This window comes from Glycine soja, chromosome 15 (genome assembly GCF_004193775.1).
Source record: "Glycine soja cultivar W05 chromosome 15, ASM419377v2, whole genome shotgun sequence".
NCBI lineage: Eukaryota > Viridiplantae > Streptophyta > Magnoliopsida > Fabales > Fabaceae > Glycine > Glycine soja.
Window position 1 is genome coordinate 32808399 of NC_041016.1, and position 72089 is coordinate 32880487.

A 72089-nucleotide genomic window follows, 5' to 3' on the forward strand; every position below is an offset into this window, starting at 1 on the left:
AATGATAGAATGAAAACAACACTTTATTAAGATGTATGATTGCCCTTTTATACAAGCAAAACAAAGTAACAACCCTTCACTCTTAGGCTAGCACTTATAACAGAATTTTAAAATTCTGTTACTCTCTCTTATACACAAAGCCAAAACAGAATTAAACTCTCACAGTATTAAGATCTATTTAAAGGATTGATATTTTCCAACATAATTATTTTTCATATTAGTCAGAGATCAAGACTCTAACTAGATACTTAATTGATAATTACCAATCATGTCATACAACATTAGTAGAAACTCTTACTTTAGATTTAGATTGATTAAAATATTAGTTCATAATAATTATTTAATTACTACCTTCCCTAATAGATAATTAATTTTTATTTGTCTCATTTAGTATATTTTAGAAATATTCATAGTCTTATAGACATATAATCAACTATATAGCTATAGTGTGTACCAAAATAAATCATATATCTATAATGGACATCAATAATTAAAAATTAAAATTTTTATAATACTTTAATGAAACAAATTCTAATAAAAAGTATTTATATATTTAAAATATTTTATTACAATATTTATAAACAATGTTAAACGCGTGCCTGACATGAGTCATACACTCTAGTTATACACAAATGAAGAGAACATCCTGTTACAAAGGCAAAAAAGAATTTTGATCCAAAAATGTTTGACCTTTAAAATTATGAAATTATTACGTGGTTGATGATTATAATCTTAACCAATTTTGATGTGATACATGATCATACATTGAAAATGTTAAGTAAGTGGAGATTAGTTAAAATCACATTATCTTACAATATGTAATAATTATTATCGAGAACCATCATGTCCCATCTCTCTTAAAATTCCGGATTATTCTTGCGAGAAGCCCATTTTGCTAGATGCCCAAGATTAACCTAATCATTCCATTGACAAAAATAAAGTGAATCACATTCTTTTAACCTAGAGAATTCATACCAATCTTTATCCTAAGAATCTAATATGGCTACTTGTCAAAATCTTTATGCTCCTCAGTGCATCCTCACCTCGGGAATCCTTAAGGCTGGCCCAAAGATAAAGCTCAAAACTTCTACTTTAGGCCTAGCAGAAAAAAATATTTATTCTTAATATTTCTAAAGTAAAAAAAAATCTCATATTGCTAAAAAAAATCACATAAGTTAATAAAAGGTCGAATATATTTAAAGTAAAAAAATATTTTAAAATTTATTTTAGCTCTCTTTTATGGTTGGGTCACTCCTAAAATAAATCTCTTATTGCTAAAAAAAATCATATAGGTTAATAAAAGGTTCAATATATTTAAAGTAAAATAAAATTTAAAATTTATTTTGTGTCTCATTTGTTAGGTCATTCCTAAAATTTTCTTAAATTCCATCAAAAGGAAAAGTGAATATTTAGGTTAAATTAGTTTATTGTTCTTCTAATTTATTATTTTAGTTCAATTTTGTTCTTTATTTTTTTGGGATTCAATTTGATCCATTAATTTTTAAAATCAATTCAATTTGATCCTATCGTTTAAATTAGGTCAATGGTGTTAAAAAATCACAATGACAACTTAAAATCTACTTAATGACAATTTTAAATTATTACAAAATACATATTTACACTATAGAATCAAATTTAGATTGTAATACCACTCAAATCAATTTAAACGGAACTAAATAGATCTGGTTTTAAAAATTAGAGGATAAAATTAAATAAAAAATAAAAAATTAAATCTAATCAATTTTTAAAATTAAAAAACTAAATTAAATAAAAAAATAAAAAGATCAAATCGAACTACAGTGCTAAATAGGAGCAGGACAGGATAATAGAGCATTTGAAATAGGATCCTCTTAGTTTCTTATAACGACGTTGCCATATTTGTAATTACAATTTCTTTATGATTATCTTCTATAAAAGGAGAGTGCATAATCGGAAAGGGAAGTATTCATTTCACGTCAATTATTTTCATACCATCTTACACACCTTTTCTCGTATGAGAAAAATATATTAAATCAAAATATATTTTTTTATTATAAAATTACGTGACATGCGAAGAGAAAAAGCAACTACATGCATGATTGGCAAGTGCTTCTAGTTTTTTTTTTACTCAGAAATTGATAGAAGTTGGTTTTGGTCCTGAATTTTCTTTTTCATTGGTTTTATTACTCAAAATTTTGAAAATAAGTGAAATTGATCCTTTACCTTAACTCCGTTAATATTTTTTTGACGTGGTTGATGACCATCACCTCACACTCATATAGATGTCACATGTCTATTATGTGTAGAGACCAAAATCAATTTTGATAAAATTTCTAGTATCAAAATTATGATTTTAAAAATGTAAGGACTATGATCTGTTATCAACAAATTTTCAAGGACCAAACCCATTTTTTTATTGCAATAATAATGATTTCTTGTCACATTTGTTGAATCAAAAGAGATTGAAGACTTGAAGATTAGTCTTAGGATCTTTTGGTTTTAATAATTTTATAATGTTAAATAAGTTTCTAAAGATGTGGCATGTGTATTGGATTACTTTAGATTAGGTATGTTGAGTGTTTTAGACTTAGTTTATCTATCCATGCTTAGTGGTAATCAAACATGAGAAGACAAATGTATTGATATCAAAGTTTTTTAAAAGCAATGAGTTCAATATTGTGTAATAGATTATCAAATTTAGCAATCAATTACAAAGTGTTAAAACAAATAATAGAACTTACATCTCTTGAAATATTGACAAGTTTTATCAAATTTATCGATTACCAAGTTTTGCAATCGATTACCCAAGCCAGTTTCAGAAGAAGGGAGTGTTTGTGGCTCGAGATAATTGATTACCATATATTGTAATTGATTAGATTGCGTCTGGAAACATAGGAGCTCTCTATGTTTCGAAACAATCAATTATCGCATTTGATAATTGATTATTCCAGAACCATAAAGGCTTAAGAAACTCTCTTTAAAACAAGATAATTGATTACCATGTTTCTAGAAATGCAAAACAAAATAACTTTGAACAAAATAATCGATTACCACATTTGATAATCGATTATATCTATTTTATCTGTTAAAACTATAATACCTTCACTTGTTCATTCTCATTGGTAAGTCTTGATTCGATCTTATCTTTTGAAAAACACTATCTGAGAGTCATCTAAGGAACCAATCTGCATTTCAACAAGAGATTCATGATGATCAAGATTCATTCATTCATTCTTCATCATGGTTTCAGAAAGAAAGAAGGTGCTTGAAGATACTTTGATCTATACATTCAGGTGAATTCAATCTAATTTCAAATCCTTTCTAGTTTCTGACCTTGATTAGGGTTATCAAGGGTTTGTGTGAGTCGATAGGGTTTCAACTCTTGGTCCTTCTCTTGTAGGGTTCAAGGGAATAGTAGAATTTTAGAGAATTGTTTGTGTATAGTATTTGTACTTGGTTCTCTATTAGTGGAAGTTCTAAGGTGTCTTAGAACAACTTGGTGTAGGTCCTCTTGAGGATTGAACCATTACAAATTTTGTGTGATTCTCTCTTTTTCTAAGCCTTTGTTTTGATAATCAATCTTGGTAAATGGAATTAATGTAAAAGGACCATAATACTTTGTTTTTCATTGATTTGTGTATTCTTTGTTTTCATTGATTAAAAATCTTTATTATCAAGTTTTTGAGAAAACCTTGATTACAATGACGAATTAACTTCAACTGAATCTTAAGAACGAATTGGTAAACATTTCAAAAAGAATCTATTCAACCCCCTTTCTAGATCCCTAATTATTCCAACACTTGTCAATTTTTTTTGAAATATTGAGCTCAAGAAAAAAAACCAATTTTTGAATATGATTTTATCTAGTATTTCCTTTAATTTTTATGAAAAATAAAGAAAAACACTTACAGATGAATGCAACGTCTAAATTGCTAGAATGATGTCCCGCACTCTATTAAAGGAAGTGTAAATTTTTCATTGAAGACTAGTATGGCACATTGATTATGAGTTCCTATGCAACATCTAATGCCAAAATTTGTTGATTTCCACTAGAACGTATGCTTTAGAGATGATATAGAAAGGAATCCATGTTGGTTGCAAGGCTAGGAAAATTTTCTAGACGTGCCATTCGCAGGGTCTCTAGTGAAATTTTTTTACTTCATTCAATAAAGTGTGGGACATATAATTGTTTTTCACACCTTAGTTTGTAAGAATTATCTTAGCTTTTCTTTAGAATTTTTTTTGGTAATAAATTGTATAAATTCATTTTAGAAACTTAAAAAAAAAGTTAGTTTTTGATGTTTTTGTATAAATTTGGATGTTACAAGAGCAAATTTGGAGCATTAAAGATGAAGAGATGATCTTGCCACATCAAGAATTTATAAACTACTTGAGTTTTTGATACTTCAACTTAATTATTTTTTTGGATGTTTCCAAACTACCTGCCTGATACTCAATCCCTTGAACATATTGACACAAGCAATTAACATTAATGGTCGAGAATTAGCGAGACTTAACCAAGATTATTCTATTCCTGGAGATAATCCTAATTAAGTACTCAATTCATGTTTGGGTTTCAAAAAGGCTTGTCAAAACGCAAGTCAATTCCTGAATTCATCTATAAGATGACCAATCAAATAAAAATCACTAAGTACATAAACAAATAAAGAACTCAAGATGAAGTATTGAATTGATAGAATTAAAGCGAAACAAGGTTCATCCTTGCCTCTCTTAGGTGGAAGGAAGTGCACTCATAAAAATAATACAATGAAACCTAAAATATAATGGAGGCGTCTAGTAGGTGGAAGTCTAAAGTATAATTCTAAGAATTACTCGAGACTTCTAAACCGTTACAATGAATGCCTAGTCTTCTATTTATAGATTTATAGCTAGGTTTAATTAAGGAGATAATCGGAAAAAATTGCAAACAAATAATATCTCTAATAATTTCAAGTAACTATCTTCTTTAGTTGATTTATCCTTGAAAAATATCTTACTCTTGATTTTCCTAGCTTTTATCTTCAATTTTTACAATTTCACCTTCCAGAACTTTCAGTTGATTTTGAACCACTAGAGCTTTGGCCAAAATGACTTGTTTTTGTTGAGAAACTATCAAAAGTAAAAATGCCATAAAATTCTAACTAAGATAAAGTAAAAACTAAATTTAAAGCTAATTTGATTCCAAACAAGGCCAAAAGTTAACTAAAATGCCAATAAACGTCACAAAATGCATATGAAAATTCAGTAAATTTGATGTTTATCATAGCTCCTTATAAAGAAGACAACAACTATCTATCTAAATGAAAATGGTTACAACAAGAAAACATTAAACATTTATGTTAATGAACCACCAGGCTGGACGTTCCACCAGATTACAGAAGATTGGACAACCAATACCGAAGACAAGAGTACTAGACTAAACGACCAACGCCATCATCCACCCTATCTTTATCATCCACTGTCCAACAATCAAAACGTTCTACGGTAATGGTAGCAACTAGTTCTGGCTCAACCCATTTGCTGAAGTAATCTATAGGGACAATGGGAAGCTTCATTTGTTTGACACTGAGCGGAAACAATCCTAGTATATTAAGGCCCCACTAGTTGAATGACCATGCTGAAGAGAACAAGTGTGACTTCTTGGTTGTTAACCCATACAAGTTTGCATGTTCTTGACAAGGGTCACACTTATTGACAAAATTCATACAGTCGCCCTACATGGTTGACTGATAATAGCTTACTCATATGATTTTCTTTCCTAATAATCGACTGCCAATATGGCTTTTGCAAACACCCTCGTGAGCCTCTTTTATTACAACATTATCTTGTTGAGGACTAAGGCATCTGAGAAGAGGATTGATGAAACCTTTCCTGTAAATTTTGTCAACGACGATGGTATACCGAGCTGTAATCTTGATACACTTAGTTGCCCCTATCTTGTCTAACGACAAGTGGCCGTCATGTAGATAGCAAACATAATCTGGTGGTCAGCTATGACAATGCTTGGTTGTTCTAGTGTTTCGTGTATAAGTGTTCAGTTTCCTCCTAACTTAGTTGAACTTCCCAGTCTTGACAGCATGTCTACCCTTTCATTTTCTCCTCTTGGAATAGGATTAGGTTCAAACCTTGTGAAATGTTGTGCAATATCTTTTACCTTCTCCAAATATTTAGCTAGCTAAGGATCTTTTGCTTGGTAGGTTCCCTTGGTTTGGTACATTACTACCTTTGAGTCTATGCAGACTATGAGTTTGGTGACACCCATTTCTCTAGCGAGTCCCATCAGAGCTAAAAGTGCCATGTACTTTGCCTGATTGTGGCTTGGGTTGAAGTTGAATTCGACAGATTGCTCCATTATGATGCCATCAGGTCCTTTTAAACATATGAATGTACCATTTCTTGCTCGATTCACGGCACCATCCACTAATAAAATCCATGACAAGGAGGCGACCACTCCGATCAGTGGTGGCATAAGTTCTATAATGAAATCAGCTAAGACATGGGCCTTGATGGATCCTCTTTTCTCAAATGTTATGCCAAATTCTTAGAATTCAATCGACCATTTCATCATCCGACCAATTGTTAGAGATAGGGGGAGCAACACAAAGAGCTTGAAGAATTTTTTTCTTTTACATGCCCAACTTTCTTGAGTGGTACTTGTATTGATTGTTATATTGTGTGTAGTATCTTAGTCTCTATCATTTTATATGTGTATCATGCATCATCATGTAGGAGTAAGAAGAAAAGTTCTAAAGTTAGAAAATTTCTTCAGTTTTTAAAATTCTCTGTTTTAATCAATTACTCAAGTGTTTGTAGCTTAAAGAGAAGTTTCTCGTATCGTTTTAATCGATTACAAGCTTATTGTAATGGATTACACAATTTAGATAAGACAATGATTGATATTTAAAGAGTCTCTGCTTTAATCGATTATCAAGAGATATATCGATTACTTCTCTCTTAAATAATGTTTCAGAAGTGATCAAGAACACTTTAATCGATTACATTGTTCTTGAAAGTTTTCCAGTTTTTGGGAGAAACACTTTAATCTATTGAAATGATAATTAATCGATTACTTCTTTGAAATAATCGATTACATTTTATATTTAATAAATTACAGGTGTTTATAACCATTTTCTATATAAATTGTCCCCTTGCGTTCTTACTTCTAACAACTTTTGAATGAGCTAGAATTATGAGCTCATATTAGTAAAACAAAGAACGAAAGAAAAAGTGCTTTGATACAGTGTGCCTCACAACTTCTAATCTTTGATTATGAAGATCATATTGTGAAAAGTGAGTTGTGAATTTCTTTTGAGTTCAAGAAGGCACTCATTCATTCAAGCAAGGGTTTTGCATATGTTTGCTCAGGTTGCATTTTTCTTTGACTCTACTTTTCATGTGTGTCATACCCTAATTTTGTTTGGGGACTATCATTCACTGATATTTTGATTCTCGTTAGCCGAACTGCGTTGTTTGACACCAGTTACTGCACAAAACACAAGATCGTTCAATATTTTGATCAAGAATGCAACAAATACCAAAAAGGGGGGGCAAAAAGGTCTTTTCCTTGAGTTTCCTAGACCCTGGCTCGCCTGGGCCACCAAATGACTTCAGGGTGAAGGAACTAGCTCGCTTCATGGTGAACATCAAAATCCTCAACTGTCTCACAGTAACTTGGAAACCAAAAATCACAACGATCAAGGAATCCAAGGACTTGACATCAATGTCGATGGAAACTCTCTTCAGAAAATTGCTTTCATGTGAACACGAGTTGATTGAAGAATCTCATGCAAAAGAAGCAGAAAAGAAAAGAAAAGGAATTACACTCACGGTTAACTCTTCAAAGGAAGATCATAAATGATGTAAGCTCCATTGGAGCTTGAAGGCCTAGGATCTTCTTCATCAATGGATTCCTTTGCTTGTTGGAAGATGAATGGCAGCAAAAGGAGAAGGAAGAGAGAGAGGAGATGCCACTTCAAGGAGAAGATAAGTCTAGAAGAAGCTCACCACGATAGGAGGCCACGGATAAGAGCTTGGAGGAAGAAAGAGATGAATGAAGGGAGAGGAAGAGAAGAGCACAAAATTTTGTGCTCTAAAAGAGCTCTGAAATCTGAAGTTTAATTTTCAAATGATCAAAGTTAAAAAAAATGCACACGCATGACCTCTATTTATAGCCTAAGTGTCACACAAAATTGGAGGGAAATTTGAATTTCAATTCATGTGGAGCCAAATGTTGGAGCCAAAATTTCACTAATTATGATTAGTGAATTTAAGTTATGGTTTAGCCCACTAATCCAAAATCAATTCCAAGATTCTCCACTAAGTGTGCTTAGGTGTCATGAAGCATGTAAAGCATGAAGGACTTGCACAAAGTATGACTATATGATGTGGCAGTAAGGTGTAGTAAGTAAATGCTCACTTCCCCCTCTAAATTTAATTGGATTGGGCTTCTTCCAATTCAATTAAATTTATTTCTCAACACACACATCAAATATTCACTTAATGCATGTGAAATTACAAAACTACTCATAATACAAAAACTAGTCTAGGTGCCCTAAAATACAAGGGCTGGAAAATCCTACATTTCTAGGGTACCCTACCTATATTATGGAGCCCTAAATATAAGGCCCAAAATTAATGAAACCTTAATCTAATATGTACAAAGATAAGTGGACTCATACTTAGCCCATGAGCCCGAAATTTACCCTAAGGCTCATGAAAACCCTTGGGCCTTCTCTTGCATCTTTGGCCCAATCTTCTTGGAGTCTTCTATCCAATGCCCTTGGGGGGTAGGATTGCATCAATAAAGAAAGTTCCAATGATGACGAAGATGTAGAGAATTTTATCTTGACGGTAAAGAAGTTTGGAAAATTTATCAAAAGGTCCAAAGATAGAAAATTATCTAAACCTTCAAAGAAAATAGAGAGCAACAACAATACTTTCACATGCTTCGAATATGGAAAGCAAGGTCACATGAAATCTGAATGTCCTATCTACCATAGAAAACAACTTGCAGAAAAGAAAGAAAAAAAGGATAGAAAATAGAAAAAGGCCTACATAACTTGGGAAGACAATACATCCACATCCTCCGAGTCTTCTAGTGAAAAACAAATTGCAAATGTATGCTTGATGGCAGATTCAATGCATGACTGATCAATCGTTGAAGAAACTGAGATAAATTCTGAATTTGAAGAAGTTTTGGGAGCATTTAACGAAATGCGTGAAGAAGCTCAAAGGCTTGTTGTTTTAAACAAAAAGCTGAAAAAGCAATCTAAAACGGCATATCACTAAATTGGCTTCAACACAAAGTGAGCTAGATAAACTGAGACAAGAAAATGAAAAAGTTGTTTCAAGCTATAAAGCAATTGGTTGTGTTTGTGCATCTACCTCTCTTAATATGGATGATTACAAGTCTTTGCAAACTGAGTTTGAAAATTTAAAAAAGGATCACTATGCAAAACGTATAAAGTTGCAAACGAAGCTTTCCTATCTTAAAGATCTTTATAGAAAATTGAACAAAGGAAAATGTGATCTTAATCACTTGCTTAGTGTGCAAAAGTATACTACTGATAAGATTATTTTGGGGGTATAACAAGCAAACTACCTTTCCTAAGAAAACTAAGTTTGCATCCTCCAAAAAGGTGAACCCAAACAAGGTCTCCAAAAAGAAGAACATAGTGCATTCTAAGCCAAATGTAAAGACCTGTCATTATTGCATGAAAAGAGGACATACATCTTATAAATGCTATGTTAGGAGATTTGACATTCCTAGAGGCAAATGTGTTTGGATTCCTAAAGATTTAATTATGTAAATTAACCCCATTGGACCCAACCCAAATTAGGTACCACCTCTCTTTAATTGATTGTCTTGTAGGTGTGCCTAAAAGCAAGAGACTCACTATGGTACTTGGATAATGGCTGCTCTAGGCACATGACGGGTGACAAGTCCAAACTTATTGACTTTGTGTCAGAGGAAGGAGGATATGTTACTTTTGAAGACAACAATAAGGGAAGAATCATGGAGGTGAATTTCAAAATGAGTCTTTTGAAAATTTTTGTAAAGAAAATGGAATTCACCATAATTTTTCTGCCCCAAGAACACCTCAATAAAATGGTGTTGTGGAGTGGAAAAATAGATCCCTTGAAGAAGGAGCTAGTACTCTTCTAAATGAAACAAATTTACCAAAGTACGTTTGGGTTGATGTTGTACATACTATTTACTACACTTTGAACAGAGTACTTATTAGACCTATTATAAAGAAAACCCCTTATGAACTTTATAAAGGAAGAAAACCAAATATATCCCACCTAAGGGTCTTTGGTTGTAAATGCTTTGTTTTAAACAATGGTAAAGTTTCTCTTTGAAAATTTGATGCAAAAGCCGATGAGGCTATTTTTCTTGGTTACTCATTGCAAAGTATAACATATATAGTGTTCAATAGGAGAACTTTAAGTATGGAAGAATCTATTCATGTTGTGTGTGATGAAACTAATTCTATTGTTCAAGAAAATTCTTTGGAAAATGAAGATGCAGGTTTTCAGCATAAGGATTTTGCTCTTGAAGATAAAACCAAAGTGGAAGAACTTGAACAATGCAAAGAAATCTCAACCACACCTCCTAAGGACCTCCCTAGAGAATGGAGAACTCAAAAAGACCTCTCCTTGGATAACATTATTGGAGAAATATCAAAGGGAGTCTCTACTCGCTCTAGATTTAGGATTTTATATAATAGCATGGCTTTTGTTTCTTAAGTTGAACCAAGAAACATAGATGAAGCCTTGTACGATGAACACTAGTTGATGGCCATGCATGAAGAGCTGAATCGGTTTAAGAGAAATGAAGTGTGAGACTTAGTTCCTAAACCAGCCTCTCACAAGTCAATCAGAACCAAGTGGGTGTTTCAAAATAAACTTGACGAATCAGGCATCATAGTAAGAAACAAAGCTAGATTGGTTGCAAAAGGGTACAATCAAGAGGAAGACATTGACTATGATGAAACCTACGCACATGTTGCAAGGTCAGAAGCCATTAGGTTGCTGCTTGCTTTTGCATGTATAAGGGATTTCAGATTATTCCAAATGGATGTGAAGAATGCCTTTCTCAATGGATACATTGAAGAAGAGGTACATGTTGACCAACCGCCAAGTTTTGTGGACTACGAACACCCGAATCATGTCTATAAGTTGAAAAAGGCTTTATACCGTTTCAAACGAGCACTTAGATCTTAAAAGAATTTGAGATGTCTGTGATGGGAGAGTTTAACTTCTTCCTTGGATTCCAAGACATGCAAATGAAATATGGAACCTTCCTATGTCAAAACAATTATTGTACAAAACTAATTAAGAAATTCGTCATGGAAAGGTGCAAAGAAGCATCAACTCCAATGGCAACATCGACCTATCTTGACTTAGATGAGAAAGGTAAATTAGTTGATGAGTTAAGATATAGAGGTATGATTGGTTCACTTCTTTACTTAATTGCAAGTCGACTAGATATTATGTTCAGTGTTTTCTTGTGTGCAAGGTATCAAACTAATCCTAAGGAATCTCACTTGACAACTGTTAAAAGGATCATTAAGTACCTTAAGGACACAACCAATGTTGGTTTGTGGTATCCCAAAGGTACCTCCTTAAATCTAACTGAGTTTTCATATTCTAATTTTGCAGGGTGCAAAACTAGATAGGAAAAGCACAAGTGGGACTTGCCATCTATTAGGAAGCTCTCTTGTATCTTGGAATTACAAGAAACAAGTTTGTGTAGCACTATGTACTGCAGAAGCTAAATATATTGCAGTTGAAAATTGTTTGCTCAAAGTCTCTGGATGAAACAATAACTTGAAGACTTTGGAATAATCCTTGATCAGATTCCTTTAAAATGTGACAACACAAGTGCGATCAATCTAACTAAAAATCCTATCATGCATTCTAGAACCAAACATATAGAGATAAGACATCATTTTCTTAGAGATCATGTTTCAAAGGGTGATTGTTGCATTGAGTTTATAGATAGAGAGCATCAACTAGTAGACATCTTCACTAAACCACTTGCTAGAGATAGGTTCTTCTTTATTAGAAATGAACTGGGCATCTTAGATGGATCTAGCATTGGATGATGTTGTGCTTAATATTGCACTATATGTCTCTTGATTTCAACTTAAATTGTCTTAATATGTTGACATGTCTTTGTTTAGTTATTTGTTTCCTTAAAATTACATGTTTACCTTATTTATTTAATTTTTCTCTCTGTTTTAATTGATTACGCTTCGTATTAATCGATTACTACGTGCTTATGTGTATGATCAATTTTCAAATTTTTTTGTTTTAATCGATTATCCCTTGATTTAATCGATTACCATTGTCTTTCTATGTGTTATCAGTTTTGAAAATTGTCTATTTTAATCGATTACCCGGTGGTTTAATCAATTACCATTTAAGTGTTTGTGGTGTTTTGGTTTAATTTTTTTTTGTTTTAATCGATTACTATTCTGATTAATCAATTACATGCCTTATAGCAAAACCTTTTCAGGTATTTTGTTCTATTTTAATTGATTACCTAACATTTTAATCGATTACCATGGCCTTAGGGGAGTTTTTTCTGGAATATATAATCGATTACACTTGTATTTTAATCAATTACTTATAGAAGTTTTTGGTTTTGAGTGAAAATGTGGGCCAATTTCATTGATTATTATGCTACTTTAATTGATCACTTGTGTGTTTGTTATGTGTAATATATTACATCTCTTTGTCTTCACCTCATTAACCACCATTATTTCTGCATTTACTCTTGCCACCTACCTCAGCCAACCAAAACCACCCAACCTCTGTATAAAAGGCAACCCCAACCCATCCACAAATTACACCAACGCCTCCTCTAAACACCCTTCTCTGAACCCAACCTTCTTCTTCTTCCTAACCCTTTGTCTCCTTTCCAAAAATGGAGAGCAACCCCTCAAGAGCTCAAAAGAAAGCCAAGACTTCCAAGAGGAAGCAAGGTGAATGCTCTCAATGTGCTCTCAACAGGTTGGATACATGGTTCACCGACGAAAGCAAGAAGAATGATTATAAGATGATTTATATTGTGAAGAATGTGAGAACCCAACCTTCTTCTGCTTCCTAACCCTCTGTCTCCTTTCCAAAAATGGAGAGCAACCCCTCAAGAGCTCAAAAGAAAGCCAAGACTTCTAAGAGGAAGCAAGGTGAATGCTCTCAACAGGTTGGATACATGGTTCACCGATGAAAGCAAGAAGAATGATTATAAGATGATTTATATTGTGAAGAACGTGAGAATCCCCAAGTATTTGGACTTGGAATGGTTCTCTCAGCAAGGGTTCAATTTCCCTAATTTGCTGAAAGCTCAAGGTTTGTCCAAACTGGTGAAGATGAAAGGAACATTTTATCCGGAACTGGTTGAAGTCTTCTACATTTGTGCACGCGCTGACCTAGAAGGTAATCTCCTTTCTACTGTTAATGGAGTAGAAATGGTTATTGACATTGAAGTATGGAAGGAAGTAGTCGATCTAGACATGGGTGGAGTCTACAATTTCAAAGAAATAGTTGATGGTACAACAAGATGCAGACCTATAAGGGAATGCTTCTTGACCTAGCAAGGAATTTGAGGAATCTCCTGGGAGTAGGTGGCTTGATTGCCAAGGACCAAATGTTTGTCTACCTCATTACCTACATTCTCACTATAGGGTCAAGTAATCACGCTCAGGTAACTGACGATGATCTGCATGTGAATGTATGTATGCAGGTTTTTGATGATGCCAAAGTATAAGCAAACATGATTGCTTCAAGAAACATTCAAGGTTAAGCAAACAAAGATTGCTTCAAGATTAGTTCAAGGTCAAGCAAACAAGATCAAGAAAAAGATAAGGCCTTAGTTTATTTGTTAAAAGAATTTCACACTGGTTGATAAGTTTTGGCCTCAACAATTTTTTTCAACAGCTCAAGGTGCTGGTAATGGATTACAATACATGGTAATCGATTACTAGAGAAAGATTGCAAATGGGATTTTCAATAAGGGTTTTGAAATTTGAATTTTAAATCTTGTAATCGATTAACAAATGTCTGTAATCAATTACCAGTAAGGACACTTCAGAAAATACTTTGGAAAGTCATGACCCTTCAAAATATAACTGTGTAATCGATTACCGGTGAGAAAATTTTAGAAAAACTTTTTGAAAAGACACATCTCTTCAAGACTATTTTGAAAAGGCACAATGGGCCTATATATATATGTGTGTGTGTCTGACTTCAAAAAGTAAGAGAGAGTTTTTCAAAGAACTTAATTGCCAAATTCTCTCTAAACAACTAATGGCCAAACACTTGCAAATCTATTGAGAATTCTTCTAGGAACTTCAATTTGTATCATCTACTCTAAAGGAGAGAAATCTTTCTGTTTATCTCATAAACTCAGTTGTAATCAAGAGACTGTTTGTCTCTTGACTTGTGAGAATCTTGAACACAAGGGTGAGGGATCCCAATGTGTGTTCAAAGACTGTAAAGGATTTATAGAGATAGTGGAAAATCTCAAGTGGGTTGCTTGAGGACTGGACGTAGGCACGGGAAGTGACCGAACCAGTATGAATCGAGTTTGCAATTCTCCTTCCTTTATCTCATTTATTTTATTGCAATTGATTTTGTCTTGCACGTTTAAAGAGTATTGGTTAATTTAATTGTTGCTTCTTCTTCTGCATTCTGAGCCTATCATATGTCATTTAAAAGGGTGATTAAAATTTGTTAGTGGGAAAATTTTGAAACTTAATTCACCGCCCCTTTTAAGTTATTGAGGCCACTTGTCTAACACTGCAGATTGTATATGGTCTGAAATCAGGTATCAAGATGAATTACGTACTGTTGATAGAATACATCATATTAAAGAGTCATCGGTTAGTGGACTATGAATTTCCTTATGTTGTGCTTGCCTCAAGATTCATTGACTATTTCAATGTTGATGTATCTAATGAGATAGTGGATTTTACCAAAGCATCTAGTGAGATTAGTGAAAGGGGTCTCAAGAAGCTTGGAATGAGGTTTGTTGACCATGAGTGGATTATGGTTGGTGAGCCAGCAATAGGAAACTTGGAACAAATGGATGAAGAAGTTGCATTTGAAGATCCAAAAAAGCTTGCATGTCAATGGAGTCATTTTGAGTCACTCATGATTCAGAAGACGAACACTATGCTTCACTTCCATCAAGAGCACTCAGTTGAAGTTCACAATTCGTTGGAGAACATCACTACCCGGCTGGAAAACATAGAAACTAGGCTAACCCTTAGCAACCTCCATTATCTCAATAAGGATGAAGCTTAGTCATGTTTTAAGTGCTTATTTTTGTTGTCTGTTGGTCTATTTTTCTTTTGTTTTTGTTTGTCTCTGTTTGATTAAGAAGTTATGATATCGCTTAAATAGTTTAATGATTAAGTTGTAAAAGATTTTATATGAATGAAATGCTATGGCTTTTTCCCTTCATATTCTTCGTTAGTGGTAGTTCTATGATTAACTATAACTTTTTGGCCTTGTTAATGCCGAAAGGGGGAGAAGAATATATGTATTAGCATAGTGCATTGCATTAGCATTTGTTTTTTTGTATTGCATAAGCATTATATAAGGGGGAGAAAACATTGCATTAGCATTGCATCATACATTCATATACAACTCTACTTAATGATGATGATTATATGAATTGATACTTCTCTTAGTGTTCAGAAACTTTCAAGTTTTCCTAAGAAAAGTCTCTAGTCTCCAAATGCACTTAATGGAAATTTAGGTTTGGCATCATCAAAGCCAAAAGGGGGGAGATTGTTAGAGATAGAGGGAGCAACATGAAGACTTAGCCTTGAAACTTGAAGAAGAGCTTGAAGAAGTTTTGTCTTTTACATGCCCAACTCTCTTGAGTGGCATTTGTATTGATTGTTGTATTGTGTGTTGCATCTTAGTTTCTATCATTTCATATGTGCACCATGCATCATCATGTAGGAGTAAGAAGAAAAGTTTTAAAGTAAGAAAATTTCTTCAGTGTTTAAGACTCTTTGTTTGAATCGATTACAGGTTGATCGTAATCGATTACTCAAGTGTTTGTATCTTGTAGAGAAGTTTCCTGTATCGGTTTAATCGATTACACAATTCAGATATGACAATGATTGATTTTTCAAGAGTCTCTGCTTTAATCGATTACTAGGAGATATAATTGATTACTTTTTTCTTAAAAAGTGTTTCAGAAATGATCAAGAACACTATAATCAATTACATCAAGAATCTAATTGATTACATTATTCTTGAAAGTTTTCCAGTTTTTGGGAAGAACATTTTAATCGATTGAAATGATAATATAATCAATTACTTCTTCGAAATAATTGATTACATTTTGTATTTAATCGATTACATGCGATTATAATTATTTTCTCTATAAATAGCCACCTTGTGTTCTCATTTCTAACAACTTTTGAATGAGCTAGAATTACGAGCTAATATTAGTAAATCAAAGAAGAGAAGAAAAAATGCTTAGATATAGTATGACTCACAACTTTAAATCTTTGATTATGAAGATCATATTGTAAAAAGTGAGTTGTGAATTTCTTTTGAGTTCAAGAAGGAACTCATTCATTCAAGCAAGGGTCTTGCATATGTTTGATCAGGTTATGTCTTTCTTTGACTCTACTTTTCATGTGGTTTACACATTGTTAGTTTGTGCATTAGTTTCTGAAGACATGCTAGAATAGATTTTTCTTCTTTGGGCTAAGGGTAGGTTTCTCGTAGGCCCTTATCCACAGAAGACCCTAGGGTTGGGTACCTTAGTCTCTTTTTCTGGGACAAGAATGGAGATTGCTTATAATAATTCTATATGCATAGTGAAAATTGATTCGGGTTGGATTAGATAATTGGATTTGCTTCTCTAGAGATAGAGAATGAACCAGTATAAAAATAAGAGTACATCTTCTCTTGATCTTATCTTTCTTTCTGATTGTGGTCTTGATCAATTTATTAAAGGTTAAAGAAAATATCTTTTTGAAAGAAATAACTTTAACAAAGGATTTTGTGTAAATGGTGATTGATTAAATATTGGTTTATCAAAAGTTTGTGATACGATCTGTGAAAAAGAAGTTTTCTTTTAACTCTGATTTTAAAAGTCTGTTTTAATTTAGAAACCAATTCACCCCTTCCCTCCCCCCTCTTGGTTTGTGAGTACCATTATCTTTTTCACCAGTCAGATCCAATTTTTGAAGAATTTGTTTGATAGGTTGATTGATTCATACTATAACCAAGTAGTTGTGGAAATAATGCCTTAATTTTTTAGCCGTGATTATTATGCCAATGTTAATTCCTCCAACTCCTGATACCATATCTCAGCACCACAAAGTACTTGGCTCATAAAATAGATTGTCTTCTATTTTGCTCCAAATCCTTGTACCAGGATCGAATTAATAACATGATCTAATACCAATAGGTAAATAATGATGGGTACTCTCAGTTTAGATTTTGTCATGGTTGGAGAATTGGAAAGGAAGTCTTTCAACCGACTGAAGGCTTCTTCACATTCTTCTAATCATATGATGAAAAAAGATGATGCAACTCACAAACCAATAGGGGGGTGGATTGGTTCTAAATCAAATCAAACAAAAAAAATAGAGTTTTGAAAAACTTTCTTTTCCAAGGATCGTATCACAGACTTTTGTTAAAACCAATATTTAATCAATCACCCTTAACAAAAAATCATTTTGTTAAAGTTCTTATTCAAAAAGATATTTTTTTAACCTTCAACAAATTGATCAAGAATACAATGAGAAAGAAAGATAAGATCAAGAGAAGATGTACGCCAATTTTTATACTAGTTCACTCTTTATCTCTAGAGAAGCTACTCCAGTTATCTAATCCAATATGAATTAGATTTTCACTATGCATATAGAATTCTTACAAGCAATCACAATCAATCTCAGTTCCTATCCCTAAAAAAGAGACTAAGGTACCCAACCCAAGGGTCCTTTGTGAATAAGAGCCTAAGAGAAACCTACCCTTAACCCAAATTAGAAAAACCTATTTTAGCGCCTTCAGAAATCCATGCATATGCTAACAACATGTAAAACACATGAAAAACTTGAGTAAAAGAGAAACACAACCTGATCAATCACAAGCAAGAACCTTTAGTTGAATGAATGAGTCTCTTCTTGATCTCACAAGAAATTCACAATTCACTTTTTACCATGAGAGCTTCAGAAAAAACAAAGTCTAGAAGTTGTGAGTCACACACTTATTCTAAACACTTTTTCTTCTCTTTTTTTCCTTTATAAAAGTGAAAACACAAGGTGGTTATTTATAGAGAAAATAGTTATTGCTGCCTATAATCGATTAAATATCCAATGTAATTGATTATTTCAAAGAAGTAATTGACTATATTATCATTTCAATCAATTAAAGTATTCTTCCCAACATCTAGAAAACTTTCAAGAACAATGTAATCGATTAGATTCTTGATGTAATCGATTGAAGTGTTCTTGATCACTTATGGGAACACCTTTAAGAACGAAATAATCGATTATGATCATCCGATAATTGATTAAAGTAGAGACTCGTGAAAACTAGACATGGTCTCAACTAAACTATGTAATCAATTATTGTTAACCGGTAATCGATTAAACCGAAACTAGAATCTCTCTGCAAGCTACAAACACTTGTGTAATCGATTACGATCAGCCTTATAATCAGTTAAAACAAAGAGTTTTATGCACTGAAGAAGTTTCTAACTTTTGAAACAATCTTCCTACCTCTACATGATGATGCATGATGTACATATGAAAAGATATAGACTAAGATGGAACAATCAATACAAATGCCACTTAAAGAGTTGGGTATGTAAAAAGACAAAACTTCTTCAAGCTCCAAAGCTTAGTCTTCATGCTGCTCCCCTTGTGTCTAACATATGAATTTTTTATTTTTTCTCAAACAACAAAGCAAAGGCAAACCTGACAACTATTGAACTTCACTGATGTTGCTCAAACTTCACATGCTAATCACAGTTGAGAATCTATTAGTATTTGTTTCTATCCCTCAAATTGTGAGCATGAAACCAAGGAACTTTCCGGTCTGGACACCAAAGGAACACTTCTCAGGATTTAACTTCAATTGATATTGGTCTAGTGTATAAAAGACTTCTTGGAGGTCGATTATGTGATGGTTGACCTCTAAAGATGTAATGACCATATCATTAACGTATACTTGCACATTCCTCCCTATTAATTTAGCCAAAATCTTATCCATCAAGAATTGGTAAGTCATGTCATCATTGTTCAGGTCGAAGGGTATCACTTTGTAGCAGTAGTTGGATTGTTCGACAATGGGGTGCATCTTGAACTGGTTATAGCCGAAGTAGGCATCCATGAAATCGAGCAATTGGTAACCCGAGGCTTCATCAATCAGGAAATCTATGTTCAGAAGCGGGTATGAGACTTTGGGGCAGGCTTTATTCAAGTCTGTGAAGTCAACATACATTCTCTACTTCCTACTCGACTTTTTACCATGCCAACATTGGCCAGCTAGGCCAGATATTGGATTTCTCTAACAAGGACGAAAAAAATCAATTTTTTTTGTTTCATCAGCAATTTCTTTCATTTCTATTCTCCAAACTTTCTTCCTTTTTGGATGAATGACTTTTCCAAGGGGTCCAAAGCCAATCTATGACACAGGAAATCTAGATTTATACCCAACATGTTGTATGAACTCCAAGCAAAATCCCAATGTTATGTTTCAGAACATCCACTAGTTCAAATTCTAGATGAGGATCTAATGTCAATCATATATATACCTATTTTCCTTTAGCTATCTCCAGCTCTTTTAGATCTTTAGTACTATGAGGGTTGGCTGTGCAAATTTCTTCTAGCCCTTAGACTCTTTTAGAAGCATTTTCTAGCCACCACTTGATTTACTTTGGTTGTGCCAACTATGCCATCATCCAAAGGGTATTTTACTTTGAGATGTTGTTTAGAGAGGCATGACTAGGGAGAATGTTGTATAAGGAAGGGGCATCTCTCTGATATGCCATGTCTTTATAGCTCACTCCTTCTCGGTCAATTTTTGGACGAACATATTTGGTCATAGGTCCTTCCCTTATCAACTTTTTGATTTATTGGATTAGTGCATATCCCTTTTTCATATCAGGCCTATTGGTTTTTTGGAACTCACACCATCTGGATCGATCGACCCCCAGCTGTCTCCCTGTCGGTGGCATGTATTGGATTAGATTTGTATGGTATACATCCTTCAAATTTTGTTTATGAGGAATGGTCAAAAGGCTTGAATAAAAAATTTCTCCTTCTCTTTGTCTTCTCTCCTAATCATAGTTTTTTCAGCCTCTTTAATACCTTGCTTCGTAGCCAACACCTCCACCTTTGTTCCAGCTATTTTGTAGCTTTAGAAAATCCTTTTGATGAGATTTAGAAATGGGAATTGAGCTTGCCTCCTTATTCTCCAGGATCCTCTTCCTCACCATAGCCCCATTCGCTTCTACGTGACATGATGCTTAGGATTGAATGTCGACCATCGTCTTTGACTTTTGTCTAACCAAAGACTCATCAAACGGTCCTACATGTAAACCCTTGTAGAAAGATGCCACAACCATTCTCTCATCTGGGTCTAAAATCTGTACTGCAATTGAGTTAAAATGAGCTAAGAAGTTCTTTAGTGACTTGGTTGCCTGTTGATGGATGTCAAATAGATTGGTTATTGTTGGTGGTTTCTCTTTGTTAGCTACAAACTGACAGTGAACAAACTCAAAATCTCATCAAAACGAGCAATGGGTCCATCAACCAAACCACTAAACCAATCCAATGCAACACCTGATAAGGTTCCTACAGAAAACATACATTAGAGAGCATCATTACCACCATTCATTATCAAATGAGCACGAAACTTCTTCAAATGTTGTGTGAGGTACATGGTACCATCAAAAGATGGTATTTTTGGGACCAGGAAATGGATAGGCACAAGCTTATTCATCACTGCCTCAGCAAGAGGTTGGAAACCCCTTGGTGGCTCCCCTATCGCCTTTCCTTCTAAACACCTCTAGTTTGACACTTGGTTTTACATAATTGCTTGGCTGACATCTGCTCCCCTCCTTATCTCCTCATTTTGTTGTCGTAAAATGTCTTGTGCCTGTAATGCCTCATCTGCAACCCTCTTTGCTTCCTCATTCTAGTGGCATAGGAAGTCCCGGGCTCTTAATGCCTCATTTGCTATTCTCCTAAAATCCTTGCCTTTTCTCCTCATCTCCGCCATCAAAGTTTCCAACATCAATGGTACAACGGGAATCCCCAATGTGGAATGGTTGTTCATTATTCCACTCATTTTGTCAAAGAAACAATGCAAAACAAGGGCAATGGGAAAAGTTTTACCGTAGCCCCTTAATGGGTGCCAAAATGTTCTTGTAACTAGATCACACCTAGGTTTTAGCTGACCTAGCCCAAAAGCATTCAATTGAGACAAGTGTAATTTGTCTTCTCAGTTCTATCTTAGGAGTTCTTATTCTCAAGCCTTCCTATATCCCTAGTAACAATTATCCTTGCCTTTAACTCCCTATTCATTGCTAATATAGGAACCTTGTAATAACATTTGTTAGGTGATTGTTATAGCTTCAGAGGGAGTTACATAGATGGTGTAACATTACTAATGTGGTGTCCATTAGTAACCAATTGACAATGGGCATATGGGAGAAGTCATAGACGGTCGATGGGCAACCAAAGCAGTACATAGTCCTCTAGCCTTGAGTGTGCGAGCACAACGAGGCTTGAAGTCCTGAGACAGTCGGTGCACGACCAGAGTAGTACACAGTCCTCCAACTTCGAGTGCATAAGTACGATGAGGCTTAAAGTCCTGAGACAATCATTAGATGACTAGAGCCAATTGACAATGTGCACATGGTAGACGTCTTGAGACGGTCGACGAATAGCCAAATCAATACATGGTCCTCCAGTGTTGAGTGTGTAAGTACGATGAGGCCTTCAAGTCCCGAGGCGGTCGACAAAAGACCGGAGTGATACACAGTCCTCTAGTCTCGAGTTTGTGAACATGATGAGGCTTCAAGTTCTAAGGCAATCGGCAAACGACTGGGGGACAATACAAATATAATTTTTAATTTGTATCTAAAACTTATCTCAAAATCTCTAATTAAATCAAACTAATACCGCGCCATCTCATCTATAGGCTTCACGGGTTTAATTTTTTTCTTAGAGAAAACAAAGCTTAAGAGTGGTACACTTAAACGGATTCATCTACATTTATATTATTACACGCCCCCTAGAAATTGGAGAATATACCGCGTAAGTGGGAACATGCATTTTAAACCATAACCGTGCGTTTGTGTTGCAACAAAAAATAAAATAAAATTCTTAGACTTTTTGGAAAAGAATAAAAAGTTAGAACAAATTCCCTCTAGGCACTCCTCGCTAAAAGAATTCCGTGCCTATTGCCTAAAGATACCATGTCTCCCAAAATGCTCTTTTTCTCACATTCTTCTCCAAACTATTTAAACCCTTCCAATTCCTTTCTTTCTCTTTAAGAATTCACGCTTTAATTATCTGTCTCTCTCAAGTTCCACGGCCAAAGAAGCATTATCACACTCAAGCATCCTTCCGGTTAGTTTTTATTTATTTATTTTAATTTTCTTGTTCTTCTTTCTTCCATAGATGAACTTAGTGGTTTGGCTTGTTTTGATTGAATTGAGTGCTTATTGATTTATATAATATCCCATGTTTGGTTTCTGGTTTTAGACTGTGATATTATTGTTATGCTTTTCTGTAGTTTAATTTGGATGAGCTTTGAATCTTTGGTGTAGTGATATGAGTTCTATTTGGTTACTGAAAATTTGAGTGAAACAGTTCAACAATAAATAAAAAAAGAAGATGAAATGTGTATTTTTTCTTTAATTTCTTTATTCTTATTATATTTTGTTAATTTGATCTCACACTATTCTTTTAGAATTAAGATAGACTCGTCTTCAACCTTAAAAGACAAAAGTCATATTCATAATAATAAAACCTATATATTCGTAGTTATGTAGATCAAGCAACACGTGTGAAACACACAATCAGGCACCGATTGTGGATCGCAGAAATTAAATGATCCTCTCTCTCTAAACGTGGACTGGTCAAATTCCGTGCATTCCCAAACTTAGGACTGATTTGGTTGAAAGGGAAAAAGTTACTGTTAAAGCAAAAAAAATTAAAAATAATATAGGTTCATCCTTTTCGATTTACTTTAATTTAAATATTTCTTTTTTTTTTCTCCACAACCAAACTTACTCTTGATAAAGATATATGTGTCTTACAAAGAATAGTTATGTTAGTACAACATTTAAATACAATAAATTGATTAATTGGCATTAAGTTAAAGATTGTTCAAAATAAGATGTTAGAGAATAACACAAAAACACTAATTAAGGTACATATTGAGTTTAAATTTTGTCTTAAGAATTCTCTTGCAGCCTTTTTTTACTGTAAGAAAAAAAGTAAGCAGCCTTTTATGGTCATTCAGCATTAAACTACTGCTCATCATATATCATGTAGGGTATATATTATGACTAGATTTAGAACAAAAGATATTCATCATCACTATTTGAACCACGTTAATCATGCCAAAAAAAAGAGTCAAATTTAAAGTTGACCTTATACCAGACAAGGTTATGCCGTCGGCTGTCTAGCTTTGGAACACAATAAGAGAGGACAAAATGGCCGTGTACAATGGTTGTCCCCGTTCAAGTGTTTAAGATTTGCGTGGCTTAGTAATTTGAAAATGAAATTTCATGAAGCACCTCCTGTGTGATTGGCCCAGTGATATGGATTACATTTTTTTAGTCAATTAATATAACCCTACGTTTTTTAGGAGAAATTGTTTCATGATTTAAGGATCTCTATATTTCTAGTCAATCTCTATATAATATTTAATTGAATTTTATTAAAAAAATTTATTAAATTAAAAAACTAGGGTACATATCAAATAAAGAATGGCGACTATGGATATATAAAAGATTCGATGTATATACTAATTTCTTATTTTCGCCACCTCTTTTTGGACTGCCTTTTCCTGTTACCAATTTGAAGTAGAGGATATACTTAATAGATTTTCTTTTTTAAACGAGTTAATGCTATTTTTTTTAAAAAAACATACAAGTGTTATGAACTTAATATTAAAACAAATAAATGACCATTTTGAAAATTTATAATTAAAATGGATGTTTTTCTCCTCTAAGAAACACACATATAAAAATAGGAACTTTGTGTTCTTTAAGTAAGAAATAAAATTATGATTTTTATATATACATAATTTAAAAGTAATATTGAAAATTAAAAAATAAAGTTTATGATATGAAAAAGTTACTTTTTAACAAAATAACTAGTTACGAAGAATTATTTGTTTATGAGGAATTACATTTTTTTGAAGTATAAATAAGATTATAAATTTCACGATCAGAATACATTTTACTCCACAATAATTAAAAGTTTTAACTTCTAACATTAATATTACCTTTGTATTGATTTTCTCCAAAACAAAACAAATTATTGAAAACAAAGCAAGCTACCAACAATGAACATGTTTTACCATAATAAGTACAATTGATAACAACTTTCTCGTTCTTTGGAAATCCAGGTGAAAGTTACCAACATATGATCAGCTAAACTAAAATGATACCAATAATATATATGAAATGGGTTGACTCCCGTGTTGAAAAGTATCAAATGAATGCCTTGTTTAGCATACTTCTCTTACGAAGTCAATTTCACACCCTTTAATTTCCTAAGATGCAGTTTGGTCGGCTCATAATTCTTTCTCCTTTAATTTATTGATCAATGGAAGGCTTAGTTTGTATTTATTTCTTTAATTTATTTTATAATTAAGTGATATAATGTGAAAAATTAAAATAAAACGAGTAATGTGATAAAAGGTAAAAAGAAAAACGAGGTGTGAAAAATTATTCTAAACAAGGACTGGGATGAATATCCTGAAGATGCCGACACGAGAGACAATGACGACTCACCTTTAAGTATTTAAGCCACAAGGCTTAATGCTTGAGGGGTTGTACACCGTATCTTGGCTACTTCGATTCAGGAGATAAGAACAACTCACCCTTAAGCATTTGCACGACAAGGTTTAATACTTGAGGGGTTGTACACTATTTGGAATAAGTATCCTAGTAAAACTGACCTAAGCAAAAAGGGAGACTAGTTTTTGTGTGTCTACGCTGCCAGGTCCCATGCTGAAAGAGCCAAATGAATGGTCGACTCATCATAACATTACCAGGTAGAAGAAGCAACACCCGACTTCCATCTTGGCTGAGAAGGTACAATGACGGAAGATACAATACATTGTGGAACGTTAGAGACATGGCAACAAGATAAGAGGATCACCGCGATCTAACATGTGAAGGGCGCACAATTATGCATCGCATACCATGTACAAAAGGGATAGGACTAAGAGCTAACTTGTGCTCGGTCAGAGCTAACACAACACTGGACTCCAAATTTACTAACAAGAAGTTCATATATATAAGTAAACTCACCCACTTCTACCGGAGGTGACTCACAAATCCTTTCATTTGCACTACACGTCTCCACTTCAACCAAATTGTTACCACCTACCCTACACACAGTCTTTTTGAACATGCTTACCATATTGGGATTTAGATACATGGATTGGGTATATAAGGCCCTCTTATCTACCTTACTATACCTAGCATCAACAGGGACATCCTCGTTGGTCCCTCGACATCTTCTACTCCATTACCCTCAGACCTCACTTCTTCATCAGAGGCATCTTGAACTTCATTAAAGTATATTATTAGCAAGGCACATTCTTTGTCAATATCAGCAACAACCTCATCATTGTTAGACCTTTCAGAGGCATCCCCCTCATTGGCATTTTCGATATCACCTTCCCCAAATTGACCAACAAAACCATGTATGACCCATTAGGATCCTCCATGGAGTCTGATTCAAGAACTGAAAACAACAGGTCGACATCAGAAGAGGACAAGGCCTGCTAGGTGGCTTCACTTGAACGAATGTGCTAGTTATCACCATCATCTTCGGAAAAAGACACCCTGATTTAGGCAACAACTAACCACCATATTCTCACTCAACGTACAACGACAAAGAAAATAAAAAGAAGACCTACCAGAACACTCAACAAAAAACCCAAGGAACTTAAACACAATGCTAGCAGCCCATGACCAAGGCACCACGGAAACATAGATAAAAGAAAATTGACAACAAAGAATGGTGAGAGAACAATACCTATCACGAATTTCTTCATCCTCCCTATATAAAGCTCGCTAAAAATGAAGTTTGAATTCACACTCTTCTTGGAGAAACTTCTGGAAAAGACTGGGACAACGTAACGAAGGGAAGACATGACAACAACCACCTTTTTATAGAGAAAGAAGGGTCATGAGCCAAACGTTGTAGGCCCATCTTGGAAGAAAATTGACAATCTTGATCAGTTGCAATAAATCAATCTAATGGTTAGGAAAGACACATCAAAAGGACAAATACCAATCATCGCTTTCCCACAAATGCCACAAAACGAGGCAACACGCCTTGCCATCAACACAAATTGCGAAGCAACACGTTCAGTCGTAAACAAGAATTGTGAGGCGACCCAATTAAAGAGACATGATGTTTTGTCAATAAAGAATGAATCACCCTTAAACATTTACACCACAAGGCTTAATGCTTGAAGGGTTATACACCGATGGGATGAATATCCCCAAGATGCTGACTCAGAAGACAAGGATTACTCACCCTTAAGCATTTTTGCCACAAGGCTTACTTAAGGGACTGTACACTGACCAAGATGGATATCTTGGAGATGCCAACTCAAGAGACAAGGACGACTCACCCTTAGGCATTTACGCTACAAGGCTTAATGCTTGAGGAGTTGTACACTGTATCCCAACTACATCTACTCGGGAGGCAAGGACGACTCACCATTAAGCATTTGTGCCACAAGGCTGAATGCTTGAGGGGTTGTACACTGTTCAATAAGACATGTTAGGGTCATTGCGGTCTGACATGTCAGGATGCACAATCACGCACCCTATACCATGTACGAAGGGGATAGGACTAAGAACGCACAATATCATGAAAAAAGGATCAATAAGACCGTGACACGTGGACGATAATGTTGGAGAGCATCGTATATAAATAGGGGTGAACTTAATGAATCTCCTGAGGTTCATGATTGGGAGCTAATGAGAGACGTTAATGCTGACTTTGAGCGAGAGCCCTCCATCCTCTTTCCTTTCTATTTACTGATGTGAATAAAAATATATAATAATCTTATCTCTCACAAATAAGATTATTTTTCTTAAAATATCATATGATTTGTAAAATAGAAAATTATATTTTTCACGGGTCCCCTACCTTTTAAAATTCAATTCCTACGTCCCTCGCAATGACAACATTGCGATCTCCACTTGCCTCCATTAAGAGCAAAAAATAGAATAACGAGGCTGCATGCATTGCAAAATCTTTTTTTTTAATGATGTTGCTTTTGTCGCTTTTAATTGCACCTTTACTCCATTATTTTACATGTAGGTTCGATTCGGTCGCGGTGGTCGCAAATTTTAAATTTTTTTTACCTTTACAAAAGGTGATCCGATACGAGAACGGACACAGAAGTGTATTAGAGGCAAGCCAATTCTTTTATACAATTATTTATCTAACTTCTCAACAATAATTATTCAATAAATAATAAATTTAACAAAAAATATTTATTATTAATTTATGTGTAAAACTAAATATATGATTTATTATTAAAGAAAATTAAGTAAATATTAATTTGAAAATTTGTTTTTCTTATATATATATATATATATATATATATATATATATTAATATTTTTTAATTTTTAATTTTCTTTTTTTTCTCATATATACACAAAGGATCCTAATAGATTACCCCCTTGGATCCATCCCTACCTACTGTAGTAAGTAATTTTTTAGAATATGACATATTTTTATATAAAATAAAGTTATTTATAAAATGTGCAAATGTGAATGCGAAGTTTTACATTGACACATTGGATAAAAATGAATAAGTTGAGTAACATACTCGTGAGAAGGATTTTCAAATCTAATACTTTTAAATTTTGGGTTGAATGTCATATTATGTTCACTTATATAATTGACTCGTTACTCATGAATAAAGATATCTTTGGTATTAAACTCCGTCATATTTCCTAACAAATAACATAAACTACATCATATAAACTAGATAACTTAAATAAAAGTAACCAAATAATAGGAACTAATTGTAACATTTTATGAATACTAATCAAACTAAGTAAATTGTACCAACATTTTTGAAAAATTAGAAGGCACATACTTAACATCTTTGCTAGTAAAAGAACAACACAATTAATATAAATCAACCAAAAATTAACATTGATCACAAAAATACACAATAAAATAAAATAATATGATAATTTATTAGGGTTAAGATCGTAGTAGAGGGTTTACGTAGTATGTGACCATAAATACATTGGCCACAATTTAATTGTTGATACATTTTAATGGCTATTTATATTGGTACTAATACCTCCTTATTGTTCCAATATTCCAATCTTAAATCCCTATATACCATTAGAGGCACCTTATGCTTTGATGTTTGATGATCTGTCATGATTTTGTCCTTATTAAAAGGTGTTTCGGTAGGTTAAAGAGAGGGGGGGGGGTGCTTATAAACTACCATTGGTTTCAAATTATAAGTGATGTGAGACCTTTTGGAAGACCAGAACAAGTCCTACGATTAAGGATAAGGGGCAAGAATGGTTTAGCCTCTTCTTATAATGCTTGGCTTTTCGACCTTAAATTTGTGGACATCATTAGAATTACCTCATCCAATGTATTTTATGGCCTTAGAGAGAGGATATTTATCAATATTTACCATCTTTAAACATCTAAATTTTCATGGATTAAAAACACTGAAATATAATATTTACCATAACTTTAGGTATAGTATAAAAAGTTTATAAATATGTTCAATCCATTGGCTAAGCATTACCAAAATTTACTCTATTTGACTTAGCTTAAATCACAACTAAGTTTTTTTTTCTTTTTTCTTTTTTAGTATTAAAGAGGGTTAATTTCTCAAAGGCTACAAAGAAATCTTATAAGCCAAAGAAAGCCCCATAATATCTTTAGTCAATAAAAGACTACACCTAAGAGGTGTTGTGGTAATAAGATGCAAAACTATGTCTTGAAAATGAACCATAGAAGCTAAATAATTCGTAATCATATTAGCTTTCCTAAACACATGAGGACGAATCTCCTATTCCTTGTCCCACCAAAACCAAATAGAACTAAGAATGGACCAATAAGGATGATGATACTCCATTAATTCCAGAAGCGACAAATTCTGCCACAATTTTGAAATCGCATTCCAACCATAATATACGAATCTCATAATGCCAAACAACATATAGTACAGTAGCTGCCCCCCAAAGCTTTGCCATTGAAACATTAGTAGATCCTAAGTTTCTCATTAAATCACAAGTGAGTTTGAGTTCAACAAGCTTGTGCTTAACACTTTTCTTTACTTGAAAAGAATCGGAAAGATCGATATGTATGAGGACTTGGAATTAGGATAAAATCTAAGTATCTGAATAGCATCACCACATTAACAAATAATATAAATGTCATGTTATGGAGAGCCCGATAAAAACAAAACAAATTAATGAAGCCTACACTAAAAAAAAAGTCATGCATGATTGCATGTTATAACTATTTTGTTATAATTATCTTGATACCATTTACCAACTGTCGCTGTTGTGCCTAACAACCAAGTGTCAATTAGTGGCTGTGAAGATCAACCACACAACGAATTAATGACTAAGACCTTGCAACAAGAAAACCAACTGAAATGTTTAAAAATGTGCTCATTTGATCTTTTCATTAGCGTTTACAATTTCCATTTTCCTACATTATGAAATCTGTACTTTAGAAGAACAATTTCACCAATACAAAGAAAAGTAAATCATGCTGTCAAGGAGGACCAAGTTCAAACCTTAGATATAATTATTAGGAGAGCCTCCTAATGTGATAGAGCTTGAGTGTTAGTCTCGCAGCAATTTCTTGGGGAGCTACCTAGTCAAACACAAAACGAAAAAACAAAATATATCCACCGAATAGATTTGATCAACAGCGAAATTAGAGGCAAACAAAGAAACATATGGTTCAAACCTAGAACACACTAGAGAAATAGAGAAACAATCAACTGAAAATTGGAAATCATGAAAGACAGAATGACGGAGAGATAGGATGGAAATATCATGAAATGGAGTTGAAATAGATTCCAAAAGCTGGTTAAGTTATTTCTGCAAAATGAAGTAAAAATTAGAAAATTATCACATCAAAATTAAAAATAAAGTAAGACAGAACCTTTGTCTTTATGTAATGAATTACATATTAACCCTGATTAATTAGCCCTGGAAGTTGAATATGCACAACAGCGGGGTCCTTGGCCCCCTCCCCTCCTCCCTTAGGGCGCTTTAAATATGAGAAATAAAATAAAAATAAAAATAAAAATACAATTAAAGAGATATATAGAAGAAAAATAAGGTTTTAGTTGATATTTACTTAATTTTTTAATAGTAGATCCTAGTTTTACACATAAAATTAAATATTTTTGTTAGACTTATTATTTACTAAATATTTACTTATTAAAATTTAAATATTTAATAATTATGTTTAAAAAAGATCTCCACTTTAATACACTTTGTATGTGTCCCTGACCAGGTAAGAAATATAAAAGAAAAATAATTATTTGTTAAAAATAACTCTTTGAGTTGTTATTTACTTAATTTTTTAATCGTAAATCATATCTAGTTTTACGCATAAAATTAAATATTTTTTGTTAAAATTATTATTTATTAAATAATTATTTATTAAAATTTAAATATTTAATGATTATGTAAAAAAAAAAAGACCTCCCCTTTAATGCACTCTGTGTACATCCTTGACCAGGTAAGGAAAAGAAAAAGACGTTTAATATGGTAGCTAACACGTTGAATAAATGAAACCGAAAAGAATGTTTACTTTTTACTTTATATATATATATATATATAAATTAAGATTTGACCCTACTAAAGAAAAGCCAAATGCACTATCATCTGCTAAAGTGTATCTATATTTTAGAGGAAACAAATATTATAAATTAAACATATCTTTATTAGTTTGGACTTTTGACCAATCAGAAAGAACCTTTTGATTCACTATTACTTGTATAACAACCAGCTTGTGTCTGTGTGAGGAAAAATAGGTAAAGGTAAAAGTAGTTCCTTTTTGCCCGAGAATCAAGTGCTTAACGTAAAACTCATTATTATAAATGTTGGTACTCTTATGTGACAGCACGGGTTAGGATTAATTATGAAGGTGATGTTCACTTGTTCCCTTCATGTTTGCGTCAAGTGCGGATTCCAGTGTTGACCACAAATTTAGCCGCTAAGGTACTTACGTAATTGACTGTAATGTTATCTTTTCCTCCTTATTTTGGTCAAACATGTTTTTCTTGAATAATTTATTTATTCTATTGGAGTATATTATTTCTATGCATGTTGTATTGTAGTATATTTCTTAAACGAGAGTTAAGTTAAAAATTAATGGGATAAGATAATTATTTTCTCTCTTTCCTTCCTTCCTTCCCTCCTCTCATATCTCAATTTTACTGTGACATTATTATAACTATTATCATAATTATAATCATTGTTAAGTCACTTTAATTATTATTATTATCATTGTGATCATCATCTTATAATCATTATTATTATCACTACTTTTAGTATAATCACTACAATTATTTGTCATCATTCCTATTATTATCTTGATTGTCACTATCAATATTTTGTCATTACCATCCCATTATCACTACCTTCATTTTTTTTTAGTAAAATTAATATGATATTAAGATAGGTTCCAGTCGTACCGAAATCAAGTAAATGATAAAAACAGTAATAACCCACCCACCTGTTAGATACTATTTAGGCCTACATTTAGATCAAAATACTTACTAATCAGGTCCCAAATGTGTAGGTAAGACATCTATCTACCCCAACAAGTACAAAGCCTCATCTAAATGCCTCCCCAACATCAATTACCTCGATAAAACTAAACTACCAATTCCTGACAAACCCAACAAGTGATCCCTCCCAACAATACATGAGCTATTAATCCCATTGATCGAATTCTATCCGCAATTCAAGCACCCGGGTCTAGTGACCATTGATTGAAAAAAGAGATGAAGTTTTTATTTTTACCCCTGAGCCAAGTCCATGCAGTGTACGAAATTTTATGCATTAGAGTTATGTGATCAAAAGATAATCTATTATGAAGGCAATTATTTCGATGGCTCCATATACACTAGATAATGGCAACCCAAACAACCAACTATAAATCCTTCTACTTTTTAGTCTTAAAATGCTGATTGCGTGGCCAAAAATGTTGATCTGGTGTGCTTGGCAGAACTGATGACACTTGAAACCATCCATAGCAACTCCTCCACACTTGATGATCCTTTTCACACGTAAAGAAGAAACGGCTTGATGATTTTTCCTCTTTTTTCACAAATCAAACAGAGGCAAGCCTAAACATTTGACAAGATATTTTTTGCTTTTAGGTTGTCTCTTGTTAGCAGTTTAGATAACATCAACCTCCAAATTAAAAATTGAGCCTTTGGTTGTATTTTAAGGCTCCATATTTATTGCATTAACTCCAGATTTTGTGACCCTATAACATCCTCATGAATCGCCTTGTATGCCGACTTAATCGAGAAATTCCCGAAGCTTCTTTACTCCACATCCATGCATTCTTTCTGTTAAGTTGGAGTTGTACTTCAGCCAAGCATTGTTGAAGCTCCAAATATTGTTGTCTTTCCCACTCAAACATATCTCTCCTTCACTCTAGATTCCACCCCCAAGAGCCATCCCTCCAAATCCCCATATTGGTAATCTTTTCATTTTGTTTCAAGGAAATGAGAAATAGTCTAGGAAATTTGTCCGCAAAAGTAAATTCATCCCCCAATTATCTAGCCAAAATCGAGCCTGGTTTCCCTCCCCAACATGCCACTTAATTCTCTTATCTACCCACTTAGACTCACTAGCCCCTCCACAAGACACGCACAAATCCCTCCACCATATAGATGCTTTGCTATCAAAGCTCTTACCAACCCTTTCCACCCCTCATATTTTGAATCCAACACTCTCACCCATAAGCTCTCCTCACGTGCAAAAAGTGCCCATCTCCATTTAGCTAGTGACGCATCATTGAAGAAAGCAACATTCTTAATACCTGGCCCCATGATTTTTAGGACAACAAATTCGATTCCAACTCACCCAACACTTTCCTTTATTCCTCGTCACCCACAAAGAAAATTCCTTTGTATAGAGATAATCTTTTTAGGAACACAATATGGTTCTTTAAAAAAAGAAGAGATAATCTTTTTAGGAACACAATATGGTTCTTTAAAAAAAGAAAAGAAGAAAAGAGGATAGTATCAAATTTATCAAGCATATTCTCTTGGCAAAGGACAAAGTTTTGAATTACCATGGTGCTAATTTGTTTTTAAACTTTGCAATTACCGGATTCCATGTTTTTTTCCTTCTCGGATTGACTCCTATTGGCATACCCAAGTATATGAAAAGTAAGGATACTAGTATACAATTAAGCAATTTAGCAAACTTTATGCTTTCACTTCTTTCTGCCCCTAAGACCCCAAAGCAACTCTTATTAAAATTCACCTTCAACCTGGATACTAGTTCCAAACATCTCATCATACTTTTGATGACAACCATATTTAATAGTGATGATTCTTCCCAAAAAATTGTATCATCCACATATTGCAACAAATTAATATCAACTTGTTTCTTTCCAACACAATAGCTAGATAACAATTTCTTTTGAGGTTGCTTGTCTCATCAATCCATTCAAGCCTTCCACAACTACCACAAAAAGAAAATGAGCCAATGAATCTCCTTGCCTTAAACCCCTTTGCAAATTAAACTCATTTGATGAACTACCATTTACAAGAACTGATATGGAACTAGTGACCAAACAACTCCTTATCCACATGAGCCACCTTTCTTTGAATCCTAATCTCTCAACCATATAGATCAAGAAGGTCCAACAAATAGAGTCATGTTTTTTTCATAATCCACTTTAACCACAAGACACTTTTTCCTCTTCCTTTTAGCTTCATCAATCACCTCATTTGCAATTAGCACACTATGCAACAAGTTTCTCCCTCCCAAGAAAGCACTTTGTTTATTTTATAAATCATATCACTAGGCACTTTTTTCAACCTATTAGCCAAAAATTTTGCTAAAATTTTGTACATGCAACTAACTAGTGAAATAGGCCTAAAATCATTGTGGCTCATCAATTTTGGGAATAAGAGAAATAAATGAAACATTAGTACCTCTCAGAAGCCTTCCATGTTGGTGGAATTCATCTAAGAATCTCTTCACATCATCCTTGAAGAAATACCAAAATTGCTTGATGAATTTGAAATTCAATTCATCCAATCCCGGGCATTTTAAATTACCACAATCCCAAACCACCTCTTTAATATCCAATTCTCCAAAATTAGCCAACAAAAATGAATTATCTTCCTTGGAGATTTGGTTGAAAGGCACTCCATCAAGCCTATACCTCCACCTTTGATCTTCTCTAAATCTCAATTCAAAGAACTTCTTTGCTTCTTCTTTCACCCTTATAGGATCATCAAGCCAAGCACCTTTAATGTTTACTCCTCTAAGCATAGTCTTTTTCCTCCTCCTATTGACAACATTGTGAAAAAAAAATCTAGTGTTACAATCCCCTCCATATTCCACTTCATAGAAGCCTTTTTGCCTTAGAAGAGATTCATTGAAGTTATTCACTTTCCAAAATTCTTCTTGCAAATCCTTTCTCCTTTTCAACTCCTCTTCACTTAGTGTGTCATCTTCCCCTTTCAACTCAAGGCTATTCATCTCTCTTTGAATGTCCAATTCTCTTTCCCAAATTATTGCCAAAATGATCTTTGTTCCAACTCTTCAACTTTTTTTTATCTCTTTCATTTTTCTTTCAAAACATATGATCCCATCGTTGGAATTCCATGCCCCTCTAAGCCTTCTTCACTAACTTAACATGTGTTATTATATAATATGTTAATTAAACATAAATCATTCCTTTGTTTAAATACTAATACTAAAATAATACATTACTGAATGTGTAAATCAATTAATATGAGATTACTTTAGCTTAATCAGAGGTCTCAAGTTTATATCCCGTGTTTGTACTTGCATTAAATAGTCCAACAATATTGTCTCTGACTATTAAAAAATACTAAAATAGTGCCTTCTTAAACATAAAGAATCTCTATTGCTTTTCTTTTATTTATGTATGAAAGTCCAAAATATCCACAGATGTGTTGTCGCCGATAATGCCCAAGTTGTTGAGTTAGTAGATAGGCATTTTAATTTTATTTTAATAATTCAAGTAATAATTACACAAATAAATCAAAGAAAAATTTCCTTTTCCTTCTTTAAATATGTGATTAGCTCATACTTCCTCGAATAATAATAAAAAAAGATTCCAACACGACATTAAATTAAATAAGGGTTAAGTATATTTTTTATACTTAAAAAATAGGTCATTTTTAGATTACTACCTCAAATTCACTTCTAGTCAATTACGTACCTTTTTTTATGTTTCAATGTAATACTAGCTATAGTCTCACTCTGTTAAGTGATGATGTTTCAACGTAATTTTTATGTGTCACATCATCAAACTTAATCAATGACACGTACCCAAATTTTCCATGTCATCAACGCCTAACCACTCCATCTTCCCTTTCTCCTTCCTCGTCTCCCTCTTCTCTTTCTTCGTCACTTTCTTCTTCTCCCCTTCTCACCCTCTTCCAAAAACCCCTTCCTCCATCACAACCCCAAACTACCCCCTTCTCTGGCCACCACCTCTCTGCATTCTTTTTCATGCACCTCCACTCTCTCTCGTCTCATTCGCATCAAAGTTGGTTGTTCCACTGGAATCCGCCAAGTCAAAAACTATCCGCAACGAAAGCACCACCAAGGAGCAACTGTGCACCACCGATGCCGATGCGCTTCAATCGCTCCTACAAACCAAGATCAGAGCCCCAAAAATCGACAAAGCAATTCGCGTTTTAGACTGTCTGGTCGAGCTCGAGCTCGAGCTCGAGGAGTCTGAGTACTCGCTCCTAAAGTGTTACAATTAGAAATAAATTTCTAATGTAACTTCACTCACTCTTTACTCACACAGTGAAAGAAGAAACAAACTAAATAAATTTTATTTTCTGAATTCCTTCTATGAGTACATACTGATATTTATACTCTTATTTCCTAATCTTATCTAATTGTTTAAGATAAAATCATAATCATAACTTTCTAATCTTATCTAAATGTCTTTTTAAAATAAAATAATAATAATAACTAACTACTAATCTTATCTATTTACTAACTAATTGACCCTTTATTTTTGACTTATTACAATTATCCCTCCCACTGAAACGGACTTGTCCTCAAGGCCGATTAGAATTCCAATCAAAATTTGGAAATTGTTGTTGTACTGCATAAAGTTCCTTCCAAACAGCATCTTTGGGATTGGTATGTCACCATTGGATAAGTACTTCAGTGATAGCTCGGTTTCCCTTCTTCTTCATTCTCCCATCCAAGACCGCTAGTGGCTGCAATTGAACTTCCCCTTCCTCATTATACACAGGCAAATTAGTTGAAACCGTATGGGCACCATGATGTTTCTTAACAAAGATACATGAAACACGTCATGTATTTTTGTTCCAGTGGGTAACTCAAGTTTGTAAGCAACCTTCCCTATTCGCTCCAACACCTTGAAAGGCCCATAGTACCTAGTTGCCAATTTGTGGAGAGCATGGTTTGCCAAAGTAAGCTGCTTGTACAACTGAATTTTTAAATAGACTAGGTCTCCACATTTGAACTCCTTGTCCACTCGTTTGAGGTCAACATAATGTTTCATTCTTTCTAGGGCGTGAAGTAAGTTGCGATGAAGTAACTTTGTTATCTGCTCTCTTGTCTTGATGGTATAATCCACTACTTCCACCAAAGAATCTCCTGTTAGAGTACTATTTGGCATTGGTGGGGGATAGCCGTATAAAGCTTCAAAGGGGGTCAACCGAGTTGCACTATGAAACTTTGTATCGTACCAAAGTTCTGTAGAAGAAATATACTCTGACCATTTCTTGGGCAGGTCACCAGTGACACATCTTAAATAAACTTCGAGTGCTTTGTTGAGGGCCTCTGTTTGCCCATTTGTCTGGGGATGAAATGCAGTTGACCACAGAAGTTTGACTGCGTGCTTCTTCATTAGTTCTGTTCAAAATGCACTCATAAATATACTATCTCTATCTGATATTATTTCACTTGGCCATCCATGTAACCTCATGATGTTATCCATGAACAACTATGCCACCTTAACAGCTCCAAAAGGGTCAGCTAATGGTAGGAAATATGCATACTTTGTAAGTCTATCACAAACAACGAAGATGACAGTCATGCCATTTGAATTAGGAAGAATGACTATAAAGTCCATTGAAATAGACTTCCAAGCCTTATCAGGAATGGATAATGGTTAAAGTAATCCAGCTGGCATCCTTAATAAAGGCTTGTTCTGTTGACAAGTGATACACTCATGCACCCATTTTTTTACTTCTTTCTACAACCCTTTCCAATAGAATTGGTCTTTAATTTGTCTGTAAGTTAGATCATTTCCAGAATGTCCTCCAATCACAGAATTATGAAAATGATGTAGTATTTTGGTTCTAATTGCTGAGTTTGCTCCAATGACTACCTTACCTTTGCGTTTCAAGAATTGGCCATCAAATGTGTACTGCTTATAGGGTTGTTGACACAATCTTATTTTATCCACTATCTTTTGTAACATATGATCTTGCTTCCATGAGTCTTTAGCCTCCATCATCAATTGGGATGTTACCTGGAAGATTGTTGCTAAGCTTCCTACTGGTTGTTGTCGCGACAATGTATCAGCTACCACATTCTCTTTTCCTTGCTTGTACTCGATGCTAAAGTCTAGTCCCATTAGCTTTTCAAGTCCCCAATTCTGCATTAAAGTTGTTGGAGGTTTTTCTAGCAAGTGTTTGAGTGCCTTTTGATCAGTTTTGATTATAAAGTGTCGCCCTAGAAAGTAATGTTGTCATTTCTTGACTGCAAACAAAATGGCATAGAACTCCTTTTCATATGCAGACAAAAGCTGGTATTTTGGCCCCATTGCTTTGCTGATATAAGCTATTGGATGAACTCGCTGAATTAAGACAGCTCCAATGCCAATTCCAGATGCATCTGTCTCCACAGTAAAGGGTTGACCAAAATCAGGTAAGGCCAATACAGGAGCTGAGATCAAGGCTTCCTTTAGTGTAGAAAATGCCTTTTCTGTGTCCCCAATCCACTTGAAGTCAGTATCTTTCTGAAGAAACTGTGTCAAAGGTTGAGCTATCTTCCCATAATTTTTGATAAATCTCCTGTAATATCTTGATAACCCAAGGAAGCCTCTGAGTTCTCTAACTGTTGTTGGCCTAGGCCAGCGTTTAATTGTCACTATTTTATCTTCATCTGGCTACACCCCACTAACCGAGATCAAATGGCCCAAATAATCTATTTTTGTCTTCCCAAAACTGCATTTTTTGTGATTGAGAACTAGGCTATTGTCTTGGAGGAGTTGTAATGTTGTACTCAAGCATTGAATATGCTCTGACCAGGTTTTTGTATATACCAGAATATCATCAAAAAATACAAGGATATACTTCTTGAGATATTCTTTAAAAATGTCATTCATCAAGTTCTAGAATGTAGCTGGTGCATTGGTCAGCCCAAAAGGCAAAACCACCCATTCATAGTGACCACTATGCGTTTGGAAGGCTGTCTTATGAATGTCCTCTTCTACCATTTGAACTTGGTTATAACCACTCCGGAGGTCTAACTTGGAAAAGTAACATGCATCATGAAGTTCATCTAATAAGTCTTCAATTAATGGCATGGGAAACTTATTTTTGACTGTTAGAGCATTCAATTTTTGAAAATTTATGCAACACCTCCAAGAACCATCTTTCTTCTTAACCAGTACTAGTGGAGATGCATAACAACTAACACTTTCTCTAATAAATCCAGTGCTAAGTAATGATTTCACCTGCCTCTCAATTTCTTATTTTTGTGCATGCGGGTATTGATAAGGTTTCAAGCAAAATGGTTTATCATTGAGCAACGAAATCTTATGATCATATCTTTTTTTGGGAGGTAGAGTGGTAGGTTCTTTGAACAATTGTTGATAAGTTGCTAATAGAGCATCCAACTCAGATTGCTGATTTTGAGTTAGGCATTGAAAATCAGCAGCTGAAGAATCACTGTAGCAATATGGTCCTCTTATTGCAAGCAACATAACTTGACATTGTGCTGTCTTCAGCTTGCCAGTAAGTTCACTCATATTTGTTGATGCTTGCTCACCCTGTAAGCAAACCATCTGCCCTTGATGTTCAAATTTCATGGTTAGCTGAGCACAATTCCAACTTATTTCCCCTAGTGTCCTAAACCATTGCACTCCTAGGATCACACCAAAAGTACTGCTCGGCAACACCAAGAAGTCAACTACAAATACAAGATCATTAAATTTCCATTGCACTTGACTACACTTCTTAGTTATCACAAGTTGCTTATCTGATGCAACCGTGACCGGAAAACCTTGAATATATTGAGATTTGAGACCTAATGTTTTTACCCAATTTGCACTGATAAAATTGTGTGTGCTTCCGGTGTCCATCAAGAATGGCACAACTTGTTTATTAATCATGCCTTGCATTTGTAGTGTACTACCACCAACCACACCTTGTAGAGCATTAAGGGAAATACAAACATCTGCATCCTTGACTATATCTAAACTGCGCTTTATGAGATCATTGTCATGGTCCTCATAAGATTTGGATTGTATGTCAACAGTCTCTTGATCTTGCAAGGAAAAAAAATAGCATTTAACTTACCCCATACCTAACATTTTTGCTTATGATCTCGATCCCATTTTTCACCACAGAATCGACACAACCCTCTCACAATCCTGTCACTAACCTGCTTCCTGGAATTATTGTTGGCAGTAGATACCTTAGAATCGGTTGGATGTGTTGGGTTTTAAGTCTGTTCCTGATGCAAAGTTGTAATTGGAATCGTTCTATGATGTTGTGATGTAACAAACTAGTTTCTTGAATACTTGGCCTGTGAATCTGCTTGAATCAGTTTCGTTGGAGAAAATTTCTTGGTCATCTCATGAAGAACCTCATCTTGAAGTCTGGCTATTCTAACAGCTTCCTGAATTGAAGAAGGTCTATGAACCGTGACAGATTTTTCCAATTCGACAATCAAACCAGAGAGAAGGAAGCTCAATGCCAACTCTTCTGGTATAGCAATACGAGCCAAAAGTGTGTCAAACCTCTCAAGATACTCAATCAAGGAATCTTCTTGTTTCAGTCTCGCAAGTTCTACCACCGGGTCATCGAATGCACCAGTGTCAAATTGACTGCTTGCGTCTTGCAAAATCTGTTGTCACATCTTGTGTTTGTTATTCACATTCTGCATGTAATGCCTTTGCCAAGCAAAAGCCTTACCATCCATGGACAATAGCAACAAACGACTTCGTTGCTCTTCCAGTGTTTGTTCCAATTCAAAAAATTGTTCGAATTTTGCCTCCCATTCTCGATAATTAGAACCATCAAAAGAGGGAAAAAGGATTTGTGCCCTATCCACCACCGAGACAATAGGTTCATGAGTCCCACTATGATTTTCATCCTCAGTTGTGATTTTAGGTCTCTTATGTTGGGTTGTAATCGAAACCATTAGTCCCTCGATAGATTTCTGCATCATCTCGAATGAATTTTGCATTGATTCTTGAAGATAAAAGACGATCTTCTCATAAGAATCCATGCATGTCTCAAGCTCTTTTGTTGTTACCATCGTCACCTAGCAAACTGATACCAATTGTTACAATTAGAAATAAATTTCTAATGTAAGTTCCCTCATTCTTTACTCACACAGCGAAAGAGAAAACAAAGTAAATAAATTTTATTTCCTGAATGTCTTCTAGGGTCTTCTAGGATTACACACTAATATTTATATTCTCACTTTCTAATTTTATCTAATTGTTTAAGATAAAATCTTAATTATAACTTTCTAATTTTATCTAATTGTCTTTTTAAAATAAAATACTAATCATAACTAACTATTAATCTTATCTAATTAGTAACTAATTGACCCCTTTATTTTTGACGGATTACATAAAGATACACCTGCACATGCGATATGCGAGCACGAGCTCGCCGCATAACATGTTCGAGGAATTGCTTCACGGAGACCCGTTCCACGTGGAGGCCTATCACAACCTCTTAATGTTGACTTCGAAGACGAACAAGCCAACCGAGGAACTATTGAAGAGAATCGAAGAGGTGTACTGGTATTGATGGGTAAAAGGTGTGAAAATTCTACAAAAAAATGATGGGAAATTGTGAGGGTGAAGTAGAGGTGGGTAAGGATTGTGGATTGATATTTGATATAAAAGAGGTAGGAAGAGGCGCTGACAAAGGGGTTAGTTGAGAGTGACAAAAACAAGAGGTTTTTGCAAGCCAAATCACAAAACAAAGGGCCATGCTTGCCATTTCGGTGGGCTATTTCAACAAAGGTTTTTTTTTTTTTTTTAGTTTATAGTTTCATCATATAATATCAATATATTTAATGTTGTTATTATCATATCAATATCTGCATAGTCTATGTTTATCAGTGGTGGAGGAGCACGGCGATGACAGACTCGATCGGTGGTGGCGCGAGGTTGTTTTTTGTTGGAGAAACATAAGAAAGAGAATTCAATTTTTTAAATAATAAATAACGATATATAACTGATGTGTTAATAAGTAGGTTGGATGATATCACATTTTATTTATCATGTGATTACTTAATAGAATAACACTAGGTTGAAATATTATAAAATTTTTCAGATACATAATTGACCAAAAAGTAAATTTATGATAATAATATGAAAATCACTTATTTTCTAAATATAAAATTTATTAAAAAACAATACTACTAAACGTATCTAATAAGTCTTAACTCTGGGAGTTTTATTAAACGACGAACCAATCAAGTCGCTCATGTTTTAGGAAGAATATCTAGATTTCATGTCAATCTTTATTATTTTAAGCATATTTCAAATTATATTGATACCTTTCTATTGAATGATATTATATAAGTCTTATGCCGTAAAATAAAATAAAAAAGTCGAGTTTCTTCTTGGAAATTTTGATCTTGGCTCCATTTTTACTTGGTCGTAAATCAAAATAAACGTTTTGGCTCCGATTTTCAAATGATTGTTGTGTGTCACCACTCACCTGCATGGATGGGATGCTTTAAAGTGCCCTCTGAAGCTTACACGAGGATTCCACTTCTACGCTCTTTCTTTTCTTGCAAGTGATTACTCCACTCCTACACCATTAACTTGAAAAATTCTCTGCCATTCAGATTCTGCAAATTTCCCACTTACTCCCCACCTCTTCAAACAAACACAGCTGTAAACTCGCTGTCCAAACACTTCCCAAAGATTTCGCGGACAGGATTCTCTGTCTGTTGCTTCTCGTGGACGCGACTTCTCGAGGTGAGGTCACTTCTCAATTGCTCATTCAAACTTGTTCATCTAATTTCATTTCCCCTGTCCTCTTCATTTTTCAACACATATATAAGTTCTATTATTACATAAAACTAAGTTTCTCATATGCTTAATGTTATTCTTGAGAGAGATAACATGTATTTTTTATTAGAAATAATTTTATTCGAATGTACAGCTAAAATTTGATTCGATACTTTTAATTCAATTAAAATAATCTCTCACCATTTCATCCCGGTGCATGGAGATGGTGGTAATTCAAGTTTCACTTTAATAACATGTTTAATAAACATTTAACATTAAGTTTAGCATAGGTTCAGAAAAAAAGAAATTATAATCCTGGCGGAAGAAGATTCATATCACCAAACACGCCTAAAAACTGCATCTAAATTTTTGTGGATTTTGCTTTATTTCATGCAGTGTGTGGTTGTTGTTGCATTCATTTAAATGCCATGCTTCTCTGTCAACTCTGTTCCCAACCCCTTGCGTTGTTTTAATGTTTTCTTTCTATATAAAAACAGAAACTTCGAATGTGAAAAATCTCCAGCTCATCAGGCCAAACAAATTCACCACAACCCGTTCCCTGCTTTTTTTTTTCTTTTCATAATTCTTATATTTTTATGTGGTTAATTTAATTGTCTTTTCATTTATCAATCTCATTTCTTGATTTTATTGGCAACTGCTGAATTGAGGCGTGTTTTTGGAATGCAGCTTTGAAACAGATATAATTCGGAAGACAAAACAACTCACACATCTGCTTAACCAACTTAGCTAAACGGTCATTATTATTTGTGCTTATGCCTGGGAACAAGTACAACGGCAACTCCAGCAACATTCCGACGAGCCGTTTGGAGCGGTTGTTGAGGGACAGAGAGCTGAGGAAGAGTGGGAGGGCGAGCGAGAACAATGGAGAAGCGATGGAGGAGGAGGTGGTGCGGTTGAGAGAAGAAGAGAGCGCGGCGGAGGCGGCGACGAAGGGGGCCGGTGGTGGGGAGGAGAGGCAAGAAACGAAGCCGTTTCGGCAGAGGCTGCTGGTGGTGGCTAACAGGCTGCCGGTGTCGGCGGTGCGGAAAGGAGAGGACGCGTGGTCGTTGGAGATGAGTGCCGGTGGCCTCGTCAGCGCGTTGTTAGGTAAGTGGCGGTCATCATGATCATGATGTGCTTCATTTTTCTGTTAGAACAGGGGAGTGTCTAAGTAAAAAAAAATTGAATTGTGCTCTTCACGTCCTATATACAATACAACTTGTTTTTGACAAATGCTAACCCGTTACGAGGAAGCTGGTTAAAGAAGAAAAGGAGAATTTCTTCTCTATTATTTCCTCAACCTGTGTCTTTGATTAACAAGATCCTTTGTGTTTATCTTTCTTTGTGACAACATTTTATACAACTATACAATTTTGTTTATATCTTTTCTACGGCATTATTAATTATATAAATGTTATTTATACAATAATTTATATATTAGGTAGATAAGAGAATTAAGTGGCATGTTGGGTAGGGAGACCAAGCTCGATTCTGGTTAGATAATTGGGGGATGAATTTACTTTTGCGGACAAATATTCTAGACTATTTCTCATTTCCTTATAACAAAATGAGAAGATTCTTAATATAGGGATTTGAATATGTATCACACAATATTTTGGATGTTTATACTTTTCTCAATTTCTTTTTCTCTCAATTATAAAATTTGTTGTACATACGAATAACACTTTTTTTATATGGGTATGTGTTGATAAAAATTTTCATATGTACTTTAAGTAGAAAAAATAAATAAAAAGTGATATAAACTTCCTCGTAAATTAAAATTAATTTATTTATAAGTTAAAAATAATCTTTTAAAGAAATTAATATGAAATAATTTTTACAAATTAACTTATTGTATAAGTCAATTTTAATTTATGACAAATTTTACTTCATTTTTAGGTTATGGGGGGGTATATATAACATTTTTCAGAAGTTTAATCCTTTTGTGTTTTCTCTTCCGAAACGTGTGCTGCGGCTTTTTTCAATGGGTAGCTATATACACCTTGAGTGTGGTTGGTGGTGTAACTGTAACATCTATTTTGTCTGCTCCCATGTTTTGTTTTTATTTTCCAATAGTTTGGAAAAAAATTATACGGAGCTTATTTGAGTGTGAAATTTATTTGAACTCGCTATAGATATGGCTTTTAAAATAATTGTTATAAAACTTAAGATACTTAGTATATGACAATTTGTAGATGGAGGATAGGATGATATTATTTTATATTGTTAATATATTTTAATTATATTCTAAAAGTGATTTATAAATTATAACCTTTATATATGTTTTTATAAATTTTATTTCGATGAGATTTTAGAAAAAAATTATTAAAATAAGTTATGTGTGGCAAGGTCTGACATGAGTGTATAATTGAGCTAATAACTCGGTTGATATTCTCTAACATGAGTATGTTGTTTAACAAAGGTGTGAAGGAGTTTGAGGCAAAGTGGATAGGTTGGGCCGGTGTGAACGTGCCAGATGAGATTGGACAGAAGGCACTTACTAAAGCCTTGGCTGAAAAGGTTTGTCCTTAAATACCTTTTTGCATTTATTTTTTGAATTACAGTAACATTTGTGTAAAGTATCTTTTAGTTAATTAGTATTTATCTTTAGTGTGAGGCCTTTTGTCCTAATTATTTTTTTTTCATTCACAAAAAGTTCAATATGAGATCTTATTTAAACATTTTTGTATACCCTTTGCAATTATTAGTATGCCACATGTTCCCCTATGTTGTTTCCACGGTGTATTGCAATTTTTGGAAGAAAATGCGGTAAATAGTTTATGAAAATTTCTGTGCTTGTCTTGATAGCATATCTGTGTTGCAGAGGTGTATTCCTGTATTTCTTGATGAAGAGATCGTTCATCAATATTACAATGGCTATTGCAACAACATATTGTGGCCACTTTTCCACTACCTTGGACTTCCACAAGAAGACCGCCTTGCCACCACACGCAGTTTTCAGTCTCAGTTTGAGGCGTATGAGAAAGCAAATCAGATGTTTGCTGATGTTGTGAACAGGCACTATGAAGAGGGTGATGTTGTTTGGTGTCATGATTACCATCTTATGTTCCTTCCCAAATGCTTAAAGACACATAACAAGAAAATGAAAGTTGGATGGTTTCTCCACACCCCTTTTCCATCTTCTGAAATTCACAGGACACTGCCGTCTCGTTCGGAGCTCCTGCATTCCGTTCTTGCCGCCGATTTAGTTGGGTAAGTCTCAAAATGCTCCTCCACTTAGCAGTAAGGCTTTCATATCATTATTTTAAATTTCATATGGGTACCTGCATTTTTGTAATAAAATTGTTTCACGGGAGTGTTCGACAATTTGGGTGGTTATACAGTATGCTATGCATTAGATTCTTCCTATAAAAGTTTACCAAGTATGCATTGACTGTTTGGGCAAGTTGTAATAAACCATTAGTTAAGTATACCAAGTGCATTGATTTGGCTGGCAAAACTGCCCTTTTTTTTTTATTATTATCAGCAAATGATACTCGTTAGTATTGTTAGTTTTTGTTAGCGGGAGATTCTAACCCGTGACCTCTCCCTCCTTGTCTTCTCCCTTCACCACTAGACCAACCTTATATCTCCAGACAAAACTGCTATTGATAGGAAATCCAGTTTCCTGAACTAATGTGTTATATATGTTTGGTTCTGTGTCAGTACATCTTGTTTGTAAAGAAGGGGACTTGATGTCCTGCTGCTTTTGACCCTGGCAAATATTGTCAATAACCTTCCAGCTTCTGTGTATCTATTATTCTATTTCATAAATGCATATTTGGAGAATATAAACATTATTAAATTTTTGAAATTTTCATGAAACTAGACAATCTTAAACAATTTCCTTTCCCACTAATCAGCTCATACACAAACATAAAACTAGCAACTGCAGTCACCTGACTGTAAACCCAATTTGTGTGGATAAAAATATTGACTACTGTCTAAATGTTATCAGTTTCCTTGAGGGATGGTGGAAAAACAACTGGTCAAAGTGACTGCAAATCATTGGATTGAAAAGAGTTGATAGTCCTGGTAGTGAATATAGATGACCATGCCTATGAGTTTGAATGGAAATGAGAGTCTTACACAATCCAATAAAAGCATAACACAAGAAACAGAATACAAATGAATACATGCCACTAAGTTAAAGTGATAATATTTCATGATAAAATTTTAATAATATTTGAACTGTTGAGAGTATTATTACCTATGTATTAATCAAGCAAATGGTGAAGGTATGCTGCTATAATTGAAGTTGATTCTGCAAACATTTCCTATTTAGTTTGACAATATATTTCTTTTAGGTTCTTACCTTGCAATTTTCTCCGTTTATATATTGTCTTCTTTGGTTTAATCATTTTCATTTTTCTATCATTCTTGTTTTGATTTGGTTTGGTGTAAATTTTCTTGTGCAGTTTTCACACCTATGATTATGCAAGACATTTTGTTAGTGCTTGTACTCGCATCCTTGGACTTGAAGGTACACCTTACGGGGTTGAGTATCAAGGGAAGCTAACTCGAGTTGCTGCAGTACGTGCCACGTAATTTGTGTGCATGCTCAATCTTGCTTGGTCATTTGAACCGTTGTTTAATAATTTTGCTCCAAACTTTTTCCTATTAAGGGAGGACAGAAATAGAAAAAAGAAACATTTTTATATGAAACTTCTCATTTCAAGATTTAACCAATTGCGATGTTGAACTTAAAATTAAAATTGCTTATTTGATTCTGTTCCCCTTGAATGTCAGTTTCCAATTGGGATAGACTCAGAACGATTTATACGTGCTCTTGACCTTCCTCCAGTACAAGATCACATCAAAGAACTACAAGAAAGATTTAAAGGCAGAAAGGTGCTTCTTTAACTTTGTAGCAAACACTTCTTTATATCTTGCAACTTATTTTACTTGTTCTTATGAATTTTGGAATTGTTTTAGATTTATGGTTCTTGCTTTTCAGTATTTTATTATTAAGGGTTTTATTCTTATTTTTACTATGTGAAAGGCTTTTAAGGATTGCCAAGATAAAATTTAGATGATGCGGATGAAAACATAAAAGATGGAAAGAGAAGAAAACTGGTGTTAAAAACACTGAAACTATTGCTGGCCACTATGAGCAGTCATCTTTATAATATTTTGTCATCATCAAAGCATGGGAAAATTGTATAGAATTCCCTTTCTCTTATACCATGCAAATTACTCCCACAATTACGATCACTCTTTAACTATACCTCCAACTTACTAGTCTATCCTTTACTAACCAATGATAGGATCTATTTTTTATATTCTGTACCTTAATTTCTGAAATATCTTAATAAAATTTTAAATTTCACTGGTTGATTTTGGGAAACAAATTTTAGGTTTGCATTGCAGGGGTTGCTTTAGTTGTTCCTCTTTTAACAATATCAAAGAAAAAAATGATTTTGGGGTAAGAAATTAAGCATATAAATCTTTTGCTTCTTCAAATTTTTTTATTCTTAAAAGAAAACTCATGTTCTTATTGTTAATTTTGGAGGGCTGCCTGATAGTCTTGGCATATAATCTTCTGTAATGTCTTTCAGGTCCTTCTTCAAATCTATATGTCTGTAGAAAGCTGCATTATTGTCTTTCATGAGCTTCATGTTGGCTTATAGCCTTAGGAAAGTCGGTCATTGACATGATATCAAAGACTCTGTCACCAAGTGGTCAAGAGTTTAATACTTGGCCCTGCATTCTTCTCTAAAAAGGGTTGAGTTTCAGCTCCAATGGCCTTATGCATTGTCAAACTCCATGCTTTTGGCCAAAAGGCGTCTTGCATGAGGGGGCATGTTACATTTAAATCTATTCATGAACACCTAATAGCTTAAGCTTTTAGGAAGAGTTTGTCATTATAGGGCAATCAAAGCATTTACCATGCTATCACTGTGTGATACTAATATTGAATTATTTTATTTTTAATTTGCTTAGAAAATATTACTTTTTTTTTTAATAAATATCACATTCTTCTAGTAATGGGGCACTTAATTTGGGTCTGGCCTAGTGAAGATGTTGCTTTCAGCATTTCACTGTATAAGTTGTATTTTTTTGGTATGCAGTGCCATGAGTCCATGACAACCACTTTTCTTTTCTTTTTTCAATCGAAGTGCTTATTTGATTTGATTCTATTGATTGAATTATCACAACCTTTTCCTGCCTTGACAGGTAATGTTAGGTGTTGATCGCCTTGATATGATTAAAGGAATCCCTCAGAAAATTCTAGCATTTGAAAAATTTTTGGAGGAAAATGCTTATTGGCGTGATAAAGTTGTTTTGCTTCAAATTGCTGTCCCGACAAGAACAGATGTTCCTGAGTGTATGCTACTCACATTATTTTTATTTTTTCTTGTGGCTTCTTTTGTATAGTTGCCTTCAAAATAGGCTCCTAACTTTCAATTTTCCTTTTGTTTTCTACCAATCAAAGATTATGTCTTTAAAAAATACAAGGAAGTTGTAATTTCTTTCAAAAATAAAGTAAGTTATAATGTTTTCTATTTTACTCTTATTTGTACTTGTACTTGCTAGAATCTTATGTTGGACAAGAAGAATTTGTTTTGTTGTACTTTAAGGTGCTTCTTTTGTATAGTTGCCTTCAAAATAGGCTCCTAACTTTCAATTTTCCTTTTGTTTTCTACCAATCAAAGATTATGTCTTTAAAAAATACAAGGAAGTTGTAATTTCTTTCAAAAATAAAGTAAGTTATAATGTTTTCTATTTTACTCTTATTTGTACTTGTACTTGCTAGAATCTTATGTTGGACAAGAAGAATTTGTTTTGTTGTACTTTAAGGTGCTATCATCAATGGGAATCATTTCAGAGATATATTGTACATTAGAGTAGTATATATACTGCAGTGTTTGGTTACGTACATTTTGGATTATGGTCTTATTTTTCATTTCGGAATCATGACTGATTGATTTTATTTCTTGCATATTTATAGATCAAAAGCTTACAAGCCAGGTTCATGAAATAGTTGGTCGAATCAACGGAAGATTTGGAACATTGACTGCTGTTCCTATACATCACTTGGTGAGTATTATACAAATGCTGACTCAGCGTCACAAACAATTCAAGGACACACTCTTTTCTTTTTCCCTTGAGTGATCTAATTCATTAATCCTGCTTGTGCATAATTTTGTTAGTTTCTTTCATTCTATGTTTATCCTAACTCCTTTGTGATGGGTGAAAAGGGAGCTATCGATTTTTGGAGAAGGAAAATCAGAAGTCACATTAACTTGCTTATGAAACAAAAGGATACATTGAAGGAATGAAAATAAAGAAAATTTTAGATGCATCAAAAACAATCTCTGAAAAAAGTGGACAGAAAAATAAAATCACACACACACACATCTTATACAGCGTCCTATGTTACACAACTATCCTTCCTAAAATGCCATCACAATGGCAATTACTGTTGTATATGTAAAATTTGATTTTTTTCTTCTTAATTTTTCTTGTCATTTTTATGCAATTAAATAGGAGAGGGAAAATAAAGAGGGAGGGGGGGGGTGTTGGTCTGGATTCTATTTTACTCCATTTTTCATAATTTAAAAGACCAAAAAAAATTCAAATAAAACACCCTTAAATTTTGTACTTACTGATTTTCATGCCTTTGTCCTAGAATTTTTCCTTCAAGCTTGGTTCTCAATAAAACAAATGTAGAAATTGTTAAAACAACATATGAATTGAGGGATCTTTTCCTATGTGGGACGACCACAAAAGATGTATCTGCATGAAACTCATGTGAATCAGCAGCACAAAATTTTTGGTTGACTTCACAAAAATTCACAAAATTGACATGAATTTTCTGACTTGAAAACAATTGAAACTGTTAAAATTAGAGAATAGTCATTTTGATATGAATATTGAAACAAGATTTAAGATTCCTATTGTTGTTGACTTAAAATTAAACATGTTTATGTCTTATTGGGAAAAGGAAGAGTAAGGTCAAGTTAATCACAGATGATAAAACAAATTGGTTATATGCCCAGCTTTTCTTTTTCCTTTAGTATAAAGTTAGCAGCGAGAGAGGATTTAGAGGTTTTATTCATGAATATGAACGTCGAATGTTATACTGGTCATGATATCATATATAAATGAGATTCAATATTTTTATATGATTATTCTAATGATTGACCATTAGTTTACATCTGTTCTTAATATTAATATTATATTGGCTGAAGAATTTCCTATTCTTGATAATCTAACAATTTTTGTCTCTACAGGATCGCTCACTTGACTTTCATGCACTATGTGCTTTGTATGCTGTTACGGGTAAATTTGTGTTTTTACATTTTTTTTTTAATTTGACCAAACTATTCGGTGAATAATTTTTTTGTAAAATTGCCAGTTGTCAGCATATACCAATTTATTATTTATTTCATTTAAAATTCTATATTTAAAGGTGAAAGTTCTTTTTCAGCGTACATCTAGAAATGGCTCTTAAAGCCTTTTGTATGTTATGAAATTAAAGGGGAAATCTTGGGGATCAGGTTTTTACTTCTTTTGTTTTACTCTGAAATGTTGTATACATTTTTCTACCCTTTCTTTGTTAATTATGTATAAATTTGTCCGGCACACGAAAATGTAAAGGGTTGGAAATTGCTTCAAGATAGGTTGCTCATGCTCTAGCATCCAATCTGCAGCCCGTGTATTACCTAATAGTCTTAAAATCCGCTTGCTTCTTTGAAGCATCCATAATATAATGTGCTTCTTGTCTTGATTAGCATCAATGTACTTTTTCTAATTAATAAAATGCAATTTTCACTTAGTCATGATGTTTCCTATTCACTTATTGACATTTAGTTATGCTTATATGTTTTATAAAAAGGCAACAATTTTAACATTTTTAGTTGCTGCTAGCCTTTGATGCCTTATTTGCAAAATCAGAAAACAAAATGTTTCATGCAAATAACCATACAAGAGATGTAAGCCATTTTTAATGATTCAAACGACACACATGCCAAATTTACTATCAAAGACTTGTTTCCAAGTTTATTTATCTTATATCTACATGCAGTAGTGCTGAAAAATTTAATGCATTTTGTGTGAAATGAACTCTAGCATTAAGACAAATTGGGACTATTATGTTGGGGAAAGGTGAAAGCATGTTCAATGTGTCTAGGACACATCCTCATGTATGTTATACTTACTTCATTACACATTTTCTTGAATTCTTTATTGTCTTTGGAGCATTAAATTTTATTTCTGATAATCAGTTTATTATATTGTAAGTTTTCTGCTAATTTTGTATTTATACTCCTTATTTCTTACCCAGATGTAGCACTAGTCACATCTTTGAGGGATGGAATGAATCTTGTCAGCTATGAATTTGTGGCCTGCCAGGAGAAAAAGAAAGGGGTTCTCATTCTTAGTGAAGTAATTATGGAAACTTGTTTTTATTTCAATTTATCAATTCAGGCTATGTTAAAGTTGAGTTATTGTATAATAAGAGAATAGATTCAAAAATTGGAAAAGTTGCTCCTGAAAAAACTGTGTACAATGCTCCATTTTAGAGATATAAGACTGATGCTAAGTCTTGACAGTTGAGCTTTCAGGAGAGTTAGTTCTAGACATGGTATGAGTGCCACTATGACCAAGTGATAAAGATTTGAATCCGTACTACCTCACTACTTACATTTGTCCAAACAGAAATTGAATTTACCCACATGGTAGAATGAGTCTGTGTGTTGTCCATGCTTCAAGTCCGAAAAGGGACTTCTGTGAGGGATTGTATAAGAGCTATAAAATCAATCTTGAGTCTTGCCTAGCAGCTTAAGCTTTCAGAAGAATTAATCCATGACACCCAAACAGTCATGACAAGTGATAACCCTCTCCAAGAGGAAAATGAATTCAAAATTTGCTTCTAACTTCAGTTATCATTTAGGTTGTTGAAAATAACTATTTCAGGGAGAAGAGTGAAACACCAGAGAAGAAATTTGATCGGTATTATAGTGTCTGTTTGATATGCCATCATACCATCATAATCAAAGTATCACATCAATTTTTTTTTACTTCAAATATTGAGCTTCTTACACTACAACTCTTCACTGTGCTTAAACTTTTACCATTTAATGTTGTTTGAATTCATGATAGGTATCAATGTTTCATTTCTTTATCCCTGTCTATATCATAGATTTATATAGTTCCCATCTTGGTTTATAGATAGCTTTCATGTGTCATATGGATAAATTATTCATTTCATATTGATTTTTGTAACTAGATATGTATTATGTTGATCTGATGCCTGATATTTGGTATGCTGCTTGTAGTTTGCTGGTGCAGCACAATCTCTTGGTGCCGGGGCAATTCTTGTCAATCCTTGGAACATTACAGAAGTTGCTGCTGCAATTGCTCGGGCTCTTAATATGCCATCTGCTGAAAGAGAAAAGAGACATAAGCATAATTTTAATCATGTAATATCTCATACTGCTCAAGAATGGGCAGGAACTTTCGTAAGGTATGCATACTAGTATCTAGATTTTGTTGATCTGTGCCCTAAAATCAGAGGTAAAGGAATAAAAATAGCATTTGTTACGTATCCTAATTACTCAAAGAAGAAAATATTAAACATTCTTTTTATATTTCAAAATGTTAAATACTTAATAGAATTCGTTTAATAGCTTCTTTTTTCTCCTTCTTAAGAAAACCCTTGGTATTTAGAATACATTTCTTATTTCTTAGGAGTATGTCATTTATAATGGATGTAAGTCATCCTTTCAGAGTGTGAAACTTTCAAGAGTCTAGAATTTAGACTACGAACCTTTTGTAATTCTGATGGTTGTCTGTAAATCTATTCACATCTTTTTGCCTTAACCATGCTTTATCATGAAGCTTCTGTTTCCTGCGATAAGTTTGCAAAGCTATGAAGATTTAACCATGCTTAATTATGATGGTTATTTTTGTTACATCTGTACTTTAGGAATAGTAAAAACACATGGTGATTTGTGATTGAAATTTATCAACTAAAATATGCTAGTAAATAATACATTCTTGCTTTGATTTTTAGCAGAGATCCACATATGATGAATCTTTGAATATTTGCAGTGAACTAAATGATACTGTTATTGAGGCACAACTAAGGACAAGACAAGTTCCACCTCGGCTTCCAACCAAGACTGCAATTGAAAGTTATCAGCAGTCAACTAATCGACTGCTCATTTTGGTATGCTGTCTCACAATGAAGCTCGAGACTTCTCTGAATACATCTTTTTGTTTCCTTGTCTTTTACTCCTTATCTGAGTTCTTTCTACAGGATACTGCTTCATTTCTGAATAGATATAGTGAAATCTAGAGTGCAACTGAACAGGACTAAGATATTTTGATAGCTGAAGATCCAATCACACTGCTTCATTTCTAGGGGTAGTTAGGTTAATTGTTAGTTAGTTATGATTCTATTCTAGAATATGTGGCTAGTGCTTTGGAAGAACTTGTAGTTTTCCAAAGCCAACAAGAATTACCTCCTGCGAGAAGACATGAATATGCAATTCAACTAAAGGAGGTAGCTTAAATACCCAACTGGATACCATAAAGGTATCTTCATTATCAAAAAAGCATAAATTGAAAAGTTGGTCTAAAAGAAGGATGGAGTTTTTGTGTAGATTACAGGGCCTTGAATCAACTTACAGTACCAAATAAATTCCGTGTTTTCGAAGCTGGATTTGAAGTCTGGGTACCATTAAATCAGAATGAGGGAGGAAGATATAGAATAAACAGCATTCTGGACACACAAGGGGCATTATGAATTCCTTGTTATACCCTTTGGCTTGACCAATACCAGCCTCACCTTTTTATGAATGATGTGGTAAAACCATTTTTAGGTGTGTGCTTGTCTTGTCTAAATGAAGGCTCATGAGTGCTTTATGTCTAACAAATGTAATATATGTGAGTGTCTATGTTGTATTTACACTTTACAATGTCATAAGGCTTTCTCACAGTGATCTTTAATTCCAAAATTTGAGTCCACAACCCCTAAAGCAAAACCGTTATCATTCAAAAACTGGATCATTTTGGGTTTTTACAATGTTACACTGGCCTAGCATTGGTTTACGTTTATAAAATGTGTTAACAAATTTTGTATTGATGTTCTCTTTCGACACTATACACAAACAGGGATTCAGTGGAACTTTAACAGAACCAGTTGAGAAAACAGGTGATCAAATTAAAGAAATGGAACTGAAGGTTCATCCAAAATTGAGACAACCTTTGACAGCACTATGCAGTGATCCAAATACCACAGTTGTTGTGCTCAGTGGAAGCGGTAGACAAGTCCTAGATGATGTAATTCTTGCCACATCACTTCCTTTCTTCGTAAAATATTTTATCAGTCCACTTTTAACATATTTCCTATAACAGAACTTCAAAGAATACGACATGTGGTTGGCAGCTGAGAATGGAATGTTTTTACATCCTTCAAAGGGTGAGTGGATGACTACAATGCCAGAGCATCTGAATATGGAATGGGTTGATAGTGTGAAGGTACTCAATTTGAAGTTTCAATTTGTTTGATGTCCTTTCTTGCGTTATTGACTTACCTTTCCGGTCTTGCATTTCAGCATGTTTTTGAGTACTTCACAGAAAGAACACCTCGGTCACATTTTGTTTTTGAAGAAAGGGAAACTTCACTTGTATGGAATTACAAATATTCAGGTGCTTATTAAATTGTTCTTATGGAGATTTTTTCATTTTTTTGGCTGTCTTTTTTTATTACTGATCCTGTGATCTCTACCAGATGTTGAGTTTGGAAAACTTCAAGCAAGGGACATGCTGCAGCATCTCTGGACAGGTCCAATTTCTAATGCATCAGTTGAAGTTGTTCAAGGGAGCCGATCCGTTGAGGTGCGAGCTGTTGGTGTTACAAAGGTGACCTCTTGTTTCCAATAATTGACCTCTCAGTTATATTTTCACTTGAAAATTTTTCATACATATTTAAATGTCTACTCCACATTCCTTTTCTAATCAGGGAGCAGCCATTGACCGCATCTTGGGTGAGATAGTGCACAGTAAGTCCATGACATCACCAATTGATTATGTTCTTTGCATAGGACATTTTCTGGGGAAGGTAAATTGAATTTTCCTGCATCGATAATATGTTTTGAATATTGTTTTTATTTTATTGTTTCTCATGTTTTTGTATTGTTTTGATCATGTTGTAAATTTTCTCATATAACATGAATAATGTCTAGCATCTGCTTGCTCATTTATTATTATTATTAAGCTGTATGTTGCACAATTTTTTCTTTGGGAGAAAAAGGAAGTTTAAGGCTTAAACTGTGAATATTGGAGGATAAAATTCAAAAAAGTTTTTCTGTAGTAGTAGTGGACATTTTTTTAGAGAGACATGTTAGCAACACGCTTTGATATACTCTTTCGAATACATTCCATTATTTATTGAAATATATTGGATTTTTTAAATTTTTGTTGGTTTCACTACTTATTTAGTGAGTGTCTTTTCTGTGATTCTGTAATTTTTAATAAATTTTAACCAATAATCAAGTGTGTTAGCGAATGTGTTGCTAACCCTTTCCTTGTTTCACTCTTTGCAACAAATTGCAAGGATATTTTAAAAAATTATATAAACTACTGTACAGTTGATTATTATTTTAATTGCATAAATTTTTTGTTACTTTGAATTACATAGTTAAATACTTTGGAGCAACCGAATTTAACATTATTAATCGTAACAGGATGAGGATCTGTATTCATTTTTTGAGCCGGATCTTCCCTCAATTGGTGTGGGTCTTCCTCGAAGCAAGGTAACAACTGATGGAGTTAAGTTTCCTGTTGAGAGGAAACCATCTTTGAATGTTCCAGCTACTAAGAGTGGACCAAAATCATTTCCAAATAAGGCACAACGTCCAGTGTCAAATTCTGAGAAGAAAACAAATAACCATATATGCAGTACACCACGAAGGCCAGCGCCCGAAAAGGAATCATGGAACGTGCTTGACCTTAAGAAAGAGAATTACTTCTCTTGTGCTATTGGACGAACAAGAACAAATGCTCGGTATATACTCGATTCATCAGACGATGTCGTTTCGTTTCTGAAGGAACTAGCAGTTGCTTCTTCCCGCCTTTACCACTGAGTCTAAATACTGTGCCTTGGCACAGGGAGAATTCGGCCGAGCTGGATTCACTGGAGTCACTTTTTCACGCATTCATGTATTCAGTGTATTTGTAACTGTTGGATGAAAATTGAACTGCTGATATCTCGAATAAGTTTTTCAAATTAGACTGCTTATAAAATGACATCTTCATCCAACAGTTCCAAGTTGTTGAATGCATAAATGCGGGAAAAGAGTGAATCCGAATCCGAATTCGGCTCACCCTTCACTCCCATTACAGAAGACTACTTCTAACTTCTACAATACGAGTGTGGAAACGAGAATAAAGTTATGAAAGAAAGAAACAAATATATAGAAGATCGATGGTGATCTATATTTGGAAGATAAAGAAAGAATGTAAGGCTTTCTATAGTCCAACTAAGTCTTGTATAATAGTGCTTCATTTGGTTATCTTTCTTTTCTGCACAAGGCTGTTACCTTTCAGAAACACCCAATTGAGTTATCAAATTTATTAAACGGTTGATAAATAATCATTTTAATGGTGTGCATAGGAAGTTTTGTATGGCTGTGAACTGTGACTGTAGCATTATTTTTCCTTATAATTTTAGCTTCTTTTTTTTTGCCAATAATATCAACAGTTTATAATACTCCATATAGTAGCCTAGGGCAGTGCTTGAGTAATAGCCATTTACTTCCCCCAAATTGAGTACCAGCTAGATTACTTGTACGCGGGTTTATAAATATAATATTATTTTGATTTAAACATGTTTTGTCGAGTTTTGATTTCTTTTACGGAAAAAAATATTTAGCTAACTTAAACTTTACTCCTATTACAAATAAACACTAAGTTTTAATTTTATCTCAACTGATCTTTAAACTTTCTCTTTTTGTAAATAGACACTATGAACTTCAATTTCATTTAAATCAATCCTTAAACTTTACCTATTTTGCACACCTAAATTTTAATTTTCTCTCAATTAATTCTTATAATTTGCCCCTTTCATAAATAATCTCTTATATTAAATTGGAGTTAAATTACTAACAAAAAATTTCAGCAGTTTGTTTATTTAATCCAAATTATTTATTAGTTTTATTTTTATAAATCACATTTTCAAACATTAAAAAGTATATATTTTTCTTTATTAATGCCATTATTTCCCTTATATATATATATATATATATATATATATATATATATATTATAAATAATCAAGAATATGGAAAATTGAGTTGCAACAAACAAATAATGAATGATTAACATTTAAGATAAATTACTTGAATTTTTTTTATAAAAAGGATACTTTTTAAAAATCAATTGAAATGAAATCAAAGTTTAAGATCTCTATTTACAAAATAGTTAAAGTTGAAGTATCAATAATAATAAATTTAAAATTCATGGTGTCTATTTTCTAAAGAAAAAAAGTTTCAGAATTAATTGGGATAAAATTAAAGTTTAGAATATCTATTTATAAAATGAATAAAGTTTAGGATGACTCAATACTCTTTTTCTCCTTTTATATAAAGAATATCTTTTTAGTTTTTTTCCCCAAAATTATCAAATCACTTGTCTTTACTATAATGTGATACACATTAACTGCTTAAGTTAATAATGGAAGGTTAATTGGTCATCTAAATTTTTTTATTGATACTTAAAATAGATGTTATTTATTAAACTTAAGAGTGCGTTTGGATAGAGAATTTTAATTGAGAAAAGTAATTTATCAGAGAATTTAAATTTTTGTGATCTAAAATTCATTGTTTGGATATTTTTTTATGAAGAGCTTAAATTTTTGGAATTTTAAAACAAAATTTTAAACAACTAAAAATGTGAAATTTCAATTTCCTTTTAAAAGGTGAGAAATTGAAATTCCCTTCTTGATATAAGAATATTCTAAAATATTGGCATATTTCTTTTATAACCTTCATGCTCTCTTCCACCTGAAAGTTCCCAAAATCTTGTTCTCGAACTCGTAATTCTTTCCTCACGTCGATGATTCTATTCTTCAAGAAATACTGTTTGAGCTCGTGGAACATTGATCGGGTGTGGGCGTAGTGGGCCACGTAGAACTTCACCCGCCAGTCAGGAGAGTAGTCATTGCTATCCATCACGCAGCGGAGGTGTTCGCCGGTGTGAAGGGTTTGGGTCATGCCTAACGTCGTGTGGTCGGATGTGATGGTGTACATCACCGTGTCCCGGTTCTCCTGCGACTTCCCATGCTACATCAATATTCTTATTTTTGGAACCACATCAAGCATATCTTCTCTTTTATTTGCATTCATTTTTTTTTCACCCTCACAATTTTAATTTTTTTTGTCCAAACACAAAATTTTGAAAGTAAAAGAATTTCAATTAAAGTATTTGAAATTCTTAGAATTTAAAATTTCTCAATTTTAAATTCCCTCATCCAAACACACTCTAAATTAAATTTTAGGGATTAAACATAGTGACTTTAGATTGTGGAGGGATGAAGTCATAGAGATACCCCATGTTCATCTTGTCTCGGAAGCTAAAAGCGCTGAAAACATAATTAAAATCATGGATTAAGAGTGTTTTGGGGATGTTTACCTTAGAATAACCAAGGCCGTGGCAAAACTTAGGCAATTCAAAATTCTAATTGGGATACTGAATTAGTGGCTCTTCCAAAACTTACAACAGGTTGTCAAACAACAGTTAAAAGAAAAAAGAGTATAGGCTGACATAATATCCACAAATGGATTCCAGAAAGCGTAGGCTTCAGACAATTTCATCTAGAAAAAAGTACTCGAATAAAAGACTGAGTGAATACAAATGCAAACCAAATTAAAGATACTAAGCATAAAAAACATTTTGTTCTTTAAGATCAATTGGAAGTTCTTAATGCTTTTCAGGAAACCTTTTGGAAGAAGCTTGTATCAATTGGCAATGTTATTGAGATCGAAACTCTTCTTTCTTTCATAAAATGGCTCGCATTAGGCATGCAACAAAGCAAATGTCTACCCTCCGAAATGGTAATGTCATCCTTGATCTACAACAAGATCTAGAGCAGCTTGTTTTGGATTTTTTCCACAATATTTATGCTTTTGAAAATATTTGCACTCCCAATGATTTGAATGCCAAAACTATCCCAAGACGGGTTGCTAATGATCATAATGTTTTTCTTATCAGCCTTCCCTGTATGGAGGCACTACTAAAAAAAGGACTTTTTATGACAGTTAATAAGTGCATTTAACGACGGTTAATAACCGTTGTTGTTTAAAATGTCGTTAAAATAAAATTGATTTTTACGACGGTTATTATAACAACCGTCTTTGAATGTAGGAACCTTTCAAAGACGGTTATTAGTTAATAACCGTCTTTGTATGTTGTGTCAGCGTTTAGATTCAAAGACGATTATTAGCTAATAACCGTCTTTAAATGTTGTGTCAGAGGTGACTTTTTCATAGACGGTTATTTGCTAATAACCGTCTTTGAACGGTGTGTCAATAATAACCGTCATTGAATGAAGTGTCAGAGTTGACTTTCAAAGACGATTATCAGCATTGTACAACACTACAACTAAGCAAAATAGGTAGAGGGATACAACTAAGCAACATAGGTAGTGAGAGTTTATAGAGTTTAGAGAAGAAATTTGAAGAGAAAAAAAAATAATCTAGAGGAAAAAATAAAGAAATCAGGTAGACTCAGTCATTTGGCTAGATAATTTTATAAGTGATATATGTATCAAATTTAATACACTATGTGCCCAAGACAATATTTACTTGACATGCACAAACAGTAATAATTAAAACTCCATTTTTGAAGTTTTTTCCCAGTGTACATGCAAGTATCCAATGCAAAGAACCATGAAACATGGGTCATATCCAAATTCCAAGAAGTTCACCATGCTATGACAATATTATTGTGATATGTTAAAAATAAATACCTTATCTAATTTGCACGACTCCAGCAAAGATAGACATTTATCTTGTATCCAAACAAGAATATACAAATGGAACAACTCTTTTGCGTCTACCCCACCTTTGATAGAACTAAATCAAATGAACAAAAAAGGGGGTATGTACAAAGTTATGTTTCTCCATTCTAAATCAGATGTTAGCTTACCAAATCTACCAAGGCCAGCATCAATATCATTGATCATCAAACAACTCATTTTTCCCTATATCAGGAAAGCAATACTACAGAAAGTCAGCAAATTAAACAATTGCAATAACATTGCTCAATTCAGAATGTCATCATCACCACTTGTTAAATATGAATTAGGATTTTGGCCTGTTTGTTTAACCATTAGAAAATCAATTCTAGCACTTTCTACTTAAAAGCACAAGTTCCAATGCAATTTCTCCTTTGGCTTTTTCTAATATAACTTTACTCCAATTCTAGCACTGGAGTAAATATATCATCACCAAAACTAGTCTTGTTGTTATGAGGCAGCAGACTAAAAATTAATAGGAAGTATGGTATTCACCCGGAGCATAGGGTCTACATATTAAATCTGTCCATACTTATATACTATGACCATAAATTACTAAAAAGTAAATAATAGATAAATAAGAAAAGTTACAAAAGCATTGTATTTGTTGAAAGGGGAGGTGAATGCAAAGAACTGAGCTAGCTAGCTTAACACATTGAGGCCAAAATGGAATCCGAGCTTCAGCTCTGTTCAATATTTGGTGGTAAAAATATGAAATTATATTCAAAATTTATACTGCAACTCAGATATTAGTATCTAGTAACATTACAACTGATTATACGTACAACAACAGTGTCAAAACAAGTTAATTAAAGCTAATGTTGTACGAATAATCAAAGGCAAAACAACATTATATAATAATGGGGTTTGATTAGTTTATACTTTATACATTGAGCGGTAGAATTTAATCTAGAGTCACAAACTCACAATATATACGTTGAAGACCGTTTGTTCCATGTCAAAAGGCATGGATTCTATTATAATATTTTATTTTCCCATCTTTCGGGCCTCTCTCCCATGTATAGGTTTCTATTATTCTATATCAGCCTCATATAAAATTACTTTAAGCCCTTCTACAATATTTGTTTTTATTAATTCCTACTAAAGGAAAATATTAAATATTTATAATATTTTCAAGATATTAAATTATTTAATTTCTTAATTTTATATTCTCTTTATAAAGTATTAAAAGAATGATAAATGATAGTTATACACTGTTTATTATATTATCTAAATCTATTGAAAATAAAAAAAGTCATGTGAGTCACATTCAAATCTAAGAAGTCTCATATGGTTTATTTTTAATAAATTTTGATCAACAATTAAAAGTATGTATATACGTGTTAGAGACTACTCCACCTGTCTCATAGTCTATGTTTCTTTCAATATTTTAATGTCTTCAAACATTTGTCACTTTAATTAAATAATAAGAAAGTATTAATATTTGTAATTATATCCAGAATTGTATTTCAAAGTGTTAGAGACTACTTCAATGAATTCACAATTATATTTCAAATTGAGACTGTTTTCTCAAAAACTACTTTTTCATATAATTAAAATATATGCATGACTTTAGAAGAAAATTAGTTTATAAGCACTTTAAAAGGTGGAAACTGGTGATTAACAAGCTTTGGCAAAAAGCAGTACCATGAAAAATCGAACTTACCTTCACAGGGAGATAAAGTAAATTAAATATTAAGCTGAATTTAGGAAATAAAGTAATTACTTTATCAGGAAGGAGGACTCATGCTTAGTTCAGCATTACATACAGCTGTGGAAATGAGGGACAAAAATCTAACTTTTATAAAATTTAAAGATCAGACTGATTAAAATTAAAATTTCAAAACTAAAACTAAGTTTCATACAAACTGAAAACAGATTTTATTCTTATTATTTTTATGGGTTCACTAAGGGTACAACATTGTTATAAAATTTTATTGAAAATTAGTGCATTGCTAACATTCTATATTACACTTTTTTATAATAAAAAATGACTTTTAAATCTTTAGCTATTATTATTATTAGATGAAACTGGATTGATGGGAAATATAAAGTTGTAAGGTTACCAGTAATGATATATTCTAGAGCTGTGTAGCCGTGTGTACCCATAACTCAGGTTAAATAAGAGTAAGTATTAAGAACAACATTATATTCAAGAAGAGAAATCGTTGAAGAATATTAAAAATAAGAATAATATTTGAACATCCTAATGTATTTTTTTTATTTCTTCTATTTCTTTCTCTTTCAAGTTTCAATTAGTATGTCACCTTCAAAAAAAAAATTCCAATAGTATGAGTTTTCAAGGTATCATTAATGTTTAAATAAGAATATCTTAACTATATCCATTTCACATTATTCCTTTTATATAAAAAAAATCCCTTTACACCCCTTATAAAATATTAAATCAAATAAACACATATAGATAGGTGTTATGAACTTCTACATATAATTGAGAAAAAGAGACTTTAATGGAACAGTAGAGGAGGATGAAAGTGAGACTTACAGAGCCTAACAAGATTTTGGAAGCTTTGAAATCTCTATAGATGACTGGCTTCTCAGCTTCATGAAGAAATGCTAAACCTTTCACAGCTCCAACAACAATTTTCATTCTCATTGACCATGAAAGTGATGCCGAGAATCCTGAATTAATTGCCAGAATAAAGAATATAATAAAAGGTTAATTAATTAGTTCTTCAAGAATAATTTAGGCTTATTTCATATGAATACATTAATAATAATGAGTACTTTATTAATTATAACAAAATTCTTACTTCTAAATAATTGATTCTCCAAGCTTCCTGTTGGTAAATATTCGTATACTAAAACCCTGTGCTCTTCTTCACAGCAGTATCCTATCAGCTACATAGTACATACATAGGAAATTTGAAGATCACACAGACCACTTTCAGTTTACTATTATTACTTTTTAACATTCAGATACCGAGATTATGATCTCAAATAGTAAACACAATTACACACCAATGGTCCAATACTAGAAGCACAAGTTAATCATAACCAATAAAAATTACCTTATTATCATCAGCTCCAACCAAACATGCCACAAAGAGAAAAAAAATGGGTCAATTTAGAAAGTGGAGTTCATGTTTTCAAGCAGGGCTGCTAAGAAGAAACCTGTGTTAAATCTAATGATAAAGCATCTCAAAGTCACTCAAAGATCTCTCAATCTCATAAGGATAATTTTATTAACAAACTAAATAGCCTCAAGCAATCCATCAGGCCCTCTAACAAGTGTACACAAGAACGAATCATAAGCCGACACATTCAAAGGATCCCATCCAATCTCAATCACCATCTTCTACTCCCTTTCCCTCTCACGTCTCACGTCTCATGTTTTTGGTTTGAAACCTTAGCCCCATTGCAGCTTCCAACCCTCCACGTCCACCGGTTGCACCAGTCACCGTCATGCGTGTCACTGCTCACCACCCTCCACAAGCACGAAAACGCTCAAATGCAAGACCTCCATTCACGTTCGTTCCTGCTCGAGCCGCTGTGCTTGCACCGTCGTCCACCACGCACGATCTTCACTTGCGTCGTTCTCTGCTCTCTAGCGTTTCTTGTATAGGTTCGTTTCTCTGCAACCTTTGTCTGGGTTTGCCTTTGCTTCTCTGGGTTTGGTTGCAACCTTCTCATGTTTAATTTGTGTGATTGTTCTGTCATATATATGATGTGGCGTTTGAATGAATTTCTAGAGTAAGTCCAGCACAATTAGTGGACCTTTAACTATCATAATACATATAAAGACAGTTACTTGGAAATTAGATGATGTGATGTGTTATGGATGGTGTCTTGCTCCTTTAGCTTGTTTTTTATTGGTTGGAATATTTTAATGAAGGAACTTTTGAGTTGTTCAAGTCTTGCTGTAGGGGTGCTGTATTCTTTTAAGTGAATACTACAATATGTGAATTCACAAGGACTAAAAGCAAAGAAATTTATTATACAGGAACCAAAATAAAAATTCACTCATTTACGTAAATTAAAAATATATTTGAGTCATTTTTATTTTATGAAAAGATACATAATTGGTATTTCCTTCATTGATCTATTTTTTATTCGGGCACATGTTTGAATTAGAAAAGATTTTCTTTAGCTCCTGGCTTCAATTCCAAACCTATTTTTTTGTCGGGATGTATCTTTTGTTCATGTTATTCATATTTTCTTATGTACTTGTCTGATTCTTATATTTTGATTCTCCATGTGTTTGACTTTGTGAATTGGTTAATTTTATTTTCACCAAAAAGTATATATCATTAAGATCATAAAAAAGTATTCAATTTAAAAAATCTTACATGTTGATCTTTGAACTGAAATTAGTACATGTATTGTGCTAAATTTTGTTTTCCTCAAAATACATTATAATATTTTGTCCATCACTTTAGAGTATAAGATAGTGCTTACAATAACTTTTTTTTTTTGTGCTTTAGTCTAAATGTGCCTTGAATGACACTTGAGGAGTTTTCTTTCTTTTTCTTTTATATGTTGTCTCTTTGTTTATATTTCATTACTTGCTCATATTGAGGACAATGTGCATTTCAAGTGTGGGGGGAGGGCTTAGAAAAAAAATTGGTTTGTATTCTGTTTTTTTGTTTTTTGTTTTTATTGTTTCTATTTCTGTTTTCTATTTCTATTTAGTTGTACTCTTTTGTTGTTTTTTGTTTTCTTGTATTTGTATGTTGTATTTGTTTTATTGCTGTTTTTTGTTTTCTGTTTTACTGTATTTGTTTTGTTTTGTTGTTTTACTGCTTTTACATACAAAAAATAAAAAATATAGATTTTGTAGTTGTTGTTTTCTAATGTTTTTGTTGAATTTAGACACTTTTTCATGTTTTTCATAGGATTTCTAACTTGTATAAATTGTGAAAGATGTATTATTTTTAGTTAAGAGGTTTCATGCTTGATGTGAACCATTGTTGCAATTGTGGAAGTGATAAGTAGGCTTGAATTTTTGAGGTGGATCATGTGTGATAGAATAATGCCTTGTGAGTTTTGGGATTTTGTGGATGAGTTGTATTATTCCATTCATGTTTTTTTATGTGTGACTTCACCCTTGTGCTAGATTACTCTAGATTTTGCCTTGCTTCTTTTGTCATTCCTTGTTGCACATGCATTGATTGAGATGATTTAGGCCTTCTTTCTTTTAGCCACTAGTCAAATAAACCTACCTTGCATTGATATCCATTGTCACCCTCTTTGAGCCTTTAACCCCTTCCTTCATTTTGTAGCTCATTACAAGTCAAAAAAATGGAAAATCATGTTGTCCTAAACTTTTGGGAGAAAAGGGAACTTGAAATTGTTTTGGGAGTGGGTTTCAAACAAGTGTGGGGGATTTGTACTTTGTTTTATGAAAGTTCCTTTGTTTTCGTCATTTTATTTTCTTGTGACTTCTTGAAGAGAAAAAAAAGAAGAAAAGAAAAAAACATAATGAAAGAAAAGAGAAAAAAATGGGAGTATAAAAAGCAAAAGTTCAAAAAGAAAAAAAATGGTACAAACAAAGAAAGAAAAATGAATGAAAAAAATGTGTTGTGGTTCATTTTCATTCTTGCAAGTTCTTGTTATTTTAATTTTGTTGTTCTCCACTTTGTTTATTTGTTTACAACCCTCTTTTTACTTGTTGACTTACTCCCTATTGCCCTTCTATTCCCTTAGTTTTAGCCTAAATATCCTTCTCATATCCACCCTTACCTAAGTCATACACTACAAACCAATAAAAGTTCTTCTGACCTTTTGATGCATATGTATTTCAAGTTGAATAGATTACAATCTTGTCAAAATTTGGATGTGCTAGTTACATGTGGTGCTTGAGTGTATACACAAACTCATAAACATTTGGTAAGGTTGAGTGTTGTTCTTTGAGAGATTGTTATTACCATGGTACATTCTTAATTTTGACTTGATTACTTATCCACTTTACATTTTGTGATCATGTGTTCATGGATTACTTGTTACCTTGAGACCGTTCTTCCATTTTCCATCTCTCTCATTTTTGTGCATTGTTAGAATCCATTGAAAAATGTGTGTGCCTTGTTCATACATTTTTTTTAGTTGTGGTTATTTTTAGTTTGATTTCTTCTTCCTAGTCTTTCTTTTAGTTTTGCCTAGGAGTGTAAAAGATAAAGTGTGGGGAAATATGATTGAACATTTTTGGATTTTGTGCTTACCTAACCTCTCTGCCTTGTCCAAGGTCTAGAGGACACTACAAAACTCCAAATGGGGTGTGTGCATAATCCATAGAAAGATAAGAAAATGATCTTCAATTTTGTTAAAACTAAGCTTTGGTCAATTCTTCCATTTCGAGGGTCAAATTAAGTTTAGAAGTCAGAACCTCTGCACTTGAATAATTAGGTTGCAAGTTTGGGCTTTGTTTTGTGTAATTAGGTAGATTAGATGGGCCTAATCAAGGCCCATCCATTCTTTCTGAGTATTCACTCTATATATTAGTGGAAGTTAATCAGTTAGATAGTTAGTTACTTCATTTTGTAAAAAACAAAATTAATTTTTGTTGTGCAAGCTTTAGGATCAAACTATTTTCTCTAAACTGTTCTTCATTCTTCTTTCGCTTTTTACCTTTTTATTTAATTTTCTTGCACAAAATTTCATGCCTTTCCTATTAGTGATGATTATGGAAGGCTAAACACTTCATCAATCCAACGATCCATAATAAGTGCCATAATTTAGTTATTTTTGGGATTAAAATGTTAGTATTTATCTTTTGCTTGTAATAGTTTTCCTATAAACTTCCCTTTTTTTAGTTTTTTTTAAATATTGTACATTTATCAATGTTTTTGTTTAAATATGAAAGATTCATCCATGATTCTATAGGTTTTGATGGTTGTTTGTTGGATTCAGAAACCAAGTTAAAAGGAAGGGCAAAATGGTCATTTTTCATGGATTTCAGACATCCATTCGCCCAAGCTAGTAACCAACTCGCTTGGGCTAATCAAGTTTCTTCAAGCATAAGTAACCAACTCGCCTGGGCGAGCTATAGCTCGCCTAGACGAATTTGTCTGCACCTTTTGGCTCTTTTCTATAAATAGTCATGCCAAGGAAGAAGAAGGAGATCAGAAAGTAGAGAAAAACGTGAAGAAAAATAGAAGGAAGAAGAAAAGGGAAGGTGGAGCCCTAGTGTTGTAGACTTGTGACCTTGGATTGCATCCTTCGTCATTTCTCATGTTGATCTTGTGCTCTACGCAATGATCGGTTAGTTTTTCCAAATGATTGGATGAAATCTTTGTACCCTTGTGTATCTCTTTTGATATTATATATGAATGAATCATTTCTACTCATTATTGGTGATGTCATACTATCCATAATGTTTGATTTTATTTGATCACTAGTTTCATGAAATTGGATTTTAAGTCTGACTGGAAAGTACTCTTAGAATTTGAACTGAATGAATTTAGTTTTTATGTTACGTTGCTAGGAATAGAGCATAACGTTTTGATTGCAAATAATACGAGATTATGATTGTAATGTTGGGGTATTTGCTTCATATGCAAGGGATCAATATTCGGTAAATATTCTTAGGATTCTCGAGTGCGAGAGATTGATTTGAGGTAATTTAATGTGTGCATCAGTAACGTTGGAAAATAATTCATATATGTTAATCTTATTAGGATACTAAGGGTATGAATGGTGAAATCCAATCCTACATTTTTCTTCAATTAATTAAATTCATTATTATTGTTTCTGTAATTTTATATATTCCTAATGAACTAAATTCCATTATTTTTGTTATTTTTGTTATTCCATTACTTTAGTTATCTTTTGTTAGTTAGACAAACCCATGATATTTCGATTGAATTTGTACATAACTATTAAACTCATAACCTTTATTCAAAGGAATTGAGTAACTCGAGTCCTTGAGGAGACGATCTCTTTTTATAAATCTATAACCTGAGATGACATTGGTATGCTTGTCAATAGTCTAACAAGTTTCTAAGAACATTAGTAAATGTACAATATATAAAACAACTATAAAGAAGAGAAGTTTATAAGAAAACTATTACAATCAAAAGAAAGAAAATTATGGCACTTATCAACTCCCCCCAACTTAGAATCTTGCTTGTCCTCAAGCAAAGTATAGAAAGAAAATTATGTATAACAATAGTATAAGTATAATATATATATATGCTTAAAAAAACTATGAACATGCTTTGTAAAGAATCAACCTCCAAACTGATTAGAACAACAGTTTTTTTCAAAATGCAACAATGAGAAATGAAAGCACAAAGATGAAATTCGCAGAACCAAATGAGATTGAGATCAAATCGCATTTTGTTTCTAAAGAACATTAGAAAAAACACCTGATTCACTTAGACAGAGGAAAACCTCTCAAAGGTGTATAGCTCTCACAGGCAAGTGTTTCATCTCAATTCCAATCACTCATATGTCATAAATCAATTTTGCAAGTCATTTCTCATCAAATCAAAGATAAATTGCATAATCATCACGGATCATTAAGGCTTTTAGGGTTGGGTTTGACTTTGAAGGAAATCTTGAATTTTTTGGATATTCAAACATACCTTGAGAATAGGAAAACAAACATAAAAACCAACTAGTAACTCAAATGAATGATCACTTCCTATCCCTTTTCTTTTCAACCAAGTTATCACTACTTTCTACTCAGATATTTATAACAACTCTGTATAGTTTAGGATAAAATGCACATGATTCAGACATTTATTTATCCATAAAGAACTTGTTTTCCCTTTTCTTTTTCTTTTTCTTTTCTATTTTCTTTTCTTTTATATTTTTATTATTTTTTCTTTTCTTTTCTGTTAAAGATTTAATTTTCCTTAATACCCACATTTAAAAATAGAGTATTTACATCACATTAGCCACCAAATGATAGAAATCTTTAACAAAACACCTTTGCTCTGCTAACCTGAGGTAAGGTAGGAAACTTTTATCCTAGGCTAGTGTTCCAACAAAATATGAAGTGTTTGGCTCAAAGGGCTTGCAAATGATAAAACAATATACATCAGGATAGCTTTTTGGCCAATGACTTAAAATGTAAAGAAAGAAAGAATGTCTAATTCATATCCATAAATCATATGTTATGACAATCAGAAATTCATGCAAAATCAACTATAAAACATATCAATAAGGACACTCAATGTAAAATATGTGGTTGCACACAGTCACTAAAGCTTAAAGCCTGTTTCCATGTTCAAAATAAATCAGTGTTTTGAAAGTTGTTTTTTTATCAAGTTCATGCAAAAACATATGAATTCATTTGGTATTTGGGAAAGCCATTCATTGTTTTAATTCTCAATGTTTCCAAAAGTCCTTTTGTTGTGTTCTGGTCCAATCAAAAGTAAGTTTCAAAAACATCGGTTGTTGATTCTTTCCAAAGCATGTTATGTCCAAGATAAAAATTTTGTTTAAGTCCCAAAAAATGTTATATATAATCTACAGCTACACTAATAGAACAAAATATATCAAAGCATGTGTAAATCAGTCAAAAGCACAAACTCGCATAAGTTTTCAAGCAAAAAATTCAAAAAACATAAGGTAATAAAGTACTGAAATTTAATACAAAGTGATAAATAAACATAAAGACAAGTTCATAAATTTTTGATGATTATGGATGAGGAGCTCAGTCTCCTTGACTATCATGCCTGAAGAGCTCAGTCTCCTCCAATGTAATAATCAATGGGGTCTGCCATGTCTTCATCCTCATCTATTCTTCCTCCTCCTAAAAAAATAGACCTGACCCAGGCCATGCAATGATAACTCTAACAAAACATAATTTGCGAATAAATACTCAAAAGTAAAGTTCAAAAATATAAGACATAAGATTAAAGTAACACAAATTAAGACAAAATTTAGAAACATTGGGTTGCCTCCCAAGAACGCTTCTTTAACATCTTTCAAGATGGATGTCCTTCTTATGGCCGAGGCTCCACTGTTTCATCATCCATAATTTTTTTTCTTCATTGTAAGCAAATCCTTCATGAATTTAGCATATGTTAGCATCTGCTCCAACACCTCAGAAAAAGGAATGTTAATCTGCAGTCATTGAAAATGTCTAAGAAACGCTTGTACTGCCTTTCCTTATATTTCTTTGACAGAGCATGCGGATAAGGAAGATGCTCAACTGGTGGATGGTTTACTACAACTTTACCTTTGTTATGTACAAATTTAATTGAGATGTCATGGGCTTGTCTAACTAATGAAAGATAACTAAAGTATCGGAATAATGGGAATAATGAAATTTAGTGCCTCAAAAATACATAAGATTACAAAAACAATAATAACGAATTCAATTAATTCAAGAAAAATATAGGATTAGATTTCATCGTTCATACTCTCCGTGTTCTAATAAGGTTAACATATATGAATCATTTTCTAACATTATTGATGCACATATTAAGTTATCCCGAATCGATTCCTTGCACTTGAGAATCCTAAGAATGTTTACTGAATATTGATCCCTCGCATATGAAGTAAATATCCCATCATTACAATCACAATCTCATGCTATTTGGAATCAAAATATTATGCTTTATTCTTAGAATCATAACGTAAAGAGTAAATTCATTCAGTTTCAAATTCTAAGAGTACTTCCCAATCAAACTTAAAATCCAATTTCATGAAACTCGTTATCAAATAGAATCAAACATTATGAATAGAATGAAATCACCAATAATGAGTACAAAAGATTCATACATAAATATAATATAAAAAAAGATACATAAGGGTATGAAGATTACATCCAATCCTTTGGAGAAACTAACCGATCATTGCGTAGAACAAAAGATCAACAAGAGAAATGACGAAGGATGTGATCCACAATCACAACTCTGCAACACTCAGGCTCCACCTTCCCCTTTCTTCTTCCTTTTGGTGTTCTTCAGGTCTCTACTTTCTGATCTCCTTCTTCTTACTTGGTATGAATATTTATAGAAAAGAGCCAAGAGGTGCAGAAAAATTCGCTCAGGAAAGCTAAACTCGTTCAGGCGAATTTCATGCTTAGTTCTGAAGGCACTCACTCACCCAAGCGAGTTGTAGCTCGCCCAGGTGAGTTGGTTACTTATGCCTGAATAAACTTGATCATCCCAAATGAGCTGGTTGCTAGCCTGGGCGAATGGATGTTTGAAATCTTGGGAAAATGACCATTTTGTCCTTCCTTTTAACTTGGTTTCTGGATCCAAGAAACAACCATCAAAATCTACAGAATCATGGTTGAATCTTCCATATTTAAACAAAAGCATTAGTAAATGTACAATATATAGAACAACTAGAAAGAAGGGAAGTTTATAAGAAAACTATTACAATCAAAAGATAAGTAATAACATTTTAATCCCA

General features: G+C 33.3%; 2 protein-coding genes across 7 annotated transcripts; one reads left to right on the top strand and one right to left on the bottom strand.

Moving 5' to 3' along the window:
* The first annotated feature begins 22477 nt into the window (after positions 1 to 22477).
* Positions 22478 to 57383, top strand: LOC114387342 (alpha,alpha-trehalose-phosphate synthase [UDP-forming] 1-like). Of its 6 annotated transcripts, XM_028347511.1 has the most exons (21): positions 22478 to 22604; positions 31373 to 31470; positions 41343 to 41737; positions 42571 to 42703; positions 43424 to 43843; positions 45159 to 45256; positions 45561 to 45949; positions 47155 to 47269; positions 47486 to 47587; positions 48914 to 49064; positions 49689 to 49777; positions 50974 to 51022; positions 52026 to 52126; positions 53020 to 53207; positions 53795 to 53912; positions 54860 to 55027; positions 55103 to 55225; positions 55303 to 55396; positions 55479 to 55609; positions 55710 to 55808; positions 56434 to 57383. In XM_028347511.1, exons 5-21 carry the CDS (start codon positions 43510 to 43512, stop codon positions 56830 to 56832), a joined length of 2748 nt encoding a protein of 915 aa, XP_028203312.1. In that variant the 5' UTR covers positions 22478 to 22604; positions 31373 to 31470; positions 41343 to 41737; positions 42571 to 42703; positions 43424 to 43509; the 3' UTR covers positions 56833 to 57383. The 6 variants fall into 6 exon arrangements, with proteins under 6 accessions (XP_028203312.1, XP_028203314.1, XP_028203311.1 ...); XM_028347513.1 differs by lacking the exon at positions 42571 to 42703; XM_028347510.1 differs by lacking the exon at positions 41343 to 41737.
* On the bottom strand, positions 34381 to 34986 carry LOC114386071. The gene has a single exon (XM_028346077.1). It carries the CDS (start codon positions 34984 to 34986, stop codon positions 34381 to 34383), a length of 606 nt encoding a protein of 201 aa, XP_028201878.1.
* Positions 57384 to 72089: the final 14706 nt, after the last annotated feature.

What these genes read in the sequence shown, in the direction of transcription:
- LOC114387342 (XM_028347511.1), top strand. Translation starts at nt 43,510, where the DNA reads ATGCCTGGGAACAAGTACAACGGCAACTCCAGCAACATTCCGACGAGC. An exon ending in CTAAAGCCTTGGCTGAAAAG is followed by an intron (nt 45,257 to 45,560) that starts GTTTGTCCTTAA and finishes TCTGTGTTGCAG; the next exon opens with AGGTGTATTCCTGTATTTCT. An exon ending in CTTGCCGCCGATTTAGTTGG is followed by an intron (nt 45,950 to 47,154) that starts GTAAGTCTCAAA and finishes TTTCTTGTGCAG; the next exon opens with TTTTCACACCTATGATTATG.
- LOC114386071 (XM_028346077.1), bottom strand. Translation starts at nt 34,986, where the DNA reads ATGAATAGCCTTGAGTTGAAAGGGGAAGATGACACACTAAGTGAAGAG.